Below are 69,871 nucleotides of genomic sequence, written 5' to 3'. Positions count from 1 at the left end.
ATCTGTAACGTAGAAGAATTCCTAAATTAAATTGAGAAGATAAATAAAAAGGAATATGGAACCTGATGAAAAGAGATAATCCTGAAAGCAAAAGAAATCCTAATTCTAAATCCTAGAAGAGAGAGGAGAGAACCTCTCCCTCCAAACTACATCTAATTCATGAATAGTGTGTATTCTCTATATATTTTATGAATGGGTGGATTCCTCCATTTATAATTCTTCAATCTGTGTTCTCTGGGTTTGGATCTGGGCCAAAAAAGGCCCAGAAATCGCTGAGGACGACTTCTGCAAATTCTGCAGATCGCGCACGTCACGCGTCCGCGTGAGTCACGCGGTCGCGTCATCTGGAGTTTTGTTTTTCCACGCGGCTGTGTCAGTCATGCGTCCATGTCAGTTGTGTTTTGCAGGTCACGTGTTCGCTTCATCTATGCGCTTGCGTCGAATCTCTTTTGCGCGAACCACGCGTTCGCGTCGTCCATGCGGACGCGCCACTGCCAATTTCTCCAAAACTCCAATTTGTGCTTTCCTTCCATTTTTGTATGTTTTCTTTCCATCCTTTAAGTCATTCCTGCCCTAAAAGTTCTACAACTACTCAACACATAAATTACAGCATCGAATGGTAATAAAGGGTAATTAAAATAATTATTTTTAAAGCATATGAGACATGTAATTCACATATATCATATAATAGGGAAGGAAAAATAAAACCATGCATTTTATATGAATAAGTAGGTGAAGGGTTAAATAAATCATTCAATTTAAGCACAATATATATCATAAAATATGGGTTTATCAGGGACACCAAACACAAAATTTGAACCAAGATAAGAAAAAGAATTAAAGGATTTTCGAAAAATATAATTTTTTCTTGAAATTTAGAAAGAAAAGAAGACACTAAAAAGACACCAAAATTAAAATTTGAAATTGAATAAAGATAAGATAAAGATGCAAAAAGATTAAATTAAAATTTCGAAAATTAAAGGAAAGGGTTTAAAGATTTTTTAAATTCAAAAAGAAAAGAAAATCACTAAAGAACTCCAAGCTTAAAAATTTTGAAATCAAATAAGAGAAACACCAAAAAAATTTCGAACAGAAAGAAAGAAAAGAAGTAGACAAGATAGAAATTGCAAGTTCAAGAAAGCAAACAAGAACAATTTTTGAAAATCAAGGAAAGAAAGAGGAAAAACTAACAGACACCAAACTTAAATTTTTGAAATTAATAGAAAATTAATAAGAAGAATTTTGAAAATATAGAAATAGGTAAAACTTAAAATTAGAAACTCAAAAGGGAATACATAATCAAAACCTGATAAAAATACCTGATCTAAGCAACATGACAACTGGTAGTTTGTCAATCACAAACAATCCCCCGCAACAGTGCCAAAAACTTGGTGCGTGAAATTTGAACTCACACAACTGAACCGACAAATGCACCGGGTCATCCAAGTAATACCTCAGGTAAGTGAGGGTCGATCCCACAAGGATTAATGGATTGAGCAAGCAATAGTTATCTTGCTGGACTTAGTCAGGCGAATAGAAAGGAGAGTTGTTGTTGTAAATGCATAAAATAAAATAATAAAGAAAGCAGTAAAGAATGGGTGTAGAAACAATAATGAGAAATCAGTTAAGGCCTCAGAGATGCTTATCCTTCCGGATTAGTACTTCTTACCGATTACTTTAACAACAAATGATTCATTCCATGGAAAGGCTATAAGTGATTAACGTCGGGCTAGTGATCAATTAATCTCCTCTAATCCACATCAAACACCGGTGCTAAAGGTCATTTAATCTGAACGAGGATGAAACTCATGCAATTCAATCCTATTGATCCTACTTAAAACGCCATAGAGAAGGTAGGATTTTTCGGATCAGAGAATGAAGCTTAGTATTTGAAAATCTACTCAAAATTACCAAGTGGCATTTTCACAAACACTTGGTCGGCATAAAACCAAAACATAAGAAATTGCAAAAGATAATGAAAACTATGACCAAAATATTCACAATATCAACAATAGAAACTCAATCAAGCATATATAAAGCATAAAACACTAAATTCATCAATCAAAACTTCAAGAAACCAAAATTGCATATATTGACAAAGTAACTTGAACCAAAAGAAAATAAGAGCAAAAATTATGTAATGAAAGAGAAATTAAAAGTACTTACAAAAGAGTTTAGCAAAATCCAAGATCAAAACTTGCTATAAATGCTACAATGAGAACTACATAAAAACCATAAGAGAGCATTCTATCTACACTACTCCTACTCCTAATGCATTTCTATCTAAGAGAGCTCCCTAAACTAATCTAAAACCTAATGCTTTGATATGGAATGAAGTCCCCTTCATATAGCATCCAAAATGGCTTTAGCACACTCAAAATTGGGCCAAGAAAGCTCCAAAATCACGAGCCACGTGATATTTTAATGAAGTCACACGCAGGGGCTTGTTCGTACGCACAGGTGTGTGCGTACGCACAGAAGTTGTGCATAGGCACGCTTGCTGATTGATGCGAGCCAAATAGCGGGTTAGGAATTTTCCTCAAAATAGAATTGGCGCTGCAAGTATAGTCCTAACCCACAATCGACTCACAATCAAAGTTTGAATTCAAAGATGTCACTATTCAAAAACAGTTCAATTCCGGGAGTGTTTAGTTCCCGGGTCGTCTCCCAAGGACACTTGAGACTAATGAGTGTACAATTCCGGTTGTGGTAATCATAGGGTTTTTAATAAAGAGATCAACATATAAAGCAATAAAAAAACATGCAAAATTGTAATAAATGCACCAATAAAGGAATTAAAGAACTAACTATGCAATATAAACAAGTAAGGTATAAAAGGGATTAATGTAAATGTGTATGAAAGATTTAAAGCATAAAAGGTATCTTGGCTTGGAATGAGCTAAGGGTCATTTCCTTGTTGGAACCATAACTATGACAATTAGAATGGATTAATCTCAATTGATTAACCCTCACATCAGAGAATAAGTTAAATGAGCATAATTGTTCTTAACCCACAAATCTTAAATTGCTTGCTAATTGCCTTAGCAACAAATTAGTGTTGGTGGGAACAAGAATAATTAACAATCCAAGAATTGACACTAAATGTTGGACGTTCCAACTCTAGGAACCCAATTGCTCACTTTTCCCAAGCCAAGAGATAGAAAACTATCCCAAAATCATAATTGACATTTTGTCAAACACTTGGTAGGCAAAAACAGTAAATATGGGAAAAATGAGAAAATGCTTGAAACTAAAAACAACAAATGATCTCAATCAACAATAATCACTCAAGAAAGCATATAACAATCATCAATCATCAAATTCATCAACAAGAAATTTAAATTTCAAAAGAGGAGTAAAGTTGAACTATAACTTGAATCATACGAAAGAGTAAGAACAATGTAGCTAAAAAGAGTAATAACAAAGAGATACTTACAATGGAAGCTAGAAAAATCTAAGATCAAAAATGGAAATGGCACTTGAATGTAAAACCCTAGTATAAACCCTAATGGAGATGATGAAAAACTTAGAGAAAAACTATACTAAAGCTTCCTACTACTACTCCTAAGCTACCCTAATGTTATGCTATCCTATGGTCTTTATTTTCGCTTCATTATGAGCTAAATGGCTTCAGAAATGGGCTTCCAATCCACCAAAATTGCGAGTCACGTGCCATTTTAATGAAGACATGTGCGGACACCTGTGCGTACGCACAGACGTGTGTGCACGCACACTCTGCCAAAATCTCTTCCTGTGCGTACGTACAGGAGGTTGTGCGCACGCACACTAGGCAATGCTTGAGTGGACGTGCAACGCGCACAAAGCGGCTCACGTGCACGCGTGGCTCTGTTTTGATGGTTGTGCGTACGCACACATCGCTTTCCTCTTCTCCTTTGATTATTCTTGCTTCCTCCTCTATACATGCTCCTCTTCCATTCTCTCCAAGCCATTTTTACCTTATACATCTGAAATTACTCACAAACAACATCAAGACATCGAATGGAAGGCAAATGGAATACAATAGATCAAATTAGACACAAAAGAGCATGTTTTCATAATCAAGCACAAATTAGGAGGAAATTTCAAAAGCATGTTATTTAAGAGAATAAGTACAAGTTTATATGATGAAATCCATTCAATTTCAACCAAAAATAATCATCAAATATGGATTCATCAATTCCTCCATACTTAAACACTAGCATGTCCTCATGCTAAACACATTCAAAGGAGATAGATGAAAGGGAAAACAATTTATTCTATGTACTACCTAAATGCATGCAACTATCCTAGAGGTTACTTACTAATATGCACTATGCTAAAAGTTGGTAAAACAAACCATGAAATTCCAACTCATCACAAGAAAGTTTTAGGGCCAATGCAAAGAGTTTATGCACTAAAATCAATGTCCAAAGAGTTGAATTGAAATTTTTAAAACTAACCAACAAACAACTTGCAAGAAGATACAATATGAGATACAAGAACATAGAATTGAGCGATCGAACCCCTCACCGGATGTGTATTCACTCAATTCGCTCAGTGTTTAGGACTTAATCACTCAATTCTCCTTTTAGCATGCTTTTCAAAGATTTGCAAGTCATATAACAATCAACTAGTATTTGATGCATGAAAAACAAATATCATGAGGTCTTTAGAGGGTTGTAATGGGGCTAGGGTTTAGGTAGGAAAAATATGGTTAAGTGGACTTAAAAAATTGGTTCTTTGATAAGCTTAAGTGTCCACCTAATCCTATATCACCTATATACACATAACAATATAACCTATCTACCCATTTTTCTCCTATCTCACCTTACTCATGCACTTTCTTTTCAAAACATGAACATATGCATCCTTTATTTCAACTTCTTATTTATTTCATACTCTATTATGCACAAGTTTTTTTTAAGTTGGATTAGAGATGCATATGTCTTAATTAATAAAATGCATGAGCATTACCTAATTGCCAAATTTTTCTCAATGAGTCCATGCCTTTATCACCAATGCTTCCCGAAAATTTCTCCCACACTTAGAATATACACATTAATCCACCCAAGCTAATCAAAGAGTAATTTAGGAACATCAATGGTTTTTCGCTTAAGGGGAATAATGTGCTAAAAATCAGAACAAAGGGAATTTACAGGCTCAAAAGGGGTTCACAAAGGTGAATGCAAATGTTGGCCATATAGGTTGGTGAGTTAATCATCAAAGATGGCCTCAATCATGCTAAATGCATCCAAACAACAAATACAGGACATAAAGAATCATGCAAATCAATGATCAAACTCAAAAAAGGGTATAATCACACAAGAACAAACATTATGGTTGAAAAATATAACCATCTATTAGAGCTCAAATCTCACAAGGTATGTTGTTCTAGCTCCTTTTCTATGTTCTACAAACAGAATACTTAAAGCAAGTTGAAAAAACACAAAATTTTTCTTCAATTCAATCAATGGTATGCCCTAAGAAAGATTTCATGGAAATTTCCTAGTTGGTGCACGAAATTTGAATCTCAATATCAAAATCAAGATTTCTTATGATCTCGTACCACTAACCAGCAAGTGCACTGGGTCGTCCAAGTAATACCTTACGTGAGTAAGGGTCGATCCCACGGAGATTATTGGTTTGAAGCAAGCTATGTTTATTTTATTATTCTTAGTCAGGATATCAATTAAAATTATCAGTTTGAATTATTAGAAAAATAAAAGATCGTGAAATAAATAATTGTTACTTTAATAATGGAGAATATGTTGGAGTTTTGGAGATGCTTCGTCTGCTTTATTTCAGCTTTTCTCTTGTAATCCTCTTCCCACACGCAAGGTTCCTTCCATGGCAAGCTCTATGTAGGGTGTCACCATTGTCAATGGCTACTTCCCATCCTCTTAGTGAAAACAGTCCAAATGCTCTATCACAGCACGGCTAATCATCTGTCGATTCTCAATCAGGTTGGAATAGAATCCAATGATTCTTTTGCGTCTGTCACTAACGCCCAGCCTTCAGGAGTTTGAAGCTCGTCACAGTCATCCAATCCCAGAATCCTACTCGGAATACCACAGACAAGGTTTAGACTTTCCGGATTCTCATGAATACAGCCATCAATCCGGCTTATATCACGAAGATTCTGATTAAGGAATCTAAGAGATACTCATTCAATCTGATGTAGAACGGAGGTGGTTGTCAAGCACACGTTCATGGATTGAGGAAGGTGATGAGTGTCACGGATCATCACCTTCTTCATAGTTAAGCGCGAATGAACATCTTAGATAAGAACAAGCGTGTTTGAATGGAAAACAGAAGTAATTGCATTAATTCATCAAGACGCTGCAGAGCTCCTCACCCCCAACAATGGAGTTTAGAGACTCATGCCGTCAAAGAGTATAAAATTCAGATCTAAAAATGTCATAAGGTTCAAAATAAGTCTCTAAAAGTTGTTTAAATACTAAACTAGTAACCTAGGTTTACAGAAAATGAGTAAACTAAGATAATTGGTGCAGAAATCCACTTCTAAGGCCCACTTGGTGTGTGCTAGGGCTGAGACTTAAGCTTCTCATGTACCTGGGCTATTTCTGGAGTTGAACGCCAAGTTGTAACGTGTTTTTTGGCGTTGAACTCCAACTTGTAACCTGTTTCTGGCGCATGACGCTAGACTGCAGCATGAAACTGGCGTTGAATGCCAGTTTACGTCGTCTATCTTCGTGCAAAGTATAGACTATTATATATTATTAGAAAGCCTTGGATGTCTACTTTCCAACCCAATTGAGAGCGCGCCAATTGGACTCCTGTAGCTCCAAAAAATCCATTATGAGTGCAGGGACGTCAGAATCCAATAGCATCAGCAGTCCTTTTTCAGCCTAAATCAGATTTTTGCTCAGCTCCCTCAATTTCAGCCAGAAAATACCTGAAATCACAGAAAAATACAAAAACTCATAGTAAAGTCCAGAAATATGATTTTTGCTTAAAAACTAATAAAATTCTATTAAAAACTAATAAAAACATGCTAAAATCTATATGAAATTACCCCCAAAAAGCGTATAAAATATCCGCTCATCACAACACCAAACTTAAACTGTTGCTTGTCCTCAAGTAACTAGATAAATAAAAGGGGATAAAAAGAAACCAAGAAGCAATAATATCTCAGAGTTTTAAGTGAAGCTCAGATTCTAATTAGATGAGCGGGACTAGTAGCTTTTTGCTTCCAAACAGTTTTGGCATCTCACTTTATCCTTTGAAATTCAGAATGATTGGCATCCATAGGAACTCAGAATTCAGATAGTATTATTGATTCTCCTAGTTTAGTATGTTGATTCTTGAACACAGCTACTTTATGAGTCTTGGCCGTGGCCCTAAGCACTTTGTTTTCCAGTATTACCACCGGAAACATAAATGCCACAGACACATAACTGGGTGAACCTTTTTAGATTGTGACTTAGCTTTGCTCAAGTCCCTAATTAGAGGTGTCCAGAGTTCTTAAGCACACTCTTTTGCTTTGGATCACGACTTTAACCACTCAGTCTCAAGCTTTTCACTTGGACCTGCATGCCATAAGCACATGGTTAGGGACAGCTTGATTTAGCCGCTTAGGCCTGGATTTATTTCCTTGGGCCCTCCTATCCATTGATGCTCAAAGCCTTGGATCCTTTTCACCCTTGCCTTTTGGTTTAAAGGGCTATTGGCTTTTTCTACCTCTTTTGCTTTTTTTTCGCAAGCTTGTTTTTCACTGCTTTTTCTTGCTTCAAGAATCAATTTCATGATTTTTCAGATCATCAATAACATTTCTCTTTTTCATCATTCTTTCAGGAGCTGACAATTTTAACATTCATAAAATTCAATATAAAAAATATGCACTGTTCAGGCATTCATTCAGAAGACAAAAAGTATTGTCACCACATATAAATAATTAGAATTTTCCTTATTAAGAACTCGAAAAAATATTGCCTCTTGAGTTGATTTGGGATGCCAGTGGTGCTGGTGGTCCACCTGGCTCTAGGGATGCATATATCCTCTAGAATCTTGTCCAGGCCTTTGTTTACCCTCATCATTCTCCTGTTAAAGGAGTCTGGGTCATCTTTCAGTTGAAGAAGCTTAAAGATCTCCCTGATTTTGTGAGGGTGGATGTGAACAATCTTTCCTCTTACCAAGGTTCGATAGTCATAGAGGGCAGTTCCAGTTATTCTTTGCCTGTCTGTCTACCACAGATTAGCGTAGAACTCCTGAACCATATTCCTTCCCACTTTTGTTTCAGGATTAGCTAGGATTTCCCAGTTCCTATTTCGAATTTGCTCTTGGATCTCCGGATATTCATCTTCTTTCAGATCGAACTTGACTTCCGGGATCACTGATCTTAGACCCATTATTTTGTAGTAATGGTCTGAATGTTCTTTGGTTAAGAACATTCCTTGATTCCAAAGTGGTTTTGGAATATTCTCTTTCTTGCCTCTTGGAGTGGGTTGTTTTCCTTTAAGAGCCATGATCTTAGTGATTATGTTTTTGTGATCACGGATAAACACACCAAACTTAGAGGTTTGCTTGTCCTCAAGCAAAAGAAAAGAAAGGAGAGGGATAGGAGGAGAGCAAGTGTAGAATGGTGGATGATGGGAGGGGCGCCGAATGTGGATATAAGGGGGGGAGGGTGGGTTTCGAAAATAAGAAAAAAGATAAGATAGAAGATATGATTTATAAAAGATAAATATAATAAGAAAAAGATATAATTTAAAAATAAAAAGATGTTAATTATATTTGGAAAAGATAAATTTGAATTTTTATTTTGAAAGAAGATTTTAAAAGATAATTGAATTTAAAAAAGAGTTGGATTGAATTGGAAAAAAGATTTGTCTTTATGGATTAAGATACATTTGATATATTTGAAAAAGGGATTTTAGAAATTAGGATTAAAATTTTTGGAATTGAAGGATGACATTTTGAAACATGTTTATGCAAGAAATCATGAATTGAAACATAAAAATTAGAAAATTTGTGAAGAAAAACGAATTTTACCTCCTCCCCACTATTCTGGCGTTAAACGCCCAAACGCTGCATGTTTTGGGCGTTTAACGCCCAATTGCTGCTTCTCCTGGGCGTTCAACGCCCAGCTGTTGCTTCTTTCTGGCGTTAAACGCCAGGAAGTCCTTTGTCACTGGGCGTTTTTCTGAACGCCCAGGATGCTGCAATTCTGGCGTTGAACACCCAGAAGGTGCTTCTTTCTGGCATTCAACGCCCAGAAGATGCTCCTTTCTGGCGTTTAACGCCCAGATGGCTATCCTTACTGGCGTTGAATGCCCAGTAGGTGCTTCTTTTGGGCGTTCAACGCCCAAAATATTTCTTACTGGCTTTTTCACGCCAGTGAGCTTCCAAATTCCCTTGTAACTCTGTGAATTCAATCAATTGCTATTTTACCTTGAAGATACTTGACATATACCTGTAAAAATCAATTAATTAACAAATAAATTTTGTAAATAGCTGGGTTGCCTCCCAGCAAGCGCTTCTTTATTGTCTTTAGCTGGACTATTACTGAGCTTTAATCAAGCCTCAGTTTTGAGCATTCTTGCTCAAAATTGCCTTCAAGATAATGTTTGACTCTCTGTCCATTAACAATGAACTTTTTATTAGAATCATTATCCTGAAGCTCTACGTATCCATATGGTGACACGCTTGTAATCACATATGGTCCTCTCCAATGGGATTTTAATTTTCCGGGGAATAATCTGAGCCTAGAATTAAATAGCAGAACTTTCTGCCTTGGCTCAAAGACTCTGGATGACAATTTCTTATCATGCCATCTTTTTTATTTCTCTTTGTAAATTTTTGCATTCTCGAAAGCATTCAGTCTAAATTCCTTTAGCTCATTTAACTGGAGCAATCATTTTTCTCCAGCTAACTTGGCATCAAGGTTCAGGAATCTGGTTGCCCAGTAGGCCTTATGTTCTAATTATACTGGCAAGTGACATGCCTTTCCATACACAAGCTGGTATGGAGAGGTCCCTATAGGGGTCTTGAATGCTGTTCTGTATGCCCACAAAGCATCATCCAAGCTTCTTGCCCAATCCCTTCTACGGTTAATTACAGTCCGTTCCAGGATTCTTTTGAGTTCTCTATTTGAGACTTCAGCTTGCCCATTTGTCTGTGGGTGATATGGAGTGGCCACCCTGTGGCTAACTCCATAACGAACCAAAGCAGAGTAAAGCTGTTTATTGCAGAAATGAGTGCCCCCATCATTGATTAGTACTCTAGGGGTGCCAAATCTGCTGAAGATGTGTTTCTAGAGGAATTTTAACACTGTCTTAGTGTCATTAGTGGGTGTAGCAATAGCTTCCACCCATTTGGATACATAATCCACTGCCACCAGAATATAAGAGTTTGAGTATGATGGTGGGAAAGGCCCCATGAAGTCAATACCCCATACATCAAACAACTCAATCTCCAAGATCCCTTGTTGAGGCATGGCATAACTATGAGGCAGATTACCAGATCTTTGGCAACTGTCACAATTAAGTACAAACACTCGGGAATCTTTATAGAGAGTAGGCCAGTAGAAGCCACATTGGAGGACTCTTGTGGCTGTTCGCTCACTTTCAAAATGTCCTCCATATTGTGATCCATGGCAATGCCATAGGATCTTCTGCGCTTCTTCTTTAGGCACACATCTACGGATTACTCTGTCTGCACATCTCTTGAAGAGATATGGTTCATCCCAAAGATAGTACTTTGCATCTGTGATCAATTTCTTTGATTGCTGCCTACTGTACTCTTTGGGTATGAACCTTACTGCCTTGTAGTTTACAATTTCTGCAAACCATAGCACTTCCTGGATGGCAAAGAGTTGCTCATCCGGAAAGGTTTCAGAGATCTCAGTAAGAGGGAGGGATGCCCCTTCTACTGGTTCTATTCGGGACAGGTGATCTGCTACTTGGTTCTCTGTCCCTTTTCTGTCTCTTATTTCTATATCAAACTCTTGCAGAAGTAACACCCATCTGATAAGTCTGGGTTTTGAATCCTGCTTTGTGAGTAGATATTTAAGAGCAGCATGATCAGTGTACACAATCACTTTTGATCCTACTAAATAGGATATAAACTTGTCAATGGCGTAAACCACTGCAAGCAACTCTTTTTCCGTGGTTGTGTAATTCTTTTGTGCGTCATTTAAAACAGGACTGGCATAGTAAATGACGTGCAGAAGCTTGTCATGCCTTTGTCCCAACACTGCACCAATGGCATGGTCACTGGCATCACACATTAATTCAAATGGTAATGTCCAGTCTGGTGCAGAGATGACTGGTGCTGTGACCAATTTAGCTTTCAGAGTCTCCAAATATTGAAAAGTCATCCATGAAGACTTCCATAAATTTTCCACCATATCAGAGAAAATTGAGAACATGCACCTTTGAAAGGTTGCCGGTGCATTGCACAGGCCAAATGGCATCCTTCTGTATGCAAATACTCCAGATGGACATGTGAATGCCGTTTTCTCTTGATCTTTTGGATCTACTGCAATTTGATTATAACCTGAATATCCATCCAGGATGCAGTAGTATTCATGACCTGCTAGTCTTTCTAGCATCTGGTCTATGAATGGTAAAGGAAAATGATCCTTTCTGGTAGCTGTATTGAGCCTTCTATAATCAATACACATACGCCACCCTGTAACTGTTCTTGTAGGAACCAGTTCATTTTTTTCATTATGAACCACTGTCATGCCACCCTTCTTAGGGACGACTTGGACAGGGCTTACCCAGGGGCTATCAGAAATAGGATAAATAATCCCAACTTCTAGTAATTTAGTGACCTCTTTCTGCACCACTTCCTTCATGGCTGGATTCAGCCGCCTTTGTGGTTGAACCACTGGCTTGGCGTCACCCTTCAATAGGATTTTGTGCATGCATCTGGCTGGGCTAATGCCCTTAAGATCACTGATGGATCATTCAAGAGCTGTCTTGTGTGTCCTTAGCACTTGAATTAGTGCTTCCTCTTCCTGTGGCTCTAAGGTAGAGCTTATGATTACAGGAAAGGTATCACCTTCTCCTAGAAATGCATATTTCAGGGATGGTGGTAATGGTTTGAGCTCGGGTTTGGGAGGTTTCTCCTCTTCCTGAGGGATTTTCAGAGGTTCTATTATTCTCTCTGGTTCCTCCAGATCAGGCTGAACATCTTTAAGGATATTCTCTAGCTCTGATTCGAGACTCTCAGTCATATTGACCTCTTTTACCAGAGAGTCAATAATATCAACGCTCATGCAGTCATTTTGGGTGTCTGGATGTTGCATGGCTTTGAAAACATTCAACTTGAACTCCTCCTCATTGACTCTCAGGGTTACTTCCCCTTTTTGGACATCAATAAGGGTTCGGCCAGTTGCTAGGAAAGGTCTTCCTAGAATGAGAGTTGCACTCTTGTGCTCCTCTATTTCCAGCACCACAAAGTTAGTAGGAAAGGCAAATGGCCCAACCTTGACAATCATGTCTTCAATTACGCCTAATGGGTATTTAATGGAACCATCAACAAGTTTGAGACATATCCGGGTTGGTTTGACTTCTTCAGTCAAACCAAGCTTTGTGATACTAGATGCAGGTATTAGGTTGATACTTGCCCCAAGATCACATAGAGCTTGCTTGGTGCAAGTACCCTCTAATGTGCATGGTATCATAAAGCTTCTAGGATCTTTAAGCTTCTTAGGTAAGCTTTTCAGAATGACTGCACTGCATTCTTCAGTGAAGTAAACTTTTTCAGTTTTCCTCCAATCCTTCTTATGACTTAAGATCTCTTTCATGAACTTAGCATAAGAGGGTATTTGCTCAAGTGCCTCTGCAAATGGAATCTTTATTTCAAGAGTCCTGAGATAGTCTGCAAAGCGGGTAAATTGCTTATCATGTTCCGCTTGGCGGAGTTTCTGAGGATAAGGCATTTTGGCTTTGTATTCCTCAACCTTAGCTGCTGTAGGTTTATTGCCTACAGATGTGGGTTGGGAAGCCTTTTTAGAAGGGTTATTATGAGCACTTGTATGTGTCTGATTCCCCACTGGCATTTGAATGCCAGGGGTGGAAGCTAGAGTGGCGTTAGACACTAACTCCTTACCTATTTCTGGCGTCTGAACGCCAGAACTATGCTTTCTTTGGGCGTTCAATGCCAAATCATTGCTTGTCTCTGGCATTGAACGCCAGGACTGAGCATGGTCTGGGTGTTCAGTGCTAGCTTTCCACCCATTTTCTGGCGTTTGGGCGCTAGAGTCATTCCTCTCTGGGCTCTGATTGTCCTCAGATAGATTTTGGGTGGTCTGCTCATTTCTTGGCTTCCTGCTACCTTGAAGTGAGGTATTTAATGTTTTTTACTTCTTAATTGAACTGCTTGGCATTCTTCTGTTATTTGTTTTGATAACTGTTGCTCTGTTTGCTTCAACTGTATTTCCATATTCATATTAGCCATTCTTGTCTCTAGTAGTATCTCCTTGAATTCTCCTAACTGTTTTGTTAGAAAATCTAATTGCTGATTGAATTCAGCAGATTGATCTGTAGGACTGAGTTCAACAGTTACTGTTTTAGCCTCTTCCTTCTTGGGAAGTTCACTGCTTAGGTACAGATGCTGATTCCTGGCAACTGTATCAATGAGCTCTTGAGCTTCATGTGTATAGATCCACCAGCTGAGTGGTCTAGAGAAATCTGAGCTCTCTCTGTAAACCCATAATAGAAGATGTCTAATTGCACCCACTCTGAAAATATTTCAGAGGGGCATTTTCTTAGCATCTCTCTGTATCTCTCCCAGGCATCATAAAGGTATTCATTATCTCCTTGTTTGAAGCCTTGGATGCTTAGCCTTAGCTGTGTCATCCGTTTTTGAGGAAAATAGTGATTCAGGAATTTTTCTGACAGTTGTTTCCATGTCTTTATGTTGTTCTTAGGTTGGTTATTTAACCACCTCTTAGCTTGGTCCTTTACAGCAAATGGAAACAATAATAATCTGTAGACATCCTGATCTACTTCCTTATCATGTACTGTGTTAGTAATTTGTAAAAATTGTGCCAGAAACTCTGTAGGTTCTTCCTGTGGAAGACCGGAATACTGGCAACTTTGCTGCACCATGATGATGAGCTGAGGATTCAACTCAAAACTACTGACTCCGATGGAGGGTATACAGATACTACTCCTATATGAAGCAGTAGTGGGGTTAGCATATGACCCCAGAGTCCTTCTAGACTGTTCATTTCCACTTAGTTCCATGATGGAGCAAGGGAGATGATATGGATGTTGATATTATTATTATTATTATTATTATTATTATTATTATTATTATTATTATTATTATTATTATTATTATTATTATTATTATTATTATTATTATTATTATTATTATTATTATTCAAAATAAAATAAAATAAAATACCGAAATAAAAATAAGAAAAAAAATAAAAATTAATAAGGATTTGAAAATATTTTATGAAGATTTTCGAAAAAGTGAGGAGAGAGAAAGTGGTTAGGATATTTTGAAAAAGATAAAATAATTTTTTTTTAAATCTTAAAAGGATAAAATTTGAAAAATTTTGAAATTGAAATCTGAATTTTTATATAAAAAATTTTGAAAATATAGTTTAAAATTAGTTAGAAAAGATATTTTTTTTTTGAATTTTGAATTTTTTGATGAAAGAGAAAAACCCATAAAAGACACAAGACTTAAAATTTTTAGATCTAATGCTCCTTATTTTCGAAAATTTTGGAGGGAAAACACCAAGGAACACCAACTTAAAAACTTTAAGATCAAAATACAAGAAAGACTCAAGAACACCTTAAAGATTCACAAGAACGCAAGAACAAAAGAAAGAACACCAAACTTAAAATTTTTAGAAAACTTCAATAAAATTTTTGAAAATTATAAAAACATTGACAAGAAAACACCAAACTTAAAGTTTGACACAAGATTAAATCAAGAAAAATTATTTTTGAAAAAGATTTTAAGAAGAAGATACCCAATTACCAAGAACATAGACCAACACTCTAGCCAATTGGGCAGTAAATGTAACACTTGTTTTGAATAGGTATATTCCTTTTGGAAGATTAATGCTTTGGAAAAACACAAGTGAAACAAGAAAAGACGCAGAATAAGAAAAATTAAAGATCAACAAGAAAAATTAACAAGAACAACTTGAAGATCAAAGAGCACAAATTCAAAAAATTTAAAGAGAAAATACAAAATATGTAATTGACACCAAACTTAGAACAAAACACTAAACTCACGAAAATTAAAGATTTGATAAAGAAAAATAATATTTTTGAAAAATTTTTCAAAAGGGAATAAAGGACTCAGAATTTAACAACTCTATAGCAACAAAAATAAATTATTCCTAATCTAAGCAATAAAAGAAACCTTTAGTTGTTCAAACTCGAATAATCCCCGGCAACGACGCCAAAAACTTGGTGCACGAAATTTGAATCTCAATATCAAAATCAAGATTTCTTATGATCTCGTACCACTAACCAGCAAGTGCACTGGGTCGTCCAAGTAATACCTTACGTGAGTAAGGGTCGATCCCACGGAGATTATTGGTTTGAAGCAAGCTATGTTTATTTTATTATTCTTAGTCAGGATATCAATTAAAAATATCAGTTTGAATTATTAGAAAAATAAAAGATCGTGAAATAAATAATTGTTACTTTAATAATGGAGAATATGTTGGAGTTTTGGAGATGCTTCGTCTGCTTTATTTCAGCTTTTCTCTTGTAATCCTCTTCCCACACGCAAGGTTCCTTCCATGACAAGCTCTATGTAGGGTGTCACCGTTGTCAATGGCTACTTCCCATCCTCTCAGTGAAAACGGTCCAAATGCTCTGTCACAGCACGGCTAATCATCTGTCGGTTCTCAATCAGGTTGGAATAGAATCTAATGATTCTTTTGCGTCTGTCACTAACGCCCAGCCTTCAGGAGTTTGAAGCTCGTCACAGTCATCCAATCCCAGATTCCTACTCAGAATACCACAGACAAGGTTTAGACTTTCTGGATTCTCATGAATACCGCCATCAATCCGGCTTATACCACGAAGATTCTGATTAATGAATCTAAGAGATACTCATTCAATCTGATCTAGAACGGAGGTGGTTGTCACGCACACGTTCATAGATTGAGGAAGGTGATGAGTGTCACGGATCATCACCTTCTTCATAGTTAAGCGCGAATGAACATCTTAGATAAGAACAAGCGTGTTTGAATGGAAAACAGAAGTAATTGCATTAATTCATCGAGACGCTGCAGAGCTCCTCACCCCCAACAATGGAGTTTAGAGACTCATGCCGTCAAAGAGTATAAAATTCAGATCTAAAAATGTCATAAGGTTCAAAATAAGTCTCTAAACGTTATTTAAATACTAAACTAGTAACCTAGGTTTACAGAAAATTAGTAAACTAAGATAATTGGTGCAGAAATCCACTTCTGGGGCCCACTTGGTGTGTGCTAGGGCCGAGACTTAAGTTTCTCACATGCCTGGGCTGTTTCTGGAGTTGAACGCCAGGTTGTAACATATTTTTTGGCGTTGAACTCCAACTTGTAACCTGTTTCTGGCGCTGGACGCCAGACTGTAGCATGGAACTGGCGTTGAACGCCAGTTTACGTCGTCTATCTTCGCGCAAAGTATGGACTATTATATATTGCTGGAAAGCCTTGGATGTCTACTTTCCAATCCAATTGAGAGCGCGCCAATTGGACTTCTGTAGCTCCAAAACATTCATTCCGAGTGCAGGGAGGTCAGAATCCAACAGCATCAGCAGTCCTTTTTCAGCCTAAATCAGATTTTTGCTCAGCTCCCTCAATTTCAGCCAGAAAATACCTGAAATCATAGAAAAACACACAAACTCATAGTAAAGTCCAGAAATATGATTTTTGCTTAAAAACTAATAAAATTATATTAAAAACTAATAAAAACATGCTAAAATCTATATGAAATTACCCCCAAAAAGCGTATAAAATATCCGCTCATCACTAGTGTTTCACAAAACTTATTCACTCTATCATGAAACATGCAAACATTAACTACCATATACTATAAACAATAAAGAAATATATACAAACAAACCAAACAAGATGCAATAGAAATAAAGCTACTCAAAATGAAGAAAAAGAACTACAAGATTATTGCAAAGTGTCTTGAGAAGAAAATTTTACCCCCCTCGAAGTCGTCGATCCTTCCCCACACTTAGTTCTTGGACAGTCCTCCGTGCATGCTCATGATTCGAGAGAATGAGAATCTTGGGGGGTCCACCTTCAGCTGGTGGTCTCGGAATTGGGTTGGTCGCCTTCATCATACTCCTCCCCAACTAGCTTGGATGAAGCCTCAGGAGTTGGTCCGGAGTCTCTTCCTTCTAGCTTTGCCACTATCAACTCAAAATGCTTTTGTTCCAGCTGCACCAGGTGGTGGATATCGTGCAAGATGTCTTGGAATAATTCCGGAAGAGGCCAGAAAAACGGTAAAGGAGTTGATGAAGTTGGTAGACTTGATGGTGGTGATGTGGGTGCCTTCCTCTTGGAGGGTGTTGTTTCTGTTGATCCTTCCAGATCTCCCCTCAGAATGAACTTGTTGCCTCTTGGAACCTCGAACATGATGTTCGTCGAATGCCTCTCTACTCCCGCTGCTATTGCTAAACGCATCACCATCGATGAAAAAGGAATGTTAATCTTCTTCTTCTCAATTAGTTTCCAAATTGATGTGCGTGTCAAAGGCACAATGGCTATGCTCTTTCCTTCCATAATAGCCCAAAGTAGCAAAGCAGTCTTGAATCTGACATGGGTAGCGTGGGTGCTAGGAATGATGTAGTCCGCCACAATTTGATGCCAAATACGAGCCTCGGCATTCAAATTGGAGTAAGCAATACTAGTGGGAACAGATTTCCTCCCTTTGCTAAACTCCCATGAAGCACCGGGACGGCCAATTCTCTCAAGAATAGGAGCTAAACACATCCTTCTCTTGAACACATTCGCTTTGATTCTCAGATAATCATTTCTCTCAGGCGAAATGTGGGGGATATTCAGAATAGCTTCTAGAGCTCGGTTGGAAGTATCCAACCTCTTTCCCCGGAGGAATACCGACTTCGCTTCCCAAGTTTGGTAGTTGGCGTAGAATTTCCGTACCATGGATTCATTAACTTCAATTGGGTCTTGCTTAAGAAACTCCCAATGAAGCGAGGCAATCCGCTCATGGATGAGCGCCTTGTATTTGTTTGGAACCTTTAGCGTCCGCTCCCAATGGATTTTTCTCTTCCCAAATTTTTCGTATCAAAAGTCAGCTCTTTGGTTAACCAAGACATTTGGGTTATCACTTGGGCAATCCATGAAGTAAGGTCTGGAAGGACGAGTTGTAGGTTGCACAACCGGTGAAGTGACCAGTGCCTTTCCTTTCTTTTGCATCCTAAAATGAAAACAAAAGATTTTCAAGATCATAGGGCAACGATAATATAAGATCAATGAGGAAGTACAAATAAAGTCAGGAAAATTGAATTCTTAATTGGAAGCTTTTTTTAAAATAGTGTGATTTACAAGAAAGACGGTGTGTATATTCCAATGGTGCGCACGGTTGGAACACACACACACCGGCCGATTACAACGACAATCACACTTTTAACTGATCAAAGCTCAATGCTTCTCAATTAAGTGCTTAAGTTGCAACTATAAAGCATGGACACAAAAGCAACTTCAAGCAAGCACCAAATGATTCATTGAAATTCTTTGAGTAGAATGGTCATTGAAGTTGTCGGTGTAAAAGTTCATTAGCAAAAAGGTTGTACAACAACAATAACCATTCACTCAAGGTGACTTGTCAATTGTTCATCCTCAAAAAGTGGTAATCACATGTACAATGTTCTTGATTTAAAGCCAAAAGATTTTTGATCAATACATCATCAAAAGTTGAACATTTGTAAAGTGATTACTTTATCGAAATTTCAAGATGAACAATGAAATTTGAGTTCTAACAACACAATGCATTTATAACCAAAATCACCCATCAACAAAGTACACAAGTCATGAAAGATATGGGTGTTTGGAACTTCAAGCATACAAACAAGGAAATGCATTGGTGAATCCAACTTGATTAACATCAAATGTCATAATTGAAGGTGCACAATTCATACAATATGACTAACAAGAGATAAATTGAATGTATATGATGGCCATGTCATATGAATCAAACAAAATGTTCATAGAGGCATTTTATCAAACATGTCGTATGCAATGTGCAAGCCTATCACAATCAATGCTCAATTCAATCATAATCAACCTAACAATCAAGTATCAACACTTGCAATACAAAGAGAGACAAAGAAAGCAATAGAATTAATCTAAGTAACATGAAAAGAAAACAAAGACAATTTCAAAAATCAACATAAAAAAGAAAATAAGAACCTGAAAATTAAAGGTTGAAAAGAACAAGAATGGGGAAGAAAACAATGGCACTCCTTATAGCCACTGCGAGCTTGCGACGGTTGGTTTCGCCAGAAAAGCACCGGAGTAGAAAAACTCACCGGTGGTGAAGAAAGAAAAGAGAAAGGAAAGAGAGAAAGAAAGAAAAGAGAACTAAGGAGAGAGAGAGTATGAGAGAGATAGAGAGAGAGAGAGAGAGAGGGACGGCGGTGGCTGACGGCAGCGGTAGCCGGCAGCAGGGTCGCCTGAGAAGCTGGGCAGAGGTGGAGAGCAGCAGCAGAAAAGAAAAGAAGAAATGAAGAAAACTGCTGCTCAACAGGGCATGTTGCCCTATTAACGCCCAAAATGAGTCGTGTGCGTATGCACAAAGGCCTGTGCGCACGCACATAAGGCAAAATTAGAGGGGTGCGAATGCACACAGTGTGCGATCGCTGCAAACAAAGAGTGTGTATTTGAGTGTGTGGACGCACAGCTGGGAGCGCGCACACAGAGGTGGCTAGAAAGAGGGGTGTGTGTGTACGCATAAGTTGGTGTGTATGCACAAGACACAAAAAGGAGGGGGATGCGAGCGCACAGAGCGTGCGATCGCTCCCACCAGAGGGGTTGAACTAAAGCGTGCGAACGCACAGGGGCGTGCGCCTGCACAGAAAGCTTGTCTTTTTTTTCAAAGAGAAATTGCTTGAGGGAAGAATCATGTGTGTGTGCGCACACAGGTCTGTGCGCACGCACAGGAGCAAAGATGGGGGAGTTGTTCACGCGCACAGGCCGTTCCCACGCTCCCACAAGAGGGGCTGTGAATTGGTGTGCGGACGCACACGTCTGTGTGGCCACACAAATAGTGCAAAAAGGGAAGTGTGTGCGTACGCACAGAGCTGTGTGGATGCACAGGTCACAGAAAAAGGGGCAGCGCCCATGCACAGACTGTGCTGGCGCCGCGACCAGAGGGCATTGCAAGGGGTGTGCGGGCGCATAAGAAAAGAAAAGTAATGTGATAATGTGGGACGAGATCCAAAAAAAAGGTTCCTAAACATTGGTGATCTTCTCCTATATATACTAATCTAATGATTACTTGACCTAAAAAGATATTACTAATAATTAAGAATTACACAAAGAAGATAAAATAAACTAAGGAGTGTGAAAATCCACTTTGGGGCCAACTTGGTGAGTGTTTGGACTAAAGGCCTTGTGCTCCCTGGCTGGCGTTGAACACCAGTTTTGGACGTTCAACTTAGGAGGTTGGTGCTTTTTGGGCGTTGAACTCCAAATGTGGACATTCAACGCTTATTTTGGGCAGTGATTCTAAAAACAAAGTATAAACTATTATATATTTCTGGAAAGCCTTGTAAGTTAGCTTTCCAACTCTGTTAAGACAATGTCAATTGGACCATTTTAGCTCAAGATATGCTCGTTGGAATGCACATAGGTCAGTATTTAACAACATCTGCTATCCTTTCTTTGTCTTTGAATAAGGCTGTGCCAAATTTTGCCAATTTCACCCAAAAATTACCTAAAATCATAAGAAAAACCCAAAAAATCAAAGTACAAGCTTTAAAACTATCGTGACACTTTGTTATCCTTTGCTTTACAGTATGAGGTAAAGCTTTAGGTGATAGGGTGTTACAGCTCCGCAAGCTTCCCCCTACAGCGGACTAGACACGGGCAGGACGAGGCTGAACGGCGGTGGGTATTCAGTGGCGGTTCCTCTCCTCCCTCTCTCGGATCTCCCTCTTCCTTTGCTCTCTCTTTTCTTCCCCATTAGTGTGTATGTGTTGAAGATGGGAGGTTGGCAGGTGGGAAAGAAATATTAGTGCTAGGGTTTGTGAATTAAAAAATTGTAAGGATAATTTTTGTAATTTTAATAAAATTAGGGATAATAGAGTAATTAAAAACCAATTTTATTCCAACACTAACATTTATAAAAATAATAAATTACCAAATTATAATTTATTTTCAAAGAAATACTCTAATTCAATAATTAGAGATAATCAAATTAATTTTCTTTAAAATTATAAAATAAAGCTCAAAAACTAAATATTCAAAATTAAGCATATAAAATTCTCATTATTTTTTATTTACTAAAATTTTAAATTATAATAAAAAAATTGTCCAATTTAATATAAAAATCTTTAAAAATACAATTCTAAATAAATATAATAAATCATAAATAATTTATTATTCAATTTTCAAAATCCGAAGTCTTACATAGCAGAACAGTCACAATTTGCCGCATTAACCGTCACTATCTTTCTTTATGTTCGGTTTTTTTAGCCGCCGAAAAATATCCACTACTGTCTATCGAAATTCTTGTAGTGATTCTTGAAAAAGTTTTAGGACGCTAGAATTAAGGTCTACTTTGTCGTTTAGAAGAGCTGGCCATTGGCCAACATCGATGGTTACTATGTTGGATTTTTATTTATGCAAACTTCCATCTACTTCAGAACTTACAAATGGTAGCATTTTTATTTGTTTTTTTTTTGGAGGGTTTGCTTTAGTACACCCTTATTGTGTTGTGAAATGCGATGAGAAAGTGTTACTGTTGCTCCTGTTGGTTGATGTGTTGGTCACTAAGGACAAAAGGGGAAGAAGATAATGATGATGCCATTTATTGATTTATTTGTTTGTTAGTGAATACTCAGATATAGATGTTTTTATGTGAAGTGGATAGTTAAGAATCGTTAGATGGTGATTTAAACAAAGTTGTCAAATAATCTAACGGTTCCCAAATAACAACTTCACGTGAAGAGACTTGTGACGTTGATAGCTGAGAACCGGGCGTTAGATGATAATTTATGTAAATATGTTAAATTGTCTAACGACTCTCAACAATCAACTTCACATGAATATATTTGCATGTGAGTTTTTCTCTTATTTTAAATTCTATGACTATTAGTAACAATCAGGAAGATAATTTTATCCAAAAATTAAAAAAATAATTTTAATGCTAAATTTAATAGTAAAATTTCTTTTAGAAAAATATTAAGACAGTTTTAATTTTTATCCCAAATCATAATAAACAACGTTACATGTTCCTATTAATAAATTTACTTAACAATAATGTGTTACATGTCAAACGAAATCTAAATATGACGTTAGATATAAATAATTAACTAGCGCAATTTGCATCATTTTATATCTATTAACAGCAACATATATATAGTTAGGACCATATATTTTTTATTTTTACTATAAAAAAAGACTCTACTAACGAGAAAGTTCAACAAACATAAAACATAGATTTTTATTTGAAAGAAAGGACCCGGAGTAATTGATAAACAATATAGAACCACTACTTTATTATTATTTGATAAATTGAAAATAATAGTACAATCACGCACTTTGTTTATTTGTTTGATGTTGTATTTGGTTCACCATTGTTTTACTTAGTAAAAGGTGAATACATATACCCCCACGAAGAAAAAGGTGAACGATGTATGTGACTGCTCAATCACATACTCCTATAGGTGCTTACATGGTGGGTGATAGACACAAGTGCATTCGTTTGTAAATTTATTACATGTTCCTATGGCTGGTGATCTACCAACAAAACTTGTGCACTCTTTAGAACAATCATCTGGTTCTGCAGGTGGAAGACAATAAATGTTGCCTATTTCTGTAACACAATATTTGTTTGATTGTGCTATTACTTGCAATTGGTTATTTCCTACAAATATTCAGATATAAAATACACTATTAGTCAAGAAACTAGAATCATCATAAGACAATTATTGAAAACAATATCTATTGAATTGTATGGATTTGATGCATACCAAAACCAACGGAAAGAACAAGTAAGAGGATGGAGAAATAAAATAAGATTTTCATGATGTTTAATTTGGTTTGAAAAATTTATTTTTGTTGTGTTTTTAATGGTTATGCTTTATAAAAGATTGGTCCTTTAGTATTTATAGGTACTTAATGATAAACAAAACGTTATAAACTTTTTTAGGGAGTTATAATGATGATTTTTCAATTTGACCTATTTATTTACCCCTTATGTCGCAATTTTGATTTTGCAAACTAATTCTAATTTACTATTTTCATATTTAATGGTTCTGTTGAGTATTAATTTATACCAAAATTTATTCTTCTTAAGGTCATCTATCTATTATATATTATTAAAATCAAATTTTATCAATTAATAGTATAACTAATATGGCATATTTTTGAAAATATTTGTTGATTAATTTTATTTAATTTATTTAGATATATTTGTATTATTTATTTATTTTATTTTATTAAGATAAATATTAAATTATTTAATATTCTGTTTGACTATATTAACTATAATTAATCAATTATATTAATTATTTAATTTGATTGGAATAAATAAATTAATTTTGTTTTAATTTGCATTAAATTTTTGTCTTACGAAATTTGGTTAATGATTTTTAAAAATGTTATAATTAATCATTTATTTAATTTGTTAAAATAAATATCAAATTATTAATATTTTGTTTGACCACATTAACTAATTACTTTTTATATTGGCCGCATAAATGATCATCTAAAAAAACTGATGTAATTATGCAACTGTGTAAAATTTTTTGTACTGTTTTACGACAAGACACATTTTCATTACAAAACATTGAATTTGTGACGAAAAAACTTTACGTTATAAAACATATTGAACTTTTATAACAAAATAACTTTTTGTTACAAGACGTTTTAAACGTTTGCCACAAATTAAAACACCTTTAATTTTTGTTATAAAATATTTTAAACTTTTGCAATAAAATGACTTTTCGTTACAAAAATAAAAACTTTTGCAATAAATTGTTATTACAAAAGATTCTTATTTTGTAACAATAACTAATTCTTGTTTACAAAAAAATAACAATTTATAACAATTTTAAAAATTTGATACAAAAAATTTGTTATAAATGCTACATTTTCTTATAGTGCTTATTTATTTTTATTAATGATATTTAAAAATGTTATAATTTTTACATGCCCTATTTATAATATATTTTTTATTTATTTAACTTATTTATTGAGCTAAATAATTATAATTAATTAATTACATTAATTTTTTAATTTAATTAATTTGAAATACATGTTATTTGATTTAATTATTGTCACATTAATGTTTGAGTAGTTGTTTATAAAAAAATTTCTTTATTTTCTCACTGATCTTAAATATTTTTATTTTAAATTTCAGATTTTTATTTATTGTTTATATTTCTTTTTTATTTTAATATCAACTCTAATATTTCTATTAATATTTTCTTGAAACTTATTATCTAATAGTGAAATGTCCACCATCAATTATATGTTCGTGAATATTTCTTCAATTTATTAAAAAAATATAATTTTATTCCTTTTTTATTTTATCTATTTATGTATTTCATAACTTATTATTTAGTGTAAAAAGTCATATATGCTAAAAGAGAGTCCCTTTTTTTTCTTAATTGCTCTTTTATTCAGTAATAATTTTTTTCCTTCTATGATGCATTATTCCAATTTGTTTAAGTTTTCATAAAATTTTTATTACAAATTTTATCATTTTTATTAGATATAAGTTAATTTATTATAACTCTTAACATATTGAGTCTTCTTATTATTTAAATTATATTTCTTATATGCTTAATTTCATTTATGATTTGGTAAAATAAGTGATAAAATAATATCGATGAAGACTGTTGGGCATCTCTTTCTTCATCTTTTTCGCTTACCTCCCTTTTTATAGAGATCATGAGTAAATAGTGGTTATGCGTTAAGGGTAAGTATAAACTATATCCTACTTCTCTTAATAAAATTTTTATTATCTATCTTAAATAGAAAAATATTATAAATTACTTTAGACCAATAAATTTGTCATCATTATGGGCAATTGTAGAATTTTAAAAAAAATTATAATTATTCGATGGTTACTTCATTTAGCTTAGTATATTAGTTTTCATAGTCAAATATTACCTTAAATTTATGTTGGACCAAACATTTTAATAAAGGACATTTAAAAGGGTGCAACCTTTCTTAACTAAAGAATAGATAAATATATATGCTTATTACAATAGTTAACACCTTGGAAAAAGATAAGAACATGGATTGGAGAATTAAGTAAAAAAAAATAGCATTTGGGAAGAGTTTGAAGATGATGTATTTGAACTTTTTATTGTGATTGTTCCTATTATTTTATATTTCAATATTTGTTATTTTAGGTTTTTGAATATTGTTCCTTTATATTTTGGTATTTTAAAAATATTTTTTGTCTAATATATTTATTTTTAGGTCTAATAATTATTTTTTACAAAAAAATACTAAATTAAACATAAGTTAATCCCAAATTCAAAAGTTATGTTGATTAGTACAAGTATTGCCGTATTTAATATAATTTAATTTATTTTTATAATAGTATAATTGATTCAAAATGAATGATAATTAAAACTAGAAAATAATTAGAAAAATAAAATGTTCATAATTACTTTAAAAATAGATAATGAAATAAGTTTCAGGTATTACTTTATTTGGATTATTAATAATTTACTACAAAAAATTTGTCGAATATTATCGGATTTACCGATAGAACTACCAAAAAAATTTACTGAAAAATTTATTATTGTTGGATTTAGCAGCAAAAGAAATTAGGTAGTAAAACCCTCGTGTTATTAGTAGATTTTTAAATTTGACAAAACTTTCTAGCAAAATTAGTGGCAGATTTGAATAATTGATTGACAAAATTATAGAAGTGGTTATCATTGTATTGTTGGAAATCTTTTTACGGTAACTTTGGCTCCATAAATTCTATTTTCTCGCTTTATCACTAATAGATTTATCCACCAATAAATGCGATGGTAATATATATTATTTGATATTAATTAAATTAAGGCATATCGGTGGATTCTCCCAATGGTAAACTTAAATTTAATTTTTTTTTTGAAGCCGTTAAAACTTTTTAGTACCTGATATATGATTATCAATACGTTAACAATTACTACTCAAATCTTTAATTAAGGAAGATCAAGTATTATTTATAAAACAAATCAATTATATATGAAATAACAAGTGTGCCAAAGAAAAAATAAAAGAGATAAACTATCAATACTGTCAAGCAAAGTAAAACAAAATCCTAATTAGTACAGGTGCTATTTGAAATTCTCTTTAATCTTCGTTTACCTTCTCTCTCTACTAGATACCTCGGCGCATTGCAAAATCTACAAGCGATGAGGTTTACATTCCCTTGTAATACAGCATACAATCATTCGAGTAACAATTAATTTTTACCGAATTTAGAACTAATTCATTACAAATGGTGGGCCACTTATCAAAAGATTTTTGGATATGATTTAACTCAAACTTAATACTCATAATTCTAACACAGACAGACAATTTCGAGTGAATGCACCTATCAAACAACGGTTATGCTACAGATTCTAACAAATTATAAAATCTCCTTGCGTGCAGGTTTTCCATTAACATTAACACTGATTGTATCAAATATAATCTCATTGTATCTCTCTTGGTTACCTTCCCAATTCACCTCTTCTAAGTTCACTTCTCTAACCACCTTAACCCTCCTTGATCGACCCTCAAACCTATTGAAATTTGATGTAGACCAATTGATTCTCGGCTCATCAACATTTTTGTATTCAATCCTTGAACCAATTACAATAAAAGTGAAAGGTTATATCTGAAGGTCCTAACCACTTAGTCAGCCAACATTTATAGCACAAACAGCTAGATATTTCTTGAGACCTAAACAGTTTCATGTTGAAGACATACACAACAAACTAATTAACCCCCTCAAAGAACTCAGGTTTTAACACCCGTTAACCATTATTCCTATCGTACATCCACAAACAATGAATTGGAATTATTTTGCCACAAACAATCTAGAATTCAACTAACAACACAACTTATTAATTTTTTAGAAACTCTGGCAGAGTTTCATCTATAATTAGAATCCTCCTCCAAATGTCATTTTTATTTTTCACACACCAAACATGTCTTTAAATAATTTTAACCATAGTTGTTTAAATTTGACCGAAAAACTGCTGAACTGGACCCTACACCGGTCCGGTCCAAGGCTATGAACGTTTAAGGTATAGAATTGATACGAACTGGTCAAACCAAAAGTGAACCTGTAACATCCTAACTTTTAGCAACTCGTGATCGTACTAAAATTCTGAGCGTTACTTACCTCTATTCCTTTAATTATATTATATTTAATATTAAGCCTTCGCGGGTACGAACCAAAAGTTTAATTAATAAAACGGAAAGGTTTTACTTTTAATCACTTAATCACAAAGATATATATATTTACATAGCATTATATACATAGACTTATATCAAGATTCTCAAATACAAGTCCTATCCCCTCTAAAAACTAAAAACAATAAACGACGAGGGAAAAACAAAATCTAAAAACTTAACTCGTGAGTATAATCTTCTATGCTCCTGAAACTCTGCATTAAACCTTCGCACCTGTAGCTGAAAGGGGTGGAAATAGGGGGTAAGAACTGGGAAGTTCTTAGTAGGCTCAGGATTCATTATCCAAATTTGAAACTCATATTTTCCTTATAAAAATTTCACGCAAAATGACATTTCATATATTTCACCGCTTACAAAGAAACCATTTTAACAAAAGCTTACTGTTGGTCCTTCCAATCACGACCTTTAGCCCAAATCAAATCAACTCGGTCTCTGGTCCAAATTAAATCAACTCGGTCTAGGACCCAATTTAACATGAATCACCATCAAAACTCAATCACAAAATAGAATCAATCATAGGCACAAACAATGCAAGACAAACACAAATCAGAAGGCAATTACAGAACATAGAATCCAACCACAAGCACACACAATCATGAAAACATAATCACAACAAGTATGCACAAACAAGTATAATGCATGTCTAGTCCTATACAGACCATGAGCTCATGTGTCGATTTGTTGCCTGATTCCCGACACTGGTCCTAAGATAAGCATTCCGTACCGCCGTTCTTATCTCAGCCAACGTCCCCTCCATGAGCGTTACACATCGCCGTGCTCATGGGGAAACTTCCCTTCCGGTCTCCAGTGAGCGTTATGTATCGCCGTCCTCATTGATCCGTCTTTATATTATCAAGTGAGCGTTACGTATCGCCGTCTGCACTAGACACTTGGCACTAAGGCTCAAACAGCATTTAATTTCTTTTCAATCTTTGCTCTCCACTCTACTACGGTAGAGATCCCTTTAATTAATACCTTCTTTTCTATCTGCTCTACTGTGAAAGACGTTCATTAAAGTCTTTTATCTTTGGTCTCTGCAATCCTGTGGCAGATATCCCTTTAGTTATTACATTATTTTCTTTCTCAACTTTCTTTTTATTTTCTTACTTCTTTTCTTTCTCTCTTCTTTTCTTCAATCTTTTAATTCTTTATCATGACTCAACTTCATATTCTTCCCTCGCCTTTTCCTAAGTATCTTATGAAAAAGAATCGTAAAGTACTTTAATTAAGTCTGCGTTCTCTAAAACTTTGAAGATCATTCAGTTTGCTCTTCTCTAACATATAATAATATTAATAATATATTTACTATATAATATTCTTAATAAAATAATAAAAATATTAATATAAATAAGATATTTTAAATAGTAAATATAATATATATATATATACATACATATATATTCTTTCTTAAAACTTAGTTTATAAAACCTTAGATTTTAAACTCTTATTAATTACTTTTTAAATCACGAACTTTTTAATATTCTATTTTTAACCTTAATATTTTATAAAATTATATTTGAACCCTCACTTATTTTCATATTTATAAAAATAATCCTGAACTTTATAAAATACCCATTTTTACCGTCGTTATTTATTTATTACCCATAATATCCGAAAACTTATATAATTACAAATTGTACCTCAATTTTTATACAATTTTACTCTTCAAAAATAAATTTTAAATATTAGTCTTGCTCTTATACCAAAACCGAAACCCTTAGCCCTTCCCTTTCAAATTATTACTTGTATTTTAATCCGTTTTCGAGTCTTTTAGTTACCGATTTTTCTCAACTTTTAATTTAATCTTTCAACCACCAAATCTCATCAATTTTCTCAAAATACTATATCACAGCAGTCCCAAAACTGTTAAAACAACCACAGATAAGCTATTCCTTATAGCCAAACTAACAAATCACAAGCTACAACAATAATTCAACATAAACTCATTCAAGCTCAAACAATAATCAACCAAATCAATATTCACTTATAAAATTCACATTTAACTATTATAAAGTTACCAAACCCTACCTCCATATGAATTCAAAATACTTGAAACTCTAGAGAAGCTTTTCAACCATGTTGCTGAAGAAGAAAATGTCAGAAATTGTCTACGCCTCCAAGAATTCCAATTGGCCGAACTTAAAGGGAAAGGGAGCTATGTCACCGTTAGCTTCCACCGAGCAAAAATAACACTAACATGTAGAGGAGGAGAATACAAACACTTTTACCAAATTAGATTTTTTATCGAAGTTACGGATCACATACAGAGAATGCACAAAAGCATAGTTAGTCCATCCCTCAGGCTCTACAGGAACGAACTACTCTGATACCATAATGTAACACCCTAATATTCAAATCCTTATGCTCGAGTCATAAGTCAATGATAATAAGGTGGTACAACTCTCAAGGAGGATTTTTAATACATAATTATAAGTAAGATTGAAAGGAGTATTAATCGAGAAGCCTAAAAAGAGTGAAAATAAAAATTGCGAAGTCGTATCACTCAAGTATCAAAAACAAAAAGGTAAAGCGTGAAATCGAAAGCGATATGCAGATAAAGGTAGTAAGGAGAATAAGAGAAGGACAGTATATAGATATATAACATAAGTAAATAGCCACTAGTCGCGACCCGCGAAGTTTAGGTAGGCTAGGGTACAGTATAACAGTAGTTGACAATAGTATCTCCTAACTCTCCCAAAAGAAATATAAAAACCTCTATAGGCAAGTTCAAAAGAGTTTAATACATAATATAGGCATTTCAAAATAAAGGTGGAGAGATTCTAAGTAAAATATAAAGTAGAGAATATAAAGATCTTTGTCGTCTCTCAGATGAACCATAGCTCACTTCTGATCACCTGGACCTGTATCTGAAAAATAAGAGATATACACAAAATGAGAAATCCCGACCCATAGGTTCCCAGTACGGTAAAAGTGCCAAATAAATACAATGCATTGTAATAAAAACTCACTAAGCATCCTAAACTTCCTTTCATCAAATATTCATCTTATGTTCTCGCTAATCCATAAATAGGCAACTGTCATAAGAAAATGCTAATCTGATTCATATTCCTCATGCTTTCCAACTTTCTAACTCTCCGACAATTCACAATCAGAATCACAAACAGAACCATCCTCAACTGTTTTGTCTCAGCAAATCTATATCATTACCTTATATCCTCACTTGGAGCAAGTGAGATCATTTCACTGCGTCTACCCAGGAAACTCAATCACCTCATTCAATAATCATCATCATTATTTAATTTAATCATTAACTCATCTCATCAAGAATAACCCTCAGCGTCAACCGACACCAGCATAAGGGACCTCTCAATTGTACAAACACAAGTAATATAGACAAGTAATACACAATAAGGTACAAGTAGAACAAGTAGCACATAATCGGGTAACATAGCATATATGATATAGCAATCCAAACCAAATAGGCAAACTCAAACAATTCTAACATATGAAAATGATGTATGCCTGCCGTATGGCTGATGATATCATCTGTCGGTTATATAGCCAACCCGACACGTCCTGGTAGTTAACCATGGATAAAAACACCCATGCAGAGCAAGTGGGTTTGAGGTACAACGCCTTTACTACTACCTGCTTAACCCAGAGCTAGTGGAACAACCATTACTATGGCTACTACCCAGGTGGGTGTTTAAAAATTCAACCTGGAGCGAGTGGAATCACCACTACTGCCGCTACTACCCAGGAATCACAATCTCTAACCTGGAGCAAGTGGAACGAATCACAACCCTTGCTACTACCCATGCGTCACAATCTCTTACCTGGAACAAGTGGGATGAATCACAACCTTTGCTACTGCCCAGGATCTCAAAACATACATTCATTCAGTTTAAAATCAATCATCTATGTTATCAAAGCTCAAACATTAACCTGGAGCATGCAAGCGGAATGAACCACAACCCTTGCTACTACCCAGGTATCACAAATACATAGCAAAAGAAAAGAGCAATAATCTGTAGACATCTTGGTCTACTCGCTCATGGTGTACAGTGTCAGCAATTTTTAAGAAATCTACTAAGAATTCTGTTGGTTCTTCCTGTGGAAGTCTAAAAAACTGGCAGGTTTGCTGCACCATGGTAATAAGTTGAGGGTTTAGTTCAAAGCTACTTGCTCTGATGTGAGGTATGCTAATACTTCTTTCATAGAAGTCAGTAGTAGGGTTTGTATAAGACCCCAGAGTTTTTTTGAACTCTGCATTCCCATTTGGGTTCATGATAAAGAAAGGTAGAAGAGAAGAGAGGAGAACGAAGATACAAGATGTAGAAGAAGAAGAGATAAATCAGAATTAAAATATTTTTGTTTTTATTTTATTATTTAATTATTTCGAAATTAAAATTAATTAATTAAAAAGAATTAAAAATAATTATTAAATTTCGAAAATAGAAGATAGGGAAGAGGAAAAGAATTTTTGAAAATTAAGAAAGAGAAGAGTTAGTTAGGAAGTTTTGAAAAAGAGGAGAGAGAGAAGAGACGCAACTAATTAAGAAAAGATTTGAATTTAAAATAAAATAAGAAATAAGATAAGAAAAGAGTTGAATTTAGAAATTCGAAATTGAAATAGAATTTTGAAAATTAAATTGAAGTTTGAAATTTGAAATTTGAAATTTTAAAAATTGAAACTTGAAATTTGAAATTTAAATTTTGAATTTTGAAAAAGATAAGATTTGATATTTGATTTTGAAAAAGATTTGATTTTAAAATTTGAATTTTTCAATTCTAAATTTTGAAAATTAAAAAAGATAAGATAAAATTTTGAAAAAGATATAATTTTTATTTTTTGAAAAGATTTGATTTTTGAAAACTTGACAACTAAGATATGATAAGATAAAAATTTGAAATTAAAATATGAATTTTTAATGAGATTTTCAAAAATTATGGTTAAGATTAAGTTAGAAAAGATATTTATTTTTTTATTTTTTGAATTTAATGATGAAAGAGAAAAACAAGTAAAAGACACAAGACTTAAAATTTTTAGATCTAATGCCCCTATTTTTTGTCGAAAATTTGGAGGGAAACGCAAAGGAACACCAAACTTAAAAATTTTAAGATCAAAACACAAGGAAGACTCAAGAACGCTTTGAAGATTAACAAGAACACTGAGAACAAGACTCAAGAAATTTAAAGAACAGAAGAACACACAAAGAACACCAAACTTAAAATTTTTAGAAAACTAGAAAGTAATTTTTGAAAAATACAAAGAAAAACAAAAGAAGACACCAAACTTAAAGATTAAAAGAAAACTCAAACAAAAAGACACTAATTTTAAAAATTTTTAGAAAGAAGACTCAAGGATTTTCGAAAATTACCAAGAACACATGTAAAAATCTCAAACAGAAAGCTAAGGATGCTTGAAAATAAACTGCTTGAAAAATGTTTTTGAAAAAGTTTTAAAATTCTTGTAATTTGAAGAAAACAACAACATGTAAGACTCAAACCAAGAACAAAAATTAAACAAAGAAAATAAAAAATATTTTTGAAAAAAGGTTTTAATTTTTCGAAAATAAAGAATAGAAAAATAAAAATAAAAGACTCAATAAAAATCAGAAAAACTCAATTAAAAATGATCAAGAAATAAATTACATGATCTAGGGAGCAAGACAATCTGTCAGTTTGTCCAAATTCAAACAATTCCCAACAACGGCGCTAAAAACTTGGTGGCACGAATCCCCACACTTTCGTACTACTATACCAGCAAGTGCACCGGGTCATCCAAGTAATACCTGAGTGAGTCAGGGTTGATCCCACGAGGATTGTTGGCTTGAAGCAATCTATGGTTATCCCACAGGTCTTAGTTAGGCGAATCAGAAGGAGTTGGTTTAATTTGTATAATTTACTTTTTATATCAAATATTTGGAAGATAAACAAGAATAAGGAATTAAATGGAATAAAGAAAAAGAGTAATTAGAACTCGAAAGTTGTGTAAATTATGAAAAGAGAATAGTTGAGGACTGGAGTTGCTTTGTCTTCCTAAATTAAATCTGGTAGTATTGTTTCCTTTGCTTGTGAGTGATTTTTTCAATGGCAGTCTGTATGTGATCGACGCTAGTTTGAGCAACCACCAATACTCCTCCAGATCTGAACCCCAGGTTTAGTGCGGATCTATTCTGGTTGAGGGTGAAGCTCCTACAGTTCATTCTCTTTGATGATTCTACTCAAAACGCCACAAACAAGGTCGAATCTTCCAGATCGGAGGATGCTGCGCCTTAGGTTCTAGCCTTTACCACAGAGACCCTAATCTCCTCGTAAATTGGCTGAACTGATGTCTCGAGAAGTCTCCAATGAAGTCGTGGATTAGCTGTCTGAGAGACGTATAGTCAAGCTGGTGGTTCATCATTGTTCGATGAAAGACTCACTCTGAACCTATGTAGAATGTGATAACCTTATGCCAGTTCAACGTATTCATATTGATGACGAACGAATATACATCTTAGAATTCACCAAACACGGATCGAAGAGAAACAGTAATACTTTTATTAATTTATAGGATGTAACGAATAAAGGAGCAGGAGCAAAAAGGGGAAACAAAATAGTGAGGCAAAATGACCATAAGGGGGCAGAGTTAGTTAGAAAAAGTGGACACGTGGAGCATGGTCCGAATGTACTGGGTGTGAGACGCAGTAGCAGAAGACGCACTATTAGTAGGAAATTGGAGAATCATGTGCAGTAGAAGATTGTGGTATTTGTCTCTTTCCTTTCTTGAATTCTCATCTCTCTTTTCTACCTTCTTTCCTTCTTATGGTCTCTCCTCTCTTCCTCTCGCAGGTTCAAGCAGGACATCATAGCTGCTACCCCCTTTTTATTGGCCTCAATAATTCCATTGTTATAGCTTTATAAATACTGTCTTACTCTCTTCCCTCTCTTGCTTATGTTCTGTCACTTAATCCCTACACTTATTAATACAATTTCACTGCAATTTTGAGGCATTTACCACTGTTTACTGTCTATTGCATTTTGTTATAATTTCTGCACCCTTCCATTTGGTGCTTTCATTGGCCATGGCAGAAAACACTCGCATGAAGACGATGGAAGTGGAATTGAAGTGTTTGTCTCAAATGATAGAAACTGTGGCTGAGGAAAACAGAGCAGAACGTGCTCGAGTGCAAGAGGCAACGAATCTGAAATTCGAGACGATTCAGTCATCCCTCACTTAGCTCCTCTCCGATCGGTCCCGACAACACTCCATCTCTCATGAGTCTCCGCTGGGTTCGAACTCTGGAGTTGACAATTACTCGCGTCCTTGGTCACAACCCCAAAGGGTGAGCTTCGATCTTCCTAAATTTGATGGTAATGATGCGTTGAGTTGGATTTTCTCCACAGATCAGTATTTTGAATTCTTTAGAGTACCTCCGGAAGAGCAAATCGGCCTTGCTGCGATGCACATGACTGGCTCCGCGATTCCATGGTTTCAGATGTCACAACGCTCTGCTCCGTTTCGTTCATGGACGCAGCTCAAGCGTGCTATTGAATTAGAGTTTGGCCCTTCCTTATTTGAGTCTCCCAGGGAGCTTCTGTTCAAGCTGCAACAACAGGGTTCCGTAAGTGACTTTTACGCTGAATTTGTAGCTCTTGCTAATCGAACTCATATCGAACTTGCTGATGCGTTACGCGACTATTTCATTAGCGGTCTCCGAGCCGATATTAGACGTGAGGTAAAAGCTCAATGTCCACCCTCACTGCTGCGTGCCGTAAGCTTGGCTAGGCTCTATGAAGACAAGTTTTCGACATCTCCGCGGCACACTTCAGGTCCGGCAACCTCTAAGTCTCCATCGCACGGCTCCTCGACACCTGCGCGTGCCTTTCAACGGAACAGCTTGCCTCTCCTGCTTCCCACACCATCTCAGAAGCCAGCTCTCCCACCACCTAAGAACCCCATTTGCCATTTGTCTCCGGCAGAGATTCAGAGTAAACGAGAGAAAGGTCTTTGTTATTGGTGTGATGACAAATTCACAGCTGCTCATAAGTGCTCAAATCGGCAATTCATGCTTATGCAAGTTGAGAATGATGAGGTAAATATAGTGGTGAATAGTGAGGACATAGTTGTGTCTGAAGGAGAACAATTACAACAGCTGGATGCAGAGGTGATAGACCATAATCTCTCTTACAATGCCATGCATGGCACGTCGGGTCACTCCACTATTCGAATCAAAGCTCACATTGGTGAGCTAGAAATCCAAGCACTCATTGATCGTGGGAGCTCTGATTACTTCATCCAGCCGCGGATTGCAAAATTTTTGAATCTCTCCATTGAGCCAGCTCCGGGAGTCCAAGTTGTAGTGGGAAATTTTGACATTATGCAGGTTGAAGGTCGCATCCCTATGCTAGAAGTGACATTGCAGGGTTATAAAGTGCTGGTCCCTAATGTATTTGTTTTAAAAGTTGCTGGTGGTGATCTCGTCATTGGAACCGCTTGGTTGAAACGATTGAGAGCCCATATTGTGGACTATGAAGCAGCTTATATTCGATTCATGCATGAGGGTAGTTTGATTACGATACATGGGGAGAAGACCAATGCTATAGCTCAGGCAGAATTCCACCACATCAGGAGACTTGTGCATACCAATTCTATTGCTGAGGCTTTCACATTGCAGCTGCAGCCTCAGGTTGAAGCTGCTCATTCTTCCTTGCCTCTACCTGATGACATACACCCGGAATTGGCGAAATTGCTGCACTTATATGCTGGGATGTTTGCGCAACCTTCAGGCCTACCACCACAGCGCCGTTATGATCACTGTATTCCTCTAATCAAGGGTGCTAAACCTGTTAAGGTAAGACCCTACCGCTACCCTCACAGTCAAAAAGCCCAGATAGAATTGATGGTCCAACAAATGCTTGACGACGGGATTATTCAACCAAGCCGGAGTCCATTTTCCTCTCCAATATTACTAGTCAAAAAGAAAGATGATACATGGCATTTCTGTATAGACTATAGAGCGTTAAACAATATCACCGGTAAGGATAGTTTTCCAATTCCTACGGTTGATGAATTACTTGATGAGCTGTTTGGTGCCTCCATTTTCTCCAAGCTTGATCTTCGTTCTGGTTACCACCAAATTCTAATCAGCCCTGAGGATAGATACAAAACAGCCTTCCGCACTCACCAAGGCCTTTACGAATGGCTGGTCATGCCGTTCGGCCTCACTAATGCCCCAGCAACATTTCAGAACTTGATGAATGACGTGTTCCGGCCTTACTTGCGTAAATTTGTGTTGGTTTTTTCGATGACATTCTTGTTTATAGCTCTTCCTTTACTTTACATTTACAGCACTTAGAGACCGTATTAAAGTTATTGCAACAGGAATGCCTTTTTGCTAAGCTCTCAAAGTGCTCCTTTGGAACCAATGAGATTGATTATTTAGGGCATACTATCTCAGACAGTGGCGTTCACATGGAGAAAGCCAAGGTTCAAGCTATTATGGAGTGGCCTCAACCAACCAATGTGAAACAATTGAGAGGATTTTTGGGTTTAACCGGGTACTACCGTCGATTCATTCGTCACTATGCCTCCATAGCTAGTCCTCTTACTGAATTACTGCGTAAAGATGCCTTTTCTTGGGATGATGGAGCCACAATAGCTTTTAACAAATTGAAGGCTGCCATTACATCCAAACCTGTTTTAGCTCTTCCAAATTTTGAGCTACCCTTTGAAGTCGAGACTGATGCCTCAGGGACAGGGGTTGGTGCTGTATTGATTCAAGAAAAGCATCCTATAGCCTTCTTCTCAAAGAAGTTGTCTCCTTCGCTGCAGAAACAATCAGCTTATGTTAGGGAGTTCTATGCAATTACGGAAGCTGTAGCAAAGTTTCGGCATTATTTACTGGGAAAAAAAATTCATAATTCGTACTGACCAGTAGAGTTTGAAGGCATTGGTTGATCAAACTCTACATACACCTGAGCAACAAAAGTGGCTCCACAAGCTTCTGGGGTATGATTATGAGATACAGTACAAATCGGGGCAGGAAAATGCAGTTGTTGAAGCCCTGTTACGATGCTTTTTTGCAGCTTGGTCTCGTCCTAATGCGAAATGGATGGGGACTCTTAAATCAGAAATTGAGGCAGATGCACAATTACAAGAATTGTGGCAGCAATGCCTTCAAAACAGGCAGGTTGATCCATACTATACGGTCCGAAATGGTATTCTATTATGGAAGGATAGAGTAGTGCTCCCTGTAAACAGCAGCCTCATTCCTCTTATCCTTCATGAGCATCATGATAGTCTGGGCGGGGGACATTCTGGTATTGCTAAAACTCTTGATCGGATCCGTTCCTCATTCTACTGGCCAAATATGCATAAGGACATTCGAAATTATGTCCAGAATTGCTTGATATGTCAGCAAGCTAAGGCTGAAACTACCAAGCCAGTAGGACTGTTGCAGCCCCTCCCTATTCCCCACCAGGTATGGGATGACATCTGCATGGATTTTATTACATCATTACCTTCTTCTCACGGATACTCGGTGATCATGGTTGTGATTGACAAACTCACCAAATTCGCCCATTTCATTGCTCTGCGTCGTGATTTTGATAGTAAGACAGTTTCCAATGCCTTCATCAAGCACATTGTTAAACTCCATGGTTTTCCCAAGTCGATTGTCTCCGATCGTGATAAAGTGTTTATTAGTAAATTTTGGCAGCAATTGTTCCAAGCTCAAGAAATCACTTTAGCGATGAGCTCAGCCTATCACCCGCAAACGGACGGACAAAGTGAAGTCTTGAACAAGACTTTGGAAATGTACCTTCGTTGCTTTTGTTTTGAGAACCCCAAGCGCTGGCTTGACATGCTTCCATGGGCACAATTTTGGTACAATTCAACTTATCACAACAGCATAAAGATGACCCCATTCAAAGCTTTATACGGACGTGACCCTCTTTCCTTGGTCAGATATGAAATTTCAGCAGGGGATGAACTTCCATTACAGGAACTATTGTTAGCTCGCGATAAATTGATTGAGCAACTGAAATCTACCTTATTACGCTCTCAACAATTCATGAAGACCCAAGCTGACAAGCATCGGCGATTCGTTGAATTTGAAGAAGGAGACTTAGTATTGGTTAAGCTCCAGCCATACAGGCAGCACTCGGTTGCATTACGTCACAGCCAAAAGTTGGGAATGCGTTATTTTGGACCCTTTCTCATCTGCAGAAAGTTAAGTTCAGTAGCTTACCGCCTAGAGTTACCAACCGAGGCCAAAATCCACAATGTGTTTCATATTTCTGCCCTCAAGAAATTCAGGGGCGAGAAACATGAGCAATACTTGCCACTGCCACTCCGGTCGAGTGAAGAAGGCCCTATCCTCAGTCCGCATACCATTGTGGACCGCCGAGTCATCTTGAAACATGGCCAAGAAGTGCAGCAGTTGCAGATATAATGGGGACAAGGTACAGGTGCAGAGAGGACATGGGAGAATGCAGCAGAATTCCTCCAAGCTTACCCAGATTTCAACCTTGAGGACAAGGTTAAAGTTGAAGAGCGGGGTAATGTAACGAATAAGGAGCAGGAGCAAAAAGGGGAAACAAAATAGTGACGCAAAATGACCATAAGGGGGCAGAGTTAGTTAGAGAAAGTGGACACGTGGAGCATGGTCTGAATGTACTGGGTGTGAGACGCAGTAGCAGAAGACGCACTATTAGTAGGAAATGGGAGAATCATGTGCAGTAGAAGATTGTGGTATTTGTCTCTTTCCTTTCTTGAATTCTCATCTCTCTTTTCTACCTTCTTTCCTTCTTATAGTCTCTCCTCTCTTCCTCTCGCAGGTTCAAGCAGGACATCATAGCTACTACCCCCTTTTTATTGGCCTCAATAATTCCATTGTTATAGCTTTATAAATACTGTCTTACTCTCTTCCCTCTCTTGCTTATGTTCTGTCACTTAATCCCTACACTTATTAATACAATTTCACTGCAATTTTGAGGTATTTACCACTGTTTATTGTCTATTGCATTTTGTTATAATTTCTGCACCCTTCCATAGGACTCAGCAGAGCTCCTCTCCTCAACCTAGGAGGTTTAAAAACTCATACTGAAAGTAAAATACAATGTGTGATTCGAATGGTCTCTCCAAAAATCTCTATGATATGTGAAAAATAATTCTTAAATACTAAACTAATGACTAGTAAGGGTAAAACAGTCTTTTTAGTCTTAAATTCCACTTCTGTGGCCTACTTGGTGAGTGTTTGGGTTGAGTTTTGATGAGATCCACGAGCTATGAGGTATTTTGGGCATGAAATGCTGGCTAGGGGGCCTTACTGGGCATTTGTACGCTGGGTTCTGCTCTTTGGGTGCTAGATGCAAGAAAGGGGGCAGGAAGTTAGCGTTGGACGCCAGTTTTGAGCCTTCTAGTTCGAAGCAAAGTATAAACTATTATACATTGCTGGAAAGCTCTAGAAGTCAGATTTCCATAGTAGTTAAGAACTCTCATTTTAAACTTTTGTAGCTCCAGAAAAGCTCTTCCAAATGCAAGGAGGTCAGATCTGGACAACATCTGCAGTGCTTTCTCTGTCTCTGGATCAGACTTCTGCTCCTGCAACTCAAAATCAGCCAGAAAATACCTGAAATGGTACAAAAACACATAAACTCAAAGTTGAATCCAAAAATATGAATTTAACACTAAAAATCTGTAAAAACTTAATAAAAATTATACAAAACATATTAAAAACTATATGAAAACTATGCCAAAAAGCATATAAAATATCCGCTCATCATTAACACTCCTCCTTGATGCACATTTTGTGTAACTCCAAGCGTCTCTCGAAATAGTTGGAATTTTAATCTTGGTAGTGCCATTAGTAAAGATGTCTTCCAGTTGTTCATTTGTGTTGCAATGCTTGATCTTTATCTTTTTCTCCAATATAGCTTCTCGTATAAAATGATACTTGATAGCTAAATGCTTGGTCCTACTATGATGGACTGGATTATTTGCCATTGCTATTGCTTATTTGTTGTCACATAACATAGTTATTGGTTCTTCTTGTTGCTCTTCTATGTCTTCGAATATTTTCCATAGCCATATTGCTTGACTAGTAGCATTTGCGGTTGCAACATACTTTGCTTTAGCGGATGATTGAGCCATAGTTTTTTGTTCCTTTGATGCCCAAGAGAATACTCCAGATCTAAGTGTAATTGCATATCCATAATTGCTTTTCATGTCATCAGTTGATCTTGCCTCATCACTATCTGTATATCCTAGTAGTTTTGGATCTTCAGTAGATTTATGGTGAATGCCATAATCTTTTATGTCTTGTAGATATCTTAAGATTCTTCTTGCAGTTCCATAGTTCTTCTGACTTGGCTTTTGCTTGAATCTTGATAGTAGACTTGTTGAATACATGATGTCGAGTCTTGTGGTAGTTAGATAAAGGAGGCTTCTAATAAGACTTTTGTATTGCAAAGCATCTGCCTTTCCAAATCCATCTTCTTTTTGTAATTTCTCATTATGGACTAGAGGAGTAGATACTGCTTTATAATTATTCATCTTGAACTTTTGTAGCAAATTTTAAGTGTATTTTTGTTGCGAGACAAAAATTCTTTCTTCATTTTGGTTTACCTCAATGCTAAGAAAATAGTGCATCAATCTTAAGTCAATCATCTCAAATTTCTGCTTCATTTCTTCTTTAAATTCTTTGATCATAGTCTCATTGTTTCCCATGTAGATAAGATTGTATAAGGAAACTAAGACGACATTTAAATTACCTTGTGTCTTGATGTAGAGTGTACTTTTACTTTTAGCATTCTCATTATCTATTTATAATCTTCCTAACAACAATATATGTGTATCTACTAGTCATATGGAGTTTGTGTTTAGTGTAGGATTAGAAATTTTTATTTTTTATAGAAGGAAAAAAAACTCAGTATATGATAAAACGAGAAAGGCAAGGATTTATAAATCAGATTACAACCACTATTTAATTATTAATTATTTTGATAAATAATAATACAGTCATCATCACTTTATTCACCACGCATTATTATAAAAAATTAACAGTGTGGATCAGGACATGGCTGACTTCGATTCGGATTTGGATAGGTACAAATGCATCCGTGGTTTGGAAGACATTCTCCTGTCGTGAAATCCTTACCATGAAAAAACACGCAAATACTATTACATGCCGCATTTGGGTCATTTTTATTTCTTGGATTGGATGGTGAACAATACTCGGCACCGGCTGCACATCCCATGCATGTTATCTTGTTCGCCTCTGTCATCTTAATTTGGTTATTTCCTACAAATATTCAGACACAGAATACATACAGTCATTAGCGAAGAAACTAAAATCATATAACAATTGCCGAAAACAAAATGTTATAACTAAAATCATACAAAAGTTTAGCAAATATATGTTTTTATTAATTTAAAAATTTTTAACAAAAAATATATAAAATTTAATTATTTTATACATTTATTATGCAGATATTAAAATAAAAAAATTTAAAATTTTTTATTGAGAATACTCTTAGTGTATGTCTTTAGATTCCATTTGATTTCTATCCTGAAAGAAAAATGCGAGAAAAAAAAAATAGAAATACAAGAACAAAAAGAAATTTAGAAAGAAGGGTATAAAAAAAATTGTTTTAAAAAAATTTACAAATTTTCTATTCATTCAACAGGAGAAAAAATAAGAAAAGATATAGGGGCCAACATTTTTTGTGTTTTCTGGCTAGCATTTAATCATCAAAATAAAAGTGAGTGATCTTCTACCATTAGATGTAATCTCACTCTATTAAAAATACTATTAATGACCAATTGATAGTTACAAAACACCTAACATTCTTCAAAAAATAATGTACAGAGAGCCAAAAACTTTAGTTGTCAAGAATAGTAGTAGAATACAGAGACGTTTTTTTATTTGGTGCCTCCATCTCAAATATTTTATTATCTTAGGACAACATCTAAACAGAATATGATGGCATGTTATTTGATAAATTAGATGCATACCAAAGTCTACGCAAAGAACAAATACGAAGACGAAAAAATAAAAAAGTATTTTCATATTGATAGATTTAAAAACTTAATTCATATACTATAGAAGAGACTCAAAAGAACTCTTAAATATTTATAGGCACTCAATGGCAACAAAACTTTTTTACAGAATTGATAATTTATTAGTCTTCATCATGACATAATTTTCAGTTTCCAAATTAATCCTCATTTAATATTTCCATCTTTAACGCATTTATTGACCATTCAATTATTACTATATAAATGTTTCTCTTTATGTATATTTATTAACATAAATGGAATTTCATTTTACATATGTCATCTTTTTGCTCTTTAATTTGTGCGTATTTATTTACTACTAAAAACAAAAAACAATTTTTTTTCTAATCATCTAAATATTAAATATATATTTTAAAAAATAATTTTAGAAATCAAATTTTAATATAATTTTGTGCAAACAGTACAAAAAATAAAAAAATTTATTTTTAAAATTTGATAATTTATTGTCAAGTAATTTTTTTTAATTTTTTATTTGAATAACTACTTTTTTAAAAAAATAAAAAATCTATAAATTAAATTTTATGCGAATTTTTTTGTATTTTCTAAAATATTTATTCAAATATTTTTACTGAAATTTGGATTAAAATAAATAATTTATTTGTTAAATACAAAATTTTTTTATTATTTATAAAAATATAATATTTATTAATTATTTTTATCTTATTTTAAATTATTTAAATATTACTTTATTGATAATATTTTTTAATAACTTTTTTGTTAATGTCTAAATTTTTTGAGTATCAAATAATTAATGGTCAATTCTCCCTTAAAATATTGCACTAATTTGAAGATTCGCACCGAATATAATGCACCGTACCATGTTATTAAGTTTTCCACCCACCGTTACCTATTCAAAAATTCTATACCCGTATTGGCGAGTTTTATTATGTATATCTCAATTATATCTCTTAATTGACTATTTCTATAAATAAAAGGTTTAATTGATTATATTCTAATTTTTCTAATTATATATACTTAGTAATCATTTCATCTTTAAATGGATCTATATGAGAAAACTTATTTGAAAAACGGGCTACGTACTTCTAGAAAGTATCAAGTCATCAAATTTTGTGTGCAGCTCTACCTAGCTATTTAAATCTTTATAGCAATGATAAATTGATTATATCCCAAATTCATCTCATATTTCATCCTTTTTATAAATAAAATTAGTATATATTTTCGTATCTTATATGGGATAATATATAAAATTATATAAAAATTTTATTAAAATAATTAATAAAAATATATAGTAATTATTATAAATGTTTTATAAAGTTATAACTAAAATTAAATTTTAAGAATTTTTAATATTAAATTATTAATTAGTATTTGTCTTAATCAATTGAGTTTGTTGAGTGGTCATCTCACTTGTCTACTTAAACAATTATTAGAAGTTAGAATCTTGTCTTGTGTGTGTAGTAATTTATTGGCTAGCGATAAACCCTTAATAAATGGAGAATTAATACTTGATTAGATTTAACAGGTACCTGAATACGGGAGCACCCAACCTGTCCATACCCAGTTGGAGAGGATAATAACTTGATCTAAGTCGAGGTAGATTTTGCTTGGGACAGGACATGGTCGGGTTTAAGGTGTATCTGTCCTAGATATATATACATATAAACACTTTTTAGAAATTAAGATTTGCCTCACATCACAAATTCAGTTATTCACAACTTCAATCCATACTTTATAGTCATGCCAGAGAAACTCAGCCATCTCACCCAAAGTCTTCTTTTTCATGACTTCTTCATAAAAAACCTCATAGCTTCCGTCATTGTTGTTGCTGAGAACATCACTGCCTACCCCTTCGTAGCTCCCATCTTCCTTCACAGTTCATGTCGCTGTCGCTGCTTATCCCGTTATCGTTGCTGTTGAGCCCGTCGCCACCTTTTTTCTGCCAAGTCTCTTTTCTGTAGATCAATCCCCCTCTCTCTCTCTCTCTCTCTCTCTCTCTCTCTCTCTCTCTCTCTCTCATTTTGAGTCTGTTAAATTTTTCTCTTCTTCCACAAACTCATCACTTAGTCGCCGTCGCTATGAGCCCGGGCATTGTCGTTGCATTTTGATGTGAGTCTGTCACCGAATAAAATAGAATTTTTATTCAAGTTAGACCAGTTAGAAATAGGCATGCATGAGATCATTTTTGCATGTAATTTCTGAATTTTCTCATCCAAATTTGATCTATGTGGTTGAGTATTTTAGTATGGCGATCATCGTGGTTTCATTGTGACACCAATGTGATAAAAGTTACGGTAATTTCATAACTAATATAGAGACATAATAGATTATTAAAGTAATCAGGAAAATAACATTTAGATGTGCGCATAAAATTTATAATAAGACGTGATTGTCTCAGGAAAATAATCAAAATATATATGTATAGCCCAAGTGAAAGATTGTTAGGAAATTATTATTTCTTAATATATTTATGGGTAATACATAAATTAATTATAATCGCAAATTAAGTAATTTTATATTAAATGACTTATATAACGGTGATCTCATTTATTGTCATAAATGTTAAATTAAATAAGTCATTATTACTTTTGACTTCGATAAATGAGATTAAAACCAGAAATACTATTTTATTTGGGTTTTAGGGTTTAATGAGTGTCACACTCAAATCTAAATAATGACGTCAGAATTTTGGTCCCCAACACATCAAATCCACCTCCGTAGCTCTATTCCCATAGTGAAGTTGTGATTCAGTTCTATTAGGGATACATAAGGTTTTGGTTGACGAAAATCAAAGAACCACAAGAGCCAAACTCTCTGATCTCAATTGTACTCTCGAATGAAGAGATGCTTCCACATTCTTAGTTATATTTCTTAATGATTTAACATGGATGATCTTGAGGTTGAGAAATTGTAAAATTTTCAGATAAAATAAATTTTTTATTCAATCAAATAATGATAAATAATTTTATTGAATTAAATTATATAATGTGATCATTGGAAGATAAAAAATGCTAGAAAAAATAAATAAATAATATTTTAAGAGTATAAAAATATTAAATTATTATTTCAATTTACTTTTTTAATCAACAACAATAAATATTTTGAATTAATTAAATTTTAAAAAAATTATATATAAAAAATTATTTTATTTATTTAAAAATTTTTGAACATACAATGGTTCAATTATAGGTTGACTATTGAGAATTGAATACAATATTTTTAAATTTGTATTTTAATAAAAAATATACTTAGCTCTATCCATTCTAAATAATTCTATATTAATTATTACTTATCCATCTAAATAATTCTAACATTGATAGAATATTATTTTTAGATGCAAAAATTTAAATATGTTTATTCTATTTCAAAAATAAATATTCATATTTAACTTAGAATTTCAACAAATATGGCAAAAAATATTACATTTTTTAGTTAAAAAAAAAGAAACAAAATATCTATAAATATATTTTTTTACTTTAGCTTTAGATTTTTCAAAAAATTTGACAAGTTAATGGAATCAAATTATATTTCTATAACATATATAAGAATGCATATTACACATAAATAAAAAATATTAGGTGTAATAAGAACAAATACATAAATTAAAGTAAAATTAAAAAAATAAGAACCAATAAAATATTGAAGGAAAGAAATATAAATACAAGAGAAACAAAATTATTAAACAAAAGAGAAATAATATAATAAATTTTATGTGTATATAAAAGAGGATTAAAAAAAGATATACAATATTTTGTTTAATTTAGCAAGATTTATGAGAATAAATACATAGAATAACATAATAAAAAATAATAATAAAAAAAGCTAAATATATGAATTAATATCCAAAATAAAAATTAATAAAATAATGGCAATCCATCTTAATCTTAATTTTTTAATATAATTAATTAATAATAATATAATTCGTCTACCATAATTTTAATATAATATTTTAATATAATTAACTCTAATTAAGTAATTAAATAAATTAAATATAAATATATCTAATCTAATCGTATAAAAAAATAATAATTTTTTTAAAATTAGACATATATATATATATATTATTGGGGATAAAATACCATTTTAAAGTGAGATTATATTATTAAAAACATATAAATATTAAAATTGTATTAATACATTAATTAAAATATATTATTAGAATAAAAATTTACATGAATTAAAATAACTGAAATTCATTAATTTTAATTAGTTAAATTAGCATAAAATAAGAAAGAGATGATTAATCAAGGTTAAATAAATTAAAAATTATTACTGAAACAAAATAAATGTCACAATAATTATATTACTAATTGAAAAAAAATCAATTCAATTAATTTAAAGTTTTATTTAAAATAGATAATTAGAGATCACCAATGAATAAAAATGAATGAGATATAATAAAGAATAATTTTGGTAGTATAAATAATTAAATTAAATTATTATATACAATTTTTATTTTTTACCTTATTATAATTTAAGTTAATATTAATGGTAAAAAACTAATTTTTTAATTTGTATTTTATAACATAATTAAAGCACAATTTATAATTTTTTATTTTTTGATTAACAACTAATATTTTTAAAATTTTTTAGTTAAGTCTTCTGTATTTTATGTTGACAAATTTTCTATACAAAACACAAATTTGTGATGAATTATTACAATTATAATTAATTACAAAAATAAAAAAAATTATAAAAAATCAAATAAAAGATAAAAAGTAGAGTAAAAATGTATTTTGAAAATAAAAAGTTGTCAGTTTTGCTAAAAATTTTAAAAATTTGTATCTTATTATATAATCAATTTTGTTACTTACTTCAACTTGATTATCCTTTTGTATAAAAAAAGTATATAATGTCACACTTATTTAAAAAAATAAAACTTTTTAAATACATAGTATAATATATAATTTAAAAGTGATAAGATGAAAAATATTTAGAATTTTATAATAGTATTTGAAATTTTCAATCACGATAATACAAAGAGTTTAAATTTGCCAAATAAATTCTAGATTTCAATTCAATAGTTGTCCTTTGCACATTTTATTTAAATTTTAATTTTAAAATTTAATTTGTATCTTCTTTTTTTTCTAATATATATTATTTTTGACCAAAAATAGGAAAAAAATTTAATAGACCAAAAAACTATTCTATCAAAGAATTATTATAAGGAGATTTATAATTAGAGAAGAAAATAAAAAAAATGTTAATAATAATAAAGAATAAGAAATAGAGATAATATTAAAGAACGTTAGAAAATAAATAATAAATTAAAGTTTATAATAATAATAATAATAATAATAATAATAATAATAATAATAATAATAATAATAATAATAATAATAATAATAATAATAATGCTAAAAAATGATGTTGCTGCTTTAGGCTTTTAGCTTCTGACTTTGGCTATTGTTTTTTTTTTTGTTTTTTTTTTTAAATTACCAAGTCATAAAAATTAAAGAACAATTTAAGAAAATGAAAATTGCAAAATCAATAGTAACTATACAAATCAAAATACATATGAGAAAAATAGATTATGATATGATAGAATTAACATGAGTATATTTCATCATTAAATAAACAAAGTTAACGCAAAAGAAAATTATACATAAAGAGAAAAAAAAAGAAAGAAGAGTTAAAATATCCAAACTGAAATATATATATATATATATATATATATATATATATATATATAGGATTATAAACCAATGAACTTCTAACTAAATTAATTTGTATTTATTATATTCAATTAAATTAATATACATAATATTAAATTATGTGATACTTAAATATCTAATCAAATTAATTAGTTGATATAATTAATCCATCATAATGAATTGTATTAATAAGTTAAAAGAAATAAATCAGGAAACATTCTGTAACACCCTACCACACAGAGCCTTATGCTTAAGTCATAAAGTTGAGGTGGCAAGGTATTACAACCTCTAAAAGTAAAATATATATAATAATAATAATGAAAAAGAGATAATATACTAGGAGCCTTGAAAGATAGGTAAAACAAAATCGCAAAATCAAAAGGCGCAACCTTCAGCAAACATGGTTACTTGCGTGAGAAGAAAACTAAAGTCCAATAACATATAAATACAGATAACACGAGTAGAGAGCCAATAGTACAAAATAACAAGCTCCTAACTCAGCCTGCGAAGTCAAGGCTGGCTGGAGAATATATACATACATATACAAGTATCCCAAAATACCCAAAATACAGAAATAGAATCCTAACTCTCCTGTAACCTCTAAGAGGAACAAAATAATCGAGTTTCTTGGAGAGAAAGCTAAGTAAATAAGTATATATATACATAAACTGATAAACCAAAATTTCCCAAGAGCTACTTTGCTTCAGAAATCCAGATGCCTACCGAAGAGCCTTCCGACGTGCATCTGAAAAATAACAACATAATATGGGGTGAGAACCGGGGCGTCGTCATGGCACCATAAGGTTACATTCATTCACATCCTATGTCCTTGGTTAATGTATCATTAGGTTCAGATGTGATGAATCTCGACACAAAGGTTGGTTTCTCCTCTCTAAGTTCAAAATCTTGTTATATTGGGGCATCTAAGTAATCAGTGCATCTTAATGCGTCGATTGAACCACAGGCAATATGGTAGGCAAAAAATAAAGCTTCAGATCTCTTCTTGTTGTGGTATACTACTCATTCTGTCTTCCGTATTTTAAAAGTTTTGCTCCTATTGAGTTCTATAAGAAGGAATTTAACTTGACCCTGTGATAGAGAGAGAGCAGGGGATATCGAGTCAGGTAAGTCTCAACTGATGCGGAGGTGAGCAACTCCACTCACGGCGAATTTCTCAAGTTTAATATTTACACAAGTATGCCCAGACAAGGCTCATGCAAGTATGAAATAGTATTGGAAAATAATCGATCCATTACGAATGTCGAAAAACTTTTTGAGTAATCGCGAATTGTTTATAATTGTTTCATAGGACCAAATGACGAGAGCTGATAAGGTTGGGAATTAGCGAATAGGCTCGGGATAAGATCGGTTCTGGTTCGTTTTATGGCATTATAAGGGGCAACTTCGTGATTGATCGTGGTGAAGGCTAGCCTTGTGTGAGTCGAGAGTAAGCACACAGTTGTATTTAAGTTAAAATGTGTAGTAAAGCATGGAGGGCTTGAGTAATCTAAAAGAATTATCAACTCCAATTGTTAAAAGGGCTTCCAAATTTAAGCAAAACTATGGACTAAGAAGTAGGATCGGGAGAGCTACCAAATAACCAACTATAGTGTTGAAATAAGCTCAAATAATGAGTATGAAAATGCTTGGGCTGCTGATTTGTGATGTAACCATGGTACACGGATGATTTGACAAAAGTGATATTGTAATTGGCTTTTAGATTGAATGGTAGTAAGTTGATTATCGAAAGTCTTTTTGTTGTTATCTTACTCTTCCTCTGACATTACCGGTATTTCATACGGGGAGTGCTTCATTAAACGGACTTCGTTTCTATCACCCATCTCATCAGACTCTCCAAGCTCTACCGATTTTAACGGTGTTATGGTACACAAGGTAACCATGAATGATTCGGTGCTCGCCTCTAACTCTTATCGCTACTTACTCTCTCTCGCCACCTAAGTAATTTGTAGCTAAAAGCTAAATCCGTGTCATGCCTCTTCCTCACAGTTTTGGGTTATTAAGTTTGACACCTACAATTCTAGTTTATTATAAATATGGATAAGTGCGATGTCTCACTTCCTATATGCAAATAAAATTTTAGGTATCAATTACAGTTTACCTCCTCTTTCTGGTGACCCATCGTCACCTTGGGCCCTCTTACGTGAACAAACTATTGCCTTATTTTCCATAATTCGCTCATCTCTAAGAGTCCTTATTATTCGTCCAACGCCAACCAAAACTTCACTAAGGTTTGCAAGCTTTGACGGTAATATCCTACTCGAAACGATTTAGTTTGGTTCTAAGTCCTATACTAGGTTTGACATTTCACTATTAAGTCTTTCTTTCCTATCTTAGGCTATGAGTAATCATGGTATTCTAGAACGATACATTGCTTCTCAAATCCAATCATTGCATTTACCTTAACCTGGTGATTGTGATCTATCTGCATCATGAGTTTCCACCACGTAGATTAGGACAGTCCTTAATTAGATGCCCGGGTGATCCGCACCGGTAACATAGACCTTGCTTGTTTTTATGCTACCTATTGGGTCGGTAGTTCTCAGTCCTCTTGAATTCTTGACTCCTTGGTGCTAGGTTCTGACGATGATCTCTTTGGCAGGACTCCCAGTTATCATTCTTTGCCACGGCTGTGTTCCTCACACATTCCTCAGCTATTCGACTCTTGTTCACAAGTTTAGAAAACACCCGGATCTCCATAGGTGTAACGAAACTCAGAATATCGCTCCGAAGGTCTCATTCATACTTGATGCATTTCCACTCAGCAAAATCCTCAGGAGCTCCTTGACAAATGCGTGAAAAACGGGATAGTTCCTCAAATCTGCTAGTGTATTCAGTAATGGTCATCTGGCCTTGTTTCAGTTGGAGCAGTTCAAGTTCATTGGCATTTCTAACTGAGCTGGGAAAGTATTTCTTATAAAATTCTATTCGGAACAATTCCCAAGAGATTACAATCCCATCAGGCTGCAGAATACACCTCATGCCCTACCACCAATGCTGAGCCTCACCCTGCAGCTGGTAGGTTCCAAACTTAATCCACTGTTCTTCAGGAACCTGCTGAGCCTGTAATGCTTGCTCAATGGCTTGAATCCAATTATTCGTATCGGTAGGGTTCGAGGTTCCTCTGAAGGTCGGAGGATGAACCTTTAGGAAGGAGGAAAGCGTCATAGGACCATCATCGCCATTGTTGCCATTATTCCCATTATTTATTTGGTTTTCCAGGGCTTCAGCTGTCACTTGCATAGCCGCAGTCATATTCCCTAAGGCAGCCATGAAGTCTATAGGGTTAGGATTATTCCCTGTTGCTTCTAGCATATCAGTTCCTATTCTACCTCTACCTTGCCCGTGTCTGCATCCGTGAGTCGAGATCTGGTCCCTATACACACCAAATAAGTGATATCAAGTTGATCAGTCTCAATATCGCAAGTCTAGTGCTTTAAGTCCCAAATGCATGCTCATGAATATTTTTATGCCACATATATCAGTTAGATATCCTAATAGCACATAGACACATATACAGAGAATGCACAGAAGCATAATCAGTCTGTCCTCAAGCTTTATAGGAACGAACTGCTCTGATACCATAATGTAACACCGTACCACACAAAGTCTTATGCTTAAGTCATAAATCTGAGGTGGAAAGGTATTACGACCTTTAAAAGTAATATATATATATATATATAATAATAATAATAATAATAATAATAATAATAATAATAATAATAATAATGAAAAAGAGATAATATACTAGGAGCCTTGAAAGATAGGTAAAACAAAATCGCAAAATCAAAAGGCGCAACCCTCAGCAAACATGGTTACTTGCGTGGGAAGAAAACTAAAGTCCAATAACATATAAATATAGATGACACGAGTAGAGGGCCAATAGTACAAAATAACAAGTTCCTAACTCAGCCTGCGAAGCCAAGGCTGGCTGGAGAATATATACATACATATATAAGTATCCCAAAATACCCAAAATACAGAAATAGAATCCTAACTCTCCTGTAACCTCTAAGAGGAACAAAATAATCGAGTTTCTTGGAGAGAAAGCTAAATTTCTTGGAGAACACAGAAACAGCGGCGGCGCCAAGTCCTTCTCCCTCTCTTCATCCGCAACTCAGCCTCTCTCTCTGTTCTGTTTCCATTGGAGGGTTTGTGTGTGTTTGTTGCTATTTTGGGGGAAAGAGGGATGAAAGGGGTAAGGGTCTGCTGCTGCGGCTTTGTGTGTGGGTGAAGGGAACCGGGACGGGTACGGGTAACTGGGTTAGGATTTTCTTTTTTTGAAAATTAGAGTTAGTGGTAAATTGGTAATTTCAAATAAAATTGGGAATAATATAATAATTAAAACCCAAATTAAATCCAACTCTAATTGTATATAGAAAATACTATTTGTTCATCACTTTCACAAATTATTTTCAATAAAATGTTCAAATCAGGTAATTAGAAATAATATACTTAATTTCTTCATTCTCCAAAATAGCAGTATTAATATTTAAAATATTAGTTACTTAGTCCAAAACATATAAAATTCTTATTATTTCACAATTGTTAAATTTATAATTTAAATATAGAAAATAATCCAATAATTATATAATTGGATAATAATCCTAACTTATCTCAAATTCAATAAATCGAAACTTGCCTTAAGTATCTTATATAAAATAATTTCTGAAATTAAGTCTATAAATAACTATATGATTTGAAGCTTAATCATAAAAAGACTTTTCAAAGGTTTTGGGTCTTACATTCTACCCACCTTATAAAAATTTTTGTCCTCGAAAATTGATACAAAACAAAAGAAGTCTCATAATAGTTCACCCTTGAACACATTTAAGGAAGAAGCAAAAATACCTCAACATATAAACATATATACGGTTTTTCAAATACTTGGATGGTCGTATGCATAAAGATACAAAGGTAAGAGTGTGATTGCAAAGCAGACGTTACAAGATAGGCTCAATGCACAAGGTCATATGATCTCAAGGCTTTACAAAAACTTGAGGTGCCAAAATAGGGTGCAAATCAATATTGTCGTTCACAAAGCAAGGTGATAATTAATGTGGCAAAAGGCTGCAAAGAATGGTGGTATTTAAACAGCGGCATAACGTTTGCTGACAAATCTCGTTCCCACTTCAGAACTTCAATTTCCCAACTCCACCAATCATTTTACAACCTCATAGCCAATCATAAGTCTAACAACCGCAAATCCATTCGCAAGGAACAAAACACCCACAACTCGTAACGTTGCACACCTACCGCTTCAACTTTTGTATGCACATATCACGTCTTAAAGAACTAATGCATCGCGTTACTACATCTATAAGTCGCACGTGATATCAAAACAATTCTCGAGTCTACTCGGAAGGACACAAGATCTAGAAAGGAGAGTCAAAGGTCAAGGATAGTACTCATAGATCTGAAAGAATGTATGTAACTCTAGGTAACAGAGATGCTCAAGCAATGAAGTTTGCAAGACACAATTCAATTGACAACTTCAAAGATAACCCTTGTATCACAAAATTTCAATAAGACCAATAAGTAGAAGGTCATCACATTAGTTTGAAACAATTTCAAACTGAGTCGAAGAAGTATAAGGTTTGCAGAAGAGAATATTTCAAACCCCAGACAAAGCTCACAGAACTCTAGAGCACAATTAGAAATACTCCCGAATACATTGTTCATAAAAGAATCGAAAACTTGCGAAAAAATTATTTCGCAGTCTAAAAGAAAGTCAAGTAATAAACATTCTTCAAGAGAATAACAAAAGCATAAACGTTGCTTTGCTGTAATACAACTTCATGTTGAAACAGATCATGTAGAATGTTAAAAACAAAATGTACACAGGTTTGGCCAAGAGCCCAAAATATTTCCTCAACTATGTCAGAAAGATAATTAGGTGTGCAACCTGATCAAACGCAACCATTAAACTCGGAATGAAAATCAAATGCTTGTTCGAAAATCCTCAAGGTTCATATTCAAACAAGCATGTATAAAATTATAGCAAGGACGAAAGAGGAATTTAAACTCTTTTTAGAAAAGAAATTTTTAGGTAAAATTTTACTTACAATCTGGTAAGAAAATAAGTGGTGCGTTACAAACAAACAGGTTCCCATTAAACAAGGAAACTTTTCAAAACCTCATTTAAAATAGCGCATGTCAACTCTAAAACAATTTCGTCAAAAAATTGAACAATGGTTTCAATTATAACCAAGCGACTAAAAAAATAAGTTCGATTTGGAACTTCTTCAAAGAGAATTCAATCTTCTTTATAAAATTCAAAATAAGACTCCAAAAGTATACTTGAAATCACCATCTCAGAAAGATATTCAAGAAAATTAGGATGTACTTAAAAATGAGTCAAGCCACACAAGAAAGGATCTTAAACCAAAGTAGTTCAAACAAGATTTACTAGGCATGAGTAATCAAACAAGCTTTCAATTGATCCAAAAGAATACAAAAGTCATAGAAAAAGACAACTCAATCGTTAGTAATTTCTCAAGGATAAATCTTTGACTAAAAACTCTTGTAGAGATAATGAGAGGATAGACGATGCACGAAATTAAAACAAATCAAGATGACTCACATAAGAGTGAGATTCACAAGAGAGGAAAAACCAAGATCAATGGTAATGTTCACAAGATGTAAAAGATTAGTTAAAAACAAAGTCAAGCATGACATTCATGGAGATGGAAAGCTTAAGAGAGAATGAGTCCGTTCATAAGAAGAAAGATGCGAGTCCATCATTTTTAAAAGAACCACAATGACATAAACAATGTAGTAGGCTACACCAAACTCAAATCAAAATAAATTAAGTGAAATTTACCAAATGAAACTCAACCTGAGTAAAAGTGAAAAATTCTTTCTTTTCGGAATTTTGAAAAATACCCAAATACATAATCAAATGAAGATGTGCATTGGAACCGTAGTAAAATTACTAGAAAGTCAATTTGTATTTAAAGAAAGTGCAGTTCCATAACACAGTAAAAGCACAGACGAGGTATTAGAAATAAATAGTTGTTAAACTGTATAAGAAATCTTCAAAATTGCACATATAGGTAAGTATATATCTTTTTTAACAGCAATGTTCATAAAAATCTCAAAATTGGCTGTGATCACTGTCAAATAAGAGAAAAATTGAATCAATAATTTCTCTAATAATGGACTCAGAATACGGAGTTAAAGGCACAGCGCATTAAGACCAGTTCAAAGCTGTATCAAAGAACATGTGAATCAAGAAGAACTCAAACAGAGAAAGATAGATACAACAAGGATTTCAAACAAGCATATGCACTTAAGATCAAACAAGAATGCATATGAATAGGAGAATAGAGTTGAAAAAGCAAACTACTTTTCAAAGGGATTAGCAAACAAGAACTTCAAGTTAGGATATGAGAGAACAGGTCGACTCGAACAGAATTCAAGACACACAACTGAATAGCCTCGAGAAATAGTTTCTAACGTTCCCAAAACCCACGATTCGCTTTGCTCAAAACTCATATATTATCTATGATAACCCATTAGTACTTTCATGTATATAATTCACTAGTATTAAGCCGGCCAAACTTAATATCAGGAATTATGCAATGCAAGACTAACAGCGTTAACCAATAGACCGTCATGTGCATAAAGCTCTGACTCTCGTCATTCGACAAGACCTAATACATGACAAACACTCAGAGTATGCAATTGAAGCATAGTCGGTCCATTCCTCAGGCTCTACAGGAAAGACCGCTCTGATACCATAATGTAACACCCTAACTACCAAAGCTCACGCTTCCAGCTGCGCGACTCTGATAGCTCAGATATTACGATGACACTTATACTATTTAATACTGAAATATGAGCCTGTTTAAAACTTTAAACCGCAATATCGCTCCCGAGATACTTCGTTCGATAACGTACATCCATAGATACCATACAACTTACAAAAAAACTCATAAAGAGTACATCCATATATATACATATATATGTAAATAATATTACAAGAATTAACCAATACAATTCCTACCCCTCTTACAGAATAAATCAAGATAAAGGCGAGGGTACAAAAATAATAATCTAAAGCAATACAGAGCATCTCAATAACAAATAAATAAACTTTTTCGTGACTTCTGCGCCCATATCCTGAAAGGGAGAAAATTGTAGGGGGGTGAGAACATCATCCTCGAAAGGTTCTCAGTAGAGGGTTTTTGGGAATTCCTGTAATAGGATACGTGAAGATAAACTGTACCAATGATTAATAACCGTCTCATGCCTCTTTTCAAAAACAACGGTTTTCAATAAAAGTAAAGTCAGAAATCTTTTCTGAAAGAGGAACCGTTCAATTCTCAAAAACATCAAAGCCTTTCAAAAAGATCTATCTATGCTGAACCAAAATAGCCTTTCATATTTTTCCAAACCAGAAACACAAAACCGAAACCAACTATCGGTCCATCTCATTCAACCACGGCCCTAGGCCCAAAAAATCCAACCACAACCAATCCACCACAATCCAACAGAGTTTCAGTTACAAACACAAGTAGGAAGGTTCAAGCACAAACAAACAGTTACAGCAAGTAGGGCAATTAGCAATTAATCACAAGTAATCACATAGGCAAACCAAGTACAATATGCACACCCAAACAATGTCACATAGATGCATATGATGCATGCCTGTTCCTAGTGGCTGATGATATCATCTGTTGGTTATAGAGCCAACCCGACAAGTCCTGGTAGCTAACCATTGGACTGTCCCTCTGTCGTGCATCCCCAACTCGAGTTATACTCATCATAAATTTGATAATAATCATGATCCATATCCATCACCCTCACTGGTGAATATTCATGGGGGCGAGCTCATCCGGGACTTTCACAGTGCCCAGCCACACTTACGACATAGGGTCAGTAGAGTCTTGAGTCTCCACCTAGAGTACGCGGTGGCTAGCCACTGCTTTCTCCCAGGGAACTCGTGCCTCTGATAGTGGAAGTACAAATCACAATTATCAATAATTCGGCATATACATGCATTCATTCTCATCCATGGATCAACATCCATCTCAGCCATCCGGCTCATGGTTCAGTCCAAAACCAGCCAATATTCATAATCATACATAGCCATTCCGGCCCATAACAAAATAGCACTTCCACCATTCAACATCATCAAAGTCATAAAATCGGCATTTAAGCCATAAATCACTTTTTCTTAATTCATTTCACTTTGAAATCAAGTTTCAACTCTTTTCAGCCTTGGCTTTAAAGATTTCATTTCTCAAATCATCTCAGGCTCATAAGCCACTTTTACTCAAGGTAAATTCCCCTTTTAAAACAATGCCACTCTCGGCATCCTCTTTCCAAAACTTCCATAACCATGGAAAGTTAAAGATTCATTTTGAAACATTCAAAATCATCCATCCAACAATGGGATTCTATAACAAAGTTTCTCGGCAGAGTCCCAAGTCTTTAGGGGAGACTAACATAACTCATTTCGCCAAATTCTTTTAAAATCATTAAAACCTTGGCTTTCCGATTTGAGTAATAAAATAGGATCTAAGCCAAATCGAGTCACGTAATTATTTACTTCTTTCAAAGCCATTTCCTTTACTTAGGCAAAAACTAACTTCAACCCCCATGATAAATTCTAGAACGTTTCAACTGTTCAAAAATTGTTTTAGTCTTGCAAAAATTCAGAATTCAAAGAGTACTTAAAACCTTTATCAAAACATTTCAGAATGAAACTTGTCAATAGACATTCAGGTCCTTTCAAAGTCATTGAAACCCCTTTAATTGAAACCCTCAAGTCAAATTCAAAGACGTTGCCATTGTCACATTTAAAACAGTTTTAAAACATAAGTTTCATCTAAATAACTTTCTCCTGAAAGAGATACAATGCCTTTCTTAAGAAGCAAGACTAAATCACAATTTTCTCTTTAGTAATTCATTTCAAAATCACGAATCATCCTTTTCTTGATAATTCAAATAAAATAATAGAAGTCTTTAACTCATCATTTTTCCAGACAACACTCAACAAAGACTCAGATTTTATAGAAATTTTGGCAGCATCTCCCCTAAAACTTGGACTTTGCCACCCAGTTCGGGTCCCAACTCAACCGTTCCACAATCTTTTTCAATAGCTCAAAACCAGAAATCAATTCAAAAGCAAGCTAAATCCAACAATCATCTCATTTTCATATCTCAAGGAAACCGTTTCAAAATCAAATCAATATCAACCGATTTAACTCATTTCCAAGGCTTTAAAGAAATGGTTCAGCAACAAATCATTCATCAAAACCAAATCAATTAAAGCAAACCGGGCTGAATTCAAGAGTATATTCTAGTTTTCACATTATCAAGAAATTCAACTCAACTCAAATCAATCCCCACGGATTAAATTTGATTTCAAAGCTTTAAAAGAATCAACTTAAAACATTTCATTTCACAAAGCCACCCAACAATCCACTTAAACGAATATTCATAATCATTCAAGGCAATCGAACAATACATAAGGCTGATACAATCACCAAATACACATTGTCTCACATCATTATCCATATATAATAATTCCAATAATAAACTATAGTTTTCGAAAAGCGCCCCTACCTCAAAACGCAAAGTCCATAACCCAAACATCTCACAGAGTCCTTTCTCTCTTAACCTGAAATTACCGGCAGCTTGAATCATAGCTTCACTTACTTTTGCAATAACCACATCAACTCTAATTGTAACACATAACAAACGATATTAACTCTCATAACAACAAATGTTACAACACTTCAACCCTTAACAGGACAGCGACTAAAGGGGTTACCGGAACGTAACCGCTTACCGCAAATAAGAAGTGACTGAACCATAAAGCAGCAGCCCTGGTAGTGATTCTGGCAGCAGCAACTTGCAGCAATCTCCTAGCACAACAGCCGCATCACAACTCTCATAGTAAAGATGAACTTTAATGGAGAAGGAAACTAAAGACGGGTTAAAGCTTACCAAACGACACCGGCTTCAGTGGCGGTTTCCAGTGGCAGCAGCGGTGGCGTTTCTCGGCGACCAGAGGCACAGCGGCCATGGCTGATGGCAATGCGAGCTCCATCACCAGTGATCGAGAAACACAGCAGAGGTGTTTACCCCACCCGACGGCATTCTCCCCCTCAATTGGCCTTCCTCCACCCATGAGTTCCTCTCTTGGCGGACTAGAGAAACAGAAGCGGAGCGCCATCATGACTCTCTCTCGAAAGCTGGTGAGGACAACGACAGCCCTAGTAGCAGCGGCGGCGGGAGTGACTTCATCAGCAGCAACCAGGCGCGGCAACGGCGCGGTGGTGACGCAGCAGAGGCACGCGACGGTGACAGGCGGAAACGGCTTCCCCTGTCGTGCTCCCTCCGCCCTCGGTCCCCTGTTCCTGCCCGATCTCCTTCTCTCTCTCTTTGTGCTCGCCGGCAGTGGCACAAGTGGCGGCGACAAAACCCTTGTGGTGGTGGCGGCGGTTCAGTAGGGACGAGCTTCTCCGGCTCGTGTGCAGCAGCGCCGTTGGGGGAACACAGAAACAGCGGTGACGCCAAGTCCTTCTCCCTCTCTTCATCTGCAACTCAGCCTCTCCTCTCTCTGTTCTGTTTCCATTGGAGGGTTTGTGTGTGTTTGCTGCTGTTTTAGGGGAAAGAGGGATGAAAGGGGTAAGGGTGTGCTTCTGCGGCTGTGTGTGTGGGTGAAGGGAACCGGGTCGGGTACAGGTAACTGGGTTAGGGTTTTCTTTTTTTGAAAATTAGGGTTAGTGGTAAATTGGTAATTTCAAATAAAATTGAGAATAATATAATAATTGAAATCCAAATTAAATCCAACTCTAATTGTATATAGAAAATACTATTTGTTCATCATTTTCACAAATTATTTTCAATAAAATGTTTAAGTCAGGTAATTAGAAACAATATACTTAATTTCTTTATTTTCCAAAATAGCAGTATTAATATTTAAAATATTAGTTACTTAGTCCAAAACATATAAAATCCTTATTATTTCACAACTGCTAAATTTATAATTTAAATATAGAAAATAATCCAATAATTATATAGTTGAATAATAATCATAACTTATTTCAAATTTAATAAATCAAAACTTGCCTTAATTATCTTGTATAAAATAATTTCTGATCATAAAAAGACTTTTCAAAGATTTTGGGTCTTATACGTGGCACGGTCTACAGCGACGGTGGCAGCGGTTCCAAGCCTGTGACCTTCTCTCTCCACGTCGTCTTCTCCCTCAGTCGCAAACTCTCTTTCTTCGCGACTTTACTTGATGGCGCTGCGGCGGCAGCTACGCGACGGCGACTTGGCAGGCGTGGCGACAACTGCGATGAAGCCCACCAGTGCCGGCGCGTCTTCTCCCCTTTTCTCATTGCTGTCTCACGTTCTATCCTCTTTTTCTTTTCATGGAAATTTCTCATGCTGCTGATGGGTTTGGTAAGAAAAAGGAAACATTGGCGGTTATGGTTAGGTTAGAAGAGGTTAGGATTTTTAATTTGGGAATTAGGGTTTTGTGTATGAAATTAGAAATTTTGGGTAGTTTAATAATTTTAATAAAATTAGGGTAATAGAGTAACTGAAATCACTTTAAATTATTTTTAAATAAGTACTCCAATTCAATAATTAGAGATAATATGAATTAATTTTTTTATTTATAAAAAATTAAAATATCAAATTAAAAAATCTCAATTATTTAAATTGAATCATAAAATTCTTAATATTTTATAATTATTAAACTTTATAATTTAAATATGAAAATTATCCAACAATTGCAAAATTAGATAAAAATTCTAATTTGATTATCAAAATTTGATTTAATTAACTTTAATAAAATAATTTTCGAAATTAAAGTCTTTAATGAATAAATAAATTAAAATTGACTCATAATAAGAATTTTCAAAAATTATGAATCTTACAATGTCCAACCATCTCAAATAGGTTCTATGCTTTTATATACTGATGCTAGTTTATTAATACTGATAATGCTATGCTTTCATATCTTAATAGTTAACGCTGAATGAAATAATAAAATTTGTTTTATTCAAATTCAATAAAGTTATAGTTATTGTGTGAAATTATAAAATTTTAAATTTTATTAAATTAAAAATTATTAAATTTAAATATTTAAAATTATATAAATTTTTTAATAATTTTATTTAATATTTAATTAAATTAATTAAATTCCAGTTGAACTCTAGTCGAATCATTAGACCAGTAAACCAATTATCTTACCGGTTCATTGACCGATATGGTGCCGTAACCTTGATAAACAAAATGAAATTAGTGCAATTAGGAGTATTTTGTGACCATTAACAACAACATATATATGTATCTAGTCGTATCCAATTATCCAGTTTTTGTTTAGTATAGGATATGACCTTTTTATTATTCATAGAAAAAAATTCAAAATAAAGTGTCTATCAATGAAAGACCCTAACAAATATAAAACTCATAATTTTCTTTGATTAAAATATTTAACGATAAAACAAAATTATCATATGATAATAAAATGAGAAAGCCAATGATTTATAAATCATAGTACAACCACAATTTAATTATTATTATGATAGATAGATAGAGAGAGAGAATATAATACAGTCATCATTTTATTCACAATTATTAGAACGCCACCCAAAAAAGGATAAACAACTAAATAATGTATATGACTGTTCTAGTTATAACAAATTAGCAGCATGTGGACATGGTTTAGTTTGATCTGGATTTATAAAAGTACAAGCGCATCCTTTGTTTGGAATACATTCTGCATACGTCAAATCGTTAAAATGAAAAAATTTGCAAGCATTTCGACATTTCGTAATGTCTGGACAATATTGTTGCCCTATAACAGCTACGCATGTTATTATGCCTTCTGCTACCTGTATTTGGTTATTACCTACAAACATTCAGACATAAAATACACAGTCATTTACCAAGAAATTAAAATCATATAACAATTGCTAAAAATAAAACATGTTATAACTAAAATCATAAAGTGTTTTAGCAAATATATGGCATTACTAATTTGAAAATATTTTTTTGAAAAATATATAAAATTAAAATCTAAATTTTTAATACATTTGTTATACGTGTATTAAAATAAAAAATTTAAAAACTTCTATTGAAAATAATCTTGATATGTGTCCTTAGATTCTATTTGTTCTAAAAGAAAAATATAGATAGAGAAATAGAAATAGAAATAAGAATAGAAATACAAGAACAAAGATATTCAAAAAGAAGACATAATAATGTATAGACCCAAAGAATTTAATGGTCAAGGCTCAAGAATAGTGGTAGAAGAAGTTAGTTTGTTGAGGATGGTAACAAAAGATGAAAGCAAAAATAATTTTAAAATTTTTTTTTGTCTGTGTATCTTTATTTTTAACAAACAAGATACAAAGACGCGATTTTTTTGTGTCTCCATTTCAAATATTTTTTTCTCCGATCTTAAGACAACATCTACACAGTAGAATCTCATGATATGTTAGCTAAATTTTATATTGAATTGTTTTGATAAATTTGGTACATACCAAAACTCATGAAAAGAACAAGTAAGAAGACGAGGAAATAAAAATGTGTTTTCATATCGGTAAGTTCAGAAATTTAATTCATACCCTATAAAAAAGACTCAATATTGAATTATATATTTATAGGCATTCAACAACAATAAAAAATTTTACAAAATTATAATTTGAATTAATTTAAAAATAATTTTCTATTTATATATATTTACTACTATAAATGGAATTTCATTTTAATTATGTCATGATTTAGCTCTTTAATAGTGCATATTTATTTACTATTATAAACGAAAAATTAATTTTTTTTCCAATCATCCATTCTAAATTTACCATAAAAAATTTTGCGTAAATATCTACGTATCGTACAAATAATATATATTAGAATTATATTTTTCTAATTATTTTTAAATTTTGTTTTTAATCAATTTAATATATATCATTAATATATATATATATATATATATATTCCTGTTTATATCACATTGAATATCCCCATACTCTAACAAAATATTAAATGATGAATTAAAGCAAAATAATAAAATGTGATTGTTTAGCAATGAACTATAACTTAAATAGTATAGTCTTTGCATACTCATTAAGAGGTTGCGAGTCTCTTTATTTTTGGTAAAGAAAAAAAGAATTATTCATATCCATGAGAATTAAAAAATATATGAAATAAATAAAAAGAATATTTCGTTCAAAATTTATACCAGAATGTGTCACATACCATAATTGATTATCGTTATGTCTTGATAACATATCCTAATTTTAGTTTATTCAAATAAATAAAAACCTTAATTGATCACATTTCTATTTTTGTTTATTTTTATGTCATGACTGACTCATCCCTTAAAATAGCGCATTAATTTAAAGACTCGATCGCACCGAATATATAATGTAACATGTTCTTGAGTTTTATTATGTATATTTCAATTATCTCTTTTAATTGATTAATAACAAATTCTTAAAGATTTTAAAGACCTTCTAATGCATTAAACAATTTCAAGATCACATAAAAGAGTACATGAATCAAAAAGAGTTTGAACAAACAAAAGCAAATCCTCCAAAGAATTTAAGTAAATGTAGGCAGTTAGGATTAAACGAAAATGCATTTCAACAAGAGATAAGGTTGAGAAATAATCAAACTATTCGGGAAGAAATCTCAAATAAATATTTTCAAGGCACACTATGAAAGAACAAGGTACAAGTCATCAGTAGAGTTTTCAAGACACATAAAAGAATATCCTCGAGAATTAATTCCTAACGTCTGCAAGGTGCGCGATAAGCGTTACCTATTACTTATCAATTCCAATTCGCCCATTAATAACTTATTAACTTCTTCGTTCACATAAGCCATCAACATTAAGTTGGCTAGACTTAACATCAACAGATATGCAACAGTAAACCAATAGTGTTAATTAATAGGCAGCCATGTACACAAAAATTTTAATTCTTGTTATTTGGACAAGACCCACAACATGACAGACACTCAAAGAATGCAATGAAGCATGGTCAGTCCATCCCCAAGGCTCTAATTAGGATGAACTGCTCTGATACCATAATGTAACACTCTCACTATCAGAAGTCACGCTTCCGGCTGCGCTACTCTGATAGTAGGAAGTATTATGACTACTTTATATACTACATATTAAAATAGGAGCCTATGATTCGACACCGTATCGCTGATTTCTTTAAAAATCAGAAATAAATACTTTATCTTAAGAACAATACAAGTAGGTATAGATTCATATACAAGACTCCTTACATAATATATCATAATATAATATACATATAAAACATACAACTCTTATCCCTCTTACGAACTTGTAATAACAAAGACGAGGGAAGAAAATAATCTAATTAATACAACAACATATAAACCAAATGCAGTATATCTCTTCATAATGCTTCATTCGGTTCCTGAAAAGGTAAAGTTGTAGGGGGTGAGAACCTAACCACATGGTCTCACCACGGAGTTTCAAAGTTATCATAAGAAGATATTTAACAAGAAAACTATTTTCAAGCTCAGTGATTATCATTGCCTTATGAATCTTTTAAAAATAAATAGTGTTTAATATTTCAAAAATCCGAAAATTTTCCTTTCTTATATGAAAATCTCAATCAGAAACCAACCACGCAATCAAACAACACAATCATTAATTCAGCACCAAAATTCATTCTCAAGTGTAGCACGCCAGGACAAACACAGGCAAGACAGACAAGGAAAGCACAAGTAGGTAGCAGTTACAGCAAATAGTTTAAGTAGCAGTTAAGAACAGTTTAGCAATTAGGCAAGCCAAAACAAGTTCAAACCCAAGCAAAGCATACAGATGCATATGATGCATGCCTGTCCTATGACTGATGAGGCTCATTTGTCCGTTATCCAGCCAACCCGACAAGTCTGAATTGTCCTTAGACTGTCCCCCAACGTGCATCCCAAGAGTCTATGCATAGCTTTTTCTCAAATAATCAATATTGCTCAATGGAGGTAATATTCCCGGGAATTTATATAGTGCCCGGTCACATTTACGTCGTAGGGTCAACAGAGTATCGAGTTTTCAACCTGGTACACGTGGTGGCAAGCCATGGTACTTTATCCAGGGAACCTCGTATCTCAGATAATTCAAAATCATAAGCCATATGAATAATTCAAAGATCATATCTCAACATTCTCAACATTCTCAACATCATAATCATTTGTCAATCCAAATCTCATTTCCAAATTCACTCAAAACTATATTTCAAAGAAAATCCTCATCGTCCTTCTTTCCATTTCATTCACTAACAATCCCCAATCCAAAACATAACTCTTCCTTTGATAAATGAGGTAATCTTAAATAATATAATACTTAAAATTAAACCTTTTAAAATAACTACTTCAAATGAAACTTCTAATTTTATAAAATTTCGGCAGCATCTCCTCTAAAACTCGGATTCTGCCACCCTTTTCGGGTCCCATCCAAGCATTTCTTAAACCTTTTTCTCAACCATTTTCAAATCTCGTTCATTTTTTTCAAAATTCAACCAATTCCAACATCAAATTATTTTCAAAGCGAATCAGTACTATTAATAAATCTCTTTTAAAATCAAACCAGCTCAAATACTAAATCATTTAGAAAGTCAGACTAACTCAAAATTAAATCATTTCCAAAATTAATTCAGTTTCATATTCCAAATCATTTCCAAAGCCGATTCGTTTACATTATCCAAAATAGCTTCAAAATTAAGAAAGCCATTTTTCATAATAATCAACTAAATAACCTTTCAAATTAATTTCTTTTCAGCAATCACGAACTACTCAAGCAATCAAGAAATCAGTCATTTAGTCCAGCAAACAACCATATTTATAAGACAATCATAATCACAGACATATGTTTCTCACATTAATATCTATTTATAACAACTCTGTAATGTAAAATAGATTTTAAGAAAAACTCCTACCTCAAAGAATCAAACCCACAGCGATTTTAACGTGATAAACTCTCTTTTCACCTTATTTTGCAGCAGCTATATCATGATTTGTATTCCAAGCACCCTCTGCTAGCGGAGAAGAATGGCAAGTAAAAATAATAACTGCAAACACAGTAGCTCTAGGTAACAGATAGAATAAACACAACCAAGCAAGGCAAAGAGAAACATTATGCACTAATAAAATAGAGTCGGAATGGAGTATTATGGCGAGATAAAGCACAACAGAATTTATCTTACCAGAAAAGAAAGAAGATCATGGGAACGGAGAAGCTATAGCTTCAACAACATTTCCTTTCAACAATCAGAACAGGGAATAAGGGTACAGCGAAGCAGAAATGGCAAGCCAGTAGTAGCATTAATCTGAGTGATTAAGGCAGCAGAGACACCAACAATAATAAAAACAGTAGAACAGAATAGAAGCAGGACATATTTTAAGTAAGGAAGAAGTAGAGTTACCGGTGGATGTTCCGATTTCGACGACAACGGAGCACAATGGTGGCGGGATGTTCCCCCTACGATGGTGGTTAGGCAGTGGCGGAGCTCCTACAAAGCCCCCTGTTTTCTCTCATGACGGCAAGGCTCGAGGCGACGGCGGTGACTTCGCACAGCACGGTGGCGTGGCAGTGGTGCGACGTCAACAACAGAACATAGCTCCTCTCCCTTCTCGCGTTTTGTTTGACGGCGCTCTCTCTCTCTCTCTCTTTCCTTTGATGGTGACGACGAGAAGCACGGCAGCTAGGTGAGGCGGCGGCGGTGCCAGTCACAGTCTTCCTCTCCCTTCAGATCTCTCCTTCGCTGGTGGTGTGGTCAGCCCTCTCTTCCCTTTCTCCTCTTCATTTACATCGCAACTCTCTTCTATCTTTTCCCCTAATTCCATTTTCCTTTTCTTTTTCTTTCTTTTGGTTTTTCTTGTGAAACTACGTTGAGTGTTGTTGGGTATTGGGGAAAGCTGGGAGTGTGGCAGTGGAGGGTTAGGTTAGAAGGGGTTAGGGTTTTGTGTGTTTGATTTTAGGATTATGGTTTAATTTAGGGCAAATGTGAAATTATGAATTTTTAGGTAAATTAAGATTTTGTTAAATTTTAATAAAACTAAGAGATATTGTATTAAATTAACTTTTAAATTAATCCCTTTAGATTATTTTGAAAATATTATTTAATTATCAATTTGTTAACTTACTTTTAATTAAGTATGCTAATTTAAAATATAAGGTAATATAATTAATTTGTTTGTTTATAAAAATTAAAGTATTAAATTCTAGAATCTCTGTTATTTAACTAAATTGTATAAAATTCTTTTTCTTTTGCGACTATTAAGCTGTATAATTTAAATATAGAAAATTATTCAATAATTATAAAATTAAGTAAAATTTTTAATTTAATTGTCAAAACTTGATTTAATTACTTTTAATAAAATAATTTTTAAAAATAAAGTCTTTAATAAATAAATTGAAATTAACTCGTCATAGTATTTTTTGAAAATTATGGGTCTTACAATTCACAAGTAATTTCAAGTAAAACAATTAGCATATAATCATTTAATAGGTACAAATAAACAAACCATGACAAGAATATCAAACTCAAACAAATGCAGATGATGTATGTCTATCCTACTGGCCATGAGCTCATGCGGCCGTTACTTTGCCAGAACCCAATACATCGGGTAGCTAACTCGGATATCATCCTCTTAAAAACCGGTGGGTAGTTAACCACCACGATCCCCACTTGGTGAGAAGTACACCACCACGATCCCTACCACCGTGAGAGGTACACCACCATAATCCTCACAAGATTTTTGTAAGACCCAGAACTTTTGAAAAGTCTTATTATGATCAAGTCTTAAATCATATAGTTATTTATAACCTAAATTTCAGAAATTATTTTATTAAAGGTAATTAAGGCAAGTTTTGATTTATTGGATTTGAGATGAGTTATGATTATCATCCAATTTTATAATTATTGGATTATTTTCTATATTTGAATTATAAAGTTGATAGTTATGAAATAATAAGGAATTTTGTATGATTTGGATTAGATAAGCAATATTTTAAATACTAATACTACTATTTTGGAAAATGAAGAAAATAAGTATATTAATTCTAATTATTTGATTTGAACAATTTATTGAAAATAGAATGTGAAATTGATGAGAAAATAGTATTTTTATATATTATTAGTGTTGGATTTAATTTGGGTTTCAATTACTATATTGTCCCTACTTTTATTTGAAATTAAAAAATTACCCCTAGACCTATTTTAACTCTAAACCCTAATCCCCTCTAACTCTAACAGCCACCAAAACCCTCCCCTAACCCAAGCAGCAGCCGCAACCCCCCTCATCCTAAACACACATACACGGCTCACTAAAAGAAAGGAAAAGAAAGAATGGGAACGAGAGAAAACAAGGGAAGAAGGGAAGGGGGAGCAGCACCGGTGGGTTCCATAGACACTGTCGCTGCTGTTTGTTGCCATACGAGAGAGTGAGGGAGAAAGTGGAGGGCGAGAGGGAGAAGGTTGGTGCGCCGTTGGAGCCACTTCCATCGAGCCCTAGCCGTCACCATCGCCTCTGCACGCAAGGAAGGAGGAGCCTTTGCCATCGCCGTTCCCGTGGTGGCTGGTGTCATCGCCGGAGAAGACCACCGGAGTTGCTGTCTGCCTCTGCTGGGGTTCGTCGCCATCGGAGTTTCCTTGGCCGACAGAAGCGGCTGCCGCCCTCCTAGCTGCCGCTGTTGGAGTTGATGTTGCTCTGGCCTTGCCCTGGCTCCATCTTGAACCAAGAACCGCTACTGTTGGGTAAGCTTTACCCAGTTTCTGATTCCCTCTTGTTCCATCAATTCGTTTCTACCTAGAAGCATTGTTGTTGACACTAGTTATATTAAATAAAATAGTTATAGTGAGTTGCATTGCCACTGCCCTTACCGGAGGTAGTTGCTGGCTGCATTTGGAAATTTCTGTTGCAACTTGCGTTTGTTCTGGAGCTGTTTCATCGGTTGCTGGAACTACTAACGGAGCAGGCTGAGTCACGGCGACTCTGGCTGCCAAGGGCGGTTTTGTGGCTGTCGGAACCACCGCTGAGGCTTCTGTCCTTTGGTTCAGACGGTATTGTTTAGTTACAATAAGTATCTTTGTATTGAAACCTTCCCCGTTCATATCCCGATATGTGTTTTAAGGCTTTCGCAATAATAATGTTTTCTAGGATTAAGTTATCGGAGCCACATGTTGCGCATAAGGGCTTATATTTGCTGCTGCGAAAGTGAACAAAGTTCTGATGCAAGCTGCCGGTAACTTTGGGTCGATAGAGGTTTCCGGTGACGCATTTGGGTTATGGTTTGCGTTTTGAGGTAGGGGCGCTTTCCAAACACTATGTTTTATGTATTGGAATTATTACATATGGATACTGATGTGAGATATTGTGTATTTGGTGATTGTATCTGCCTTATGTATTATTTGATTGACTCGAATGATTATGGATGTTGACTTGGCTGAATTGTTGTGTGGCTTGTGAAATGTAATGTTTTGAAGTTGATTCTTTAAAGATTTGAAATCTGAGTTTAATCCGCTGATGATTGATTTGATTTGAGTTAATTGTTTTGATGATTTGAAGAGTCGAATGCACCTTTGAATTCAGCCTGGTTTACTTTAATTGACTTGG

General features: G+C 34.1%; 1 protein-coding gene and 2 long non-coding RNA genes across 3 annotated transcripts; all 3 read right to left on the bottom strand.

The window, feature by feature from the left end:
• Positions 1-40,550: 40,550 nt before the first annotated feature.
• On the bottom strand, positions 40,551-41,090 carry LOC140174407 (secreted RxLR effector protein 161-like). Its single transcript, XM_072198858.1, has one exon. The coding sequence runs from the start codon at positions 41,088-41,090 to the stop codon at positions 40,551-40,553; it is 540 nt and encodes a 179-aa protein (XP_072054959.1).
• Positions 41,091-41,494: 404 nt separating this feature from the next.
• On the bottom strand, positions 41,495-42,641 carry LOC112704140 (uncharacterized). Its single transcript, XR_003154802.3, has 2 exons — positions 42,552-42,641; positions 41,495-41,838 (listed from the first exon to the last, which is right to left on the bottom strand). It is a non-coding gene; the product is annotated as an uncharacterized lncRNA (long non-coding RNA).
• Positions 42,642-64,437: 21,796 nt separating this feature from the next.
• LOC112703463 (uncharacterized) lies at positions 64,438-67,267 on the bottom strand. Its single transcript, XR_003154610.3, has 4 exons — positions 66,679-67,267; positions 66,460-66,582; positions 66,193-66,324; positions 64,438-64,671 (listed from the first exon to the last, which is right to left on the bottom strand). It is a non-coding gene; the product is annotated as an uncharacterized lncRNA (long non-coding RNA).
• Between the last annotated feature and the right edge of the window lie 2,604 nt (positions 67,268-69,871).

The sequence above is a fragment of the Arachis hypogaea genome, chromosome 7 (genome assembly GCF_003086295.3).
Source record: "Arachis hypogaea cultivar Tifrunner chromosome 7, arahy.Tifrunner.gnm2.J5K5, whole genome shotgun sequence".
NCBI classification, from domain to species: Eukaryota; Viridiplantae; Streptophyta; class Magnoliopsida; order Fabales; family Fabaceae; genus Arachis; species Arachis hypogaea.
The sequence above is the reverse complement of the archived record's forward strand: the minus strand, read 5'-3'. Positions and strand labels throughout refer to the sequence as shown.

Excerpts from the sequence above, each read along its gene's own strand:
- LOC140174407 (XM_072198858.1), bottom strand. The coding sequence starts at position 41,090 with ATGAATAATTATAAAGCAGTATCTACTCCTCTAGTCCATAATGAGAAA.